Source organism: Halichoerus grypus, chromosome 1 (genome assembly GCF_964656455.1).
Source record: "Halichoerus grypus chromosome 1, mHalGry1.hap1.1, whole genome shotgun sequence".
In the NCBI taxonomy this organism is placed as follows: domain Eukaryota; kingdom Metazoa; phylum Chordata; class Mammalia; order Carnivora; family Phocidae; genus Halichoerus; species Halichoerus grypus.
In genome coordinates, this window is record NC_135712.1 from 202,249,861 (window position 1) to 202,310,808 (window position 60,948).

The window sequence follows — 60,948 nt, forward strand, 5'->3', positions numbered from 1 at the left end:
CTGACCCCTAGTCTATAAATTCCCCAGAGAGGAAGGTACAGGTTTTTCCACCAACGCCTAGTGTAGAATAATCTGATTGTCAGTGATCTTAAGATGATAAAAGGATCTGTATGAATCCAGGTTTGTGGGAGAGATAGGCATTATGGAGAAGGGTAAAAGGAAAAAGGAAAGAAGCTTTTAATAGCTTAATCCTGTTAAGAATAACAAGGAGCTAGCTCTCTCCTCTTACCTTGTAAGCTTTCTCTTCCCTGCCACCTCCTTACCTCTCAATAATTAGCTAAAGGATTATGGGTAAGCCAGGTGGGATTTTTCACGAATTTGAAACCACAATTCCTTCAATAAGACCATACTCAAATGTATTCCTCTCTGAAGCCCTTCTTGGGCTTGTCAGTTGGCCAAAAGTAACATACTCATCCAGGCTGCAGGACACACTGGGTCTCTCTCTTCTGCAGCCTTGGGCCACGAAGTAGCAACGTGTCCTTAGTCATCTATCTATTCTCTCCATACCTCAATATCCTCATTAAAAACTACAGATAATACGTTGTTATGAGGGTTAAATAAATTAGCCCAACTGCTTCAAAGAGTGCTATTTAGCACTAAGTATAGTTTAAATTATCACCAAAAATCTGCTCACATGTATATCTTCCATCACTACCCTGGAAGCATCTCCCCTTTGGCAGGCTCCAACGTCACTCATTCTGTAGCCCCGCCCCTGCGTTCTGCGTACTATTTGGCAGGTTATGCACAGTAAAATTTTGTTGCAAGACATTAACGTTTCCATACGTGCTATCACATACATGCTGTCAACTGAACCTTGTAAAGAAAGGAAGGCAGGGACCACCAGACAGTCCAACTTTAGAGATCAAGCAACAGCCTCTGTAGCCTCAGGAATTATATACTCAGACACTCGAGACTCGCCACCTAGTGAGCTTTATACTACTGCCGGTTCCTCGTACGACGGTCCCTAAAAAAGTTTCTGAGCTGCACGATTAACTGCGGGGGAGCAGCTGGTATCCAGACCGAGAACTCTGAGCCCCGGGACTTCGTTGCCGAACACGGGTCCTAGCTCTGGATCATCTACCCATCTATCCATCACGCAGTCATCACTCATACGTTCATTCACTCCACCATCTTCTTAGACGCCTGCTCTGTGCCGGGCCCGGTGCTGAGGCCGCTGGGAGTTCTGGGCCGCGCGCGCAGACGGCAGTCCGAGGGACAGCGGGGCCGGGGCAGGCTTCCTACACAAGCCTGCTGCCCAACGTCCCAGCCGAAGGCGCCCGGAGCCACCCCTTTCCCCTCCCTGAGGCCCCGCCCGCTCACCGTGAGGTCGGGGGACTCCCCGCGGGGTGGCGGCTACGGTCCCACAGGTGCGCGCGAGCACAGGGCACAGGCTTACCCCCCGACCCACACCCCCGGGCCGGAAAGGCAGCGGCGCGGCCGGTAGTGCGTCACCAGCGGCTCCTCGCCCCTCGTCTCGCGCATCCTTCTGCCGCTTCTCTAGGAAGCGGGAGGAGAGTCTCGATGGGGCCCTCGAAGAAGGCGATCCCGGGGGCCTGGTTTGCCTCCACACCCAGCCAAGTGCCTGAGGTCCCATTACCTTTGCCGGCAACAGAGGGACCACCTTATCCCTCAGGAAAACTGTAGATGGGGTCGTTAGGGTCGGAGAGAGTGCTGGGTAGGAGTCGGAATGGGCTGCCCCAGCAAGGCGCTAGTGTGTGTATTCCATCTGCTAAAAAATAGCCCCTGATTAAGACTCTTCAACGAGGGGCGCCTGGGTGGCTCAGTCGTTAAGCGTCTGCCTTCGGCTCAGGTCATGATCCCAGGGTCTTGGGATCGAGCCCCGCATCGGGCTCCTTGCTCTGCAGGAAGCCTGCTTCTCCCTCCCCCCCCCCCCCCCCCGCTTGTGTTCCCTCTCTCGCTGTCTCTCTCTGTCAAATAAATAAATAAAATCTTTAAAAAAAAAATCTTCAATGATCCACTATTTAGTGGGAATAATGGGCAGATTTCCGTTTTAGGCCCCCACACAGTGACCTCACCCGGAAATCTCTCTTATTCTGCTATTATTCACATTCTCTCTGTCATACGTGAATTCCTATTGGTCCCCTGAAATCTTGTCTTTTTTTTTTTTTTTTTTAAGATTGTATTTATTTATTTGACAGAGATACACAGCGAGAGAGGGAACACAAAACAGAGAAGCAGGCTCTCCGCTGAGCAGGGAGCCCCATGCCGGGCTTGATCCCAGGACCCTGGGATCATGACCTGAGCCGAAAGCAGACGCTTAACGACTGAGCCACCCAGGCGCCCCTCTTGTCTGTTCTTGACACTGGATCTTTTTTCCAGGATTTGCCCTTCTGGAATATTCTCCCTCCCCTCTACCTACTATCTGCCACCCGGGCCATTCAGGTCATACTGGTTCTTCAAGACCCAGTGCCAATCTTTACTTGACCTTCACCAGTGTTTACACTCCACTATCACCCTTAATTAGCTGGCCTCCTAAATAGACACACTTGTCTACTTTCAAACATTATTAGAGAGATATACACGTAATATTCCTCCCAAGGGCAACTATGAAGGACCCAATTCATCTCTGTACAACTCTACGCAGGCACATGGAGCTATTACTTACCATCATATCCCAGTGTTTAGCAGTGTCTGGCAGAGAATGTATTCAATAAATATGTATTGAATCCACTAATCAAATTAAAAAGTAAAGTTCAGATATTTGCATTCTTGAGAAATTGAAGAATGTAAATGTCATAAATTACATCCAGAAAACAAGTCTCTGAATATCCAGAAGGAAGGACCATCTAGCTGGCATATTCCCGTCTGCTCACCTGTTTATATACCTGCTGTCTCCTTCAGTAGAATATAAGCTTTATGAAGATGAGGACCTTCTCTCTCTTACTCACACTAACAACATCTAGAACAGTGGCTGACGTATAGTAGGCACTCAATAGATATTTCGTGAATGACTGACTAAACCACCAGAATCAGAATTCTTTCTTGAGCTGAGCAATTACACTCTCATTACTGATCTGATCCATCTAGAATTTCATCTCTAAACATAAATAGATCACTAAAAATCATGAAATTTTTGAGGAACACCAATTCAAGAGAAAGAGTTTCAAATTCATCATTACCAGATTCATAGGAGATATGATAGCTGGTTACAGTTTATGTTCCAACAACTTACATGAAGTAGTTACTCCAAGTAGATGTATATTTCTTGTATATGAGAGAGAAAACTGCTGGAAAATCCTCTTTCTTCCCCCAGATTACCTAAGGCATACACTCTAAATAGATAAATGTTACTTCCCTTTGGGAAATAGAAACTCCTGGTAAATCATATTTAACCACCCTTCAAAAGAGATTACGTGAGGAATATGCCATAAAGATGTCTTGTTTTTCTGTGCAAGATGCAACCACCAGTAGCATTCACAGTTGCTTACCCAATATCTATTTCTCCCTTTCCCCCTAACACTCTGTCCCAATTCACCATCAAGGAAAAAAGGCTAAGATACAACCAATATCACCCAGATTGTAAGTTAAAGAATCAGATCAGAAGGTTAGAACTTCAAACTCCAAACCCAGTGCCCTTTGCAGTTTACAGCAGACAATTCCCCCTTCCCTTTCCATGATTTAAGTTGTCCTTGTCTAGATCGTCTCCTTTTGTCCTTACACCATCTCTAAAGGAGCCAGAACTATATACCCAAATTTTAGATCCAACGATCACCATTTTAGCGAGGATAGCATGGCAAGCACTACATGTTGCCCATAAAGTATCCATTCTCATACTGTTGCTTACTAACCAACCCAAATTTTTATTCAGGGTAGCACTGTGCCCAGATTTCTCAAGTTTCTTCTCAGCTAGAGCTAGCCATAAGACACAGTTCTGGCCTAAGAGATAAATATACAGGGCTCATTAGTGGAGCTTTCAGAACACCACTGTTTTCCTAATTAAAAAGAATGGACTGGGTTGGAAAATTTGTTTTTCTTTTGCACTTTTCCCTTCTTGGAACACAGTTTTGAGGCTGATGATGCAGCAGCCATCTTGTAACCATAAGATGCAAGTATGAAGATGCTAATCACATGTAAGAATGGCATGACTAAAGGAAAAGAAGAGCATGGTTTTTTAGTTACTACACCAGCCACAGACTGCCTCTCCTGGACACCTTACTGAGTGATAAAAAATTAACCTCTTTCGGACCATCTGCCCTAGTTGAGTTTTCTTTATATGCAGCCAAATATTTTCCCAACTGATTCACTTCTGCAAGGAGAATATATGAAAAGGTATGGTCTACGCACCTAAAAGTTTTTTCTCTAGGAAAGCTAAAACTACTAGTAATTCAGCTTTTCAATCCAACCAGGTTATAGGAAACATATAGTCTACAGAGATGAATTTCCTTTCTCTGTGGGATACAATGACTGAAAACTCAGGGGTTTTTGTTTTTTGTTTTCACCAAAGCAAGTAATATGAAGAACACACACACACACACACACACACTATATATATATGTGAGATGCCCTTACTAGTAACTCAGGTCTCCTTCCCAAGAGGACAACACAGAATATACAGCCAGTGCTAGATTTTAGAAGATCTTCTGAGGCACTAAGTATTAAAAGATATGGTGAGATACCCCCCAATCTCAACACACAATTTAAAAGTAATAACCATGGCTGGAGGAGGAGGAATTGGAGATTGGAGGAATAGTCAAAAGGTACAAATTTCCAGTTATAAGTTAAATCAGTACTAGGGATATAATGCACAACATAATCACTGTAGCATCACATGTTGCTTCTCTCATACAAAGGTGGCAATCAACACCTAATCCGTAAAGACACTTTTCTAGACACTAAGATAATTCAATGAATGAAGGAGACACAATCCCTGGGACTCAGTTCCAGTCTGAGTCAGATAATTACTCTAGATATTATAAGTAGACGTATCCACAATACATTAGATGTGTCACCCTTGAGGCCTCCTTAGATATGGGTGAATCCTCTCATATTCTGACCATGATGATGGACGACAGGACCAATTAAAACAGGAGGAGAACTCCTGTCTCCACAGAGCAGGATGGGAGAATATAGGGGCTGTAGCTGGGGAGGGACTGGCAGAACCCTGGATCTCATGGATCTTTTGATTTCCATGGGAGGGCTGAGGTCTGGGGTCTTTCCCTGCATGAGGAAATGAATCAAAGAGAGCTATGAATGTGGTTCCAACCCCACACCCCAGGAAGCACAGTGCAGGCTGGGCTGAGTTTGTTCCTGAGAGATCCATCCCTTCCATAGGCCCATCTTGCTCTGGCTGCCCCTCTCCATCTCCTAACCTCCACAACTGGGGCCCAGAACAGAAGATAAGGTGAGCAGTCTGCTCACAAATCTACCTCAAACCTTAGCCTTGATGTCTGTGTGCATGGAGGATGGGGCAAGTTCTGCCATGACCATGGGGAGAAGAATGTCACTGGGAAGACCAGATGTCCACAGGTTCTCTGTCAGGCCTGATGAATAACCAAGCCTTCCACTGCAAGGACAGGCTCAGAGGAGTTGGAAGTGCACTGACTCTGTCCTCTGGAACCCATACTGATAAAAAGGTGCTGTAGGAGCCTAGTGAGGAGTGACAGGCCAGGCCTCTGACTCTGCCCCACACATGACTCTCCTCAGTGCCCTCCCTCCCATCTTGAGTACCTGGCTTGACCAGAATTTGTAGGATACCTAGCAGTCACTTCACCATCCATGTTTCAAGCTAAAGTTGGCCCCTATGCATGTCAATTTGCATAACTAAGACCTGAAGAACCGTACTTGCCTTATGGAACCTCTAGAGCCTACTGAGGCAGAATCACAGGGCAAAGGGGATTGTGATCCAGAAAGACTACCTGGAGTAGGATCATTCCTGTTTGGGGAAGGGCACATGGTAAGTCAGTTATATAGGTAAACCTTTCTCTTTATACTGCTCTAGCACCAGCTTCAGGGATCATTCCAGATGTAGAGCCAGAAAAGGGGTCTAATATGGAGCTAGACGTAGCTTGAGACCTGTTTCTACAATGACTCCCAAGTGAGAGCTAGTGTCACCTCCATCAGCTTCTCCAGAACCAGAGCAAGTGCTAACATCTACTTCAGGTCCTGAGATGGAGTCAGCTCAAATATCAGCTGTAGTGGGAATTCTATCTCTAGCTCCAAAAACAGAGACAGAGCCAGCTGCAGTCTCAGAGCCTTCCTGCCCCTGGCTTGTGACCGGGAAGAACCAGCTAAAGGGGAAGCCCGACCTCATGGACTTCCCTCCCAAGCTGGTGGCAGAGCAGTTGACTCTGATGGATGCAGTGAACAGCTGGGCTCTCAGGGAGGGGCTGGGGCAGGATTTCCTTCTGCCCTAAGCTGCCCCAGACCTGCCTTTCCTTGATTCAGACTCTTATGATCTGAGTCCAAATCTCAGCTCCACTGCTTACCAACTGTGTGACCTGGGCAACGTTTTTAAACCCGAAGCCTTTACTGTCCACTTGTGGACAGGAGAGATGGACACTAGTAGGACATACTATACAGAGTGGCTGTGCAGATTAAATGAGGCAGAACAGATAGAAAGGTGGGGGAGGGGAACTCACTGTGTGCAGCCGGGTCCATAGGGTCACCCACCCATTCTGCCCACCCAGCAGCCTCAGCACTTATGAGGCATCTGATGTGTACCTAACTATAAGGAAGACAAACAAACAAACCCATGATTGTAGCTGCCACAGTGGAATATGAATCTGAATGGGGGTAGGACCAGAGAGATGCTCAGGATGGGTGGAAGATACCTCTTTGGGAGGAGCTGACTTGAGCCACCTTCTAGAGTTTGACGTTAGTGAGGATGGTCAGGGTACAAATGTCTTTCTCCCTTCCCTGCCCGTTATGGGTCCTGGATCATCCTGTAGTGGTTGCCTACTATGAAAAGAGAGCTAAACCCAGGGACTCCCACAAGGCTCGGCCACACCCTCAGCTTCCTGAGCTCCAGCTCTGACCTGTGACCCCTGCCTGGGACACTAAGCTGGGGTATGGCAGAGCTGAATGACATTCCCCTTGTTCCCCAGGATCTGTTCAAGGTGGGGCCCACATCAGTGCTTGGGCCCCATCCGGTCCCACAAGAATAAGCCTGGCAATGAACACCTGGAACTCATAGTCCATGTCACCATAACCCAGTTCAACAGTGTGGCCGACTGCCTTGGCAACCCAAGCATGATGTCCCAGAACAGAGCCAAGGTGATGGAGCACTGGATAGAGGTGGCCAGTGTGTGCTATGGAAGACCTAGCTGAGTTGCTTTCCTGAGCCTTGGGAACTTCCTCTTCTCCTTTATCAACTCTCAAGATGTAAGTCTCTGGTCTAAGACCCTGCACTATTCCTAGGCTCTTCCTTCCAGGGGTATTCTGACCTTGATTTGCATGTCCCAGTGGTGGGATGCTCACTTCCTACCTGGCTCCTTCTTTGGGTTGAGCTAAAACCCTTCTACCTGGGAGTGTTACCCTTTGGGTCCTGAATAGGCCTTTCTGGGGTTCCCTGGGCATCCAGGAGAGATGATTTAAATTGAGGGGGACTGAAGCAAGAGCAAATAAGGCTTCAGCTCCCCACCGCACAGCTCATTCTCTTCCCATACTCAGGAGTGCCAAATCCTCAAGAACTTCTCCCTCATCCACCCTGGTCCTTCTACAGAGAGAGACCTGCTCACCTGGAAACTTTCTCTCACATCTTCAGACAGTGAATGGAGGCACTCTGCTGGGCAGAGCATGGCCTAAGGGGTTCTCCAGGGAGGTAACGCCTTTGACATGGCCTCAGTTCCAGCCCGGGGGCCAGAGACTCCAGTGGGGATGGGGTAGGCAGGTACCACTCAACCAGGCTGCCAAGACACCCCATCCCACTCCATCCGCAGCTTGGCCCAGGACACACATAAAGAGCTCAATGAACAGAACTCTTGTCAGTGGTAGGGCTGGGGGTAGGGTGAAGGCACCTGGGGCCTTTCCACTGTGGGTCCCTGAGCAAGACTGTGCCTCTTTGGGCCTCTGTATCCTCATCTGGGAAATAGAGGGATAATGTCTCCACAGAGTGGAGATGAGGCTGAAGAGAGGAAAGAAATGTGCTGAGTTTTCTGCTCTGCTCTACCTGGAGAGGTGAGGGCAATAACATGATGATAGTAGTATGACACTGAGTCCTCAGAGACCTTGTAAGATGGGTGGAGTTTTCACACTTTGCAGATGAAGAAACAGGCTCACAGAGGCCAGGCTTCAGGCCCAATGTCACACATGGAATGAGCGTGGGAGTTGCAATTGACCTAGAAGCAGAACATTCTGGAGGACAGAGAAGCATTGGTACCTGTGGAGCTCCTACCTCTCAGTTCAACCATTATTCTGACCCCCAAGTACTTATCTCCAGCCCTGATTTCTCCTGCCCTCACATCTGGGCTCTGTAGCATCTTCACATGAATGGTTATCATGGATAAAACCACACTTCTCTCCCTCTCCTCCTCTACCAGCTACTTCAAACTCCCCTGTGGATGTCCCCTCTCTCCTGGGTACCCAGGCTCAATGGTTCAGAATCATCCATGATCCATTTTTCTAGATTCAAGTGGTTATCTGGCCATGTTGACTCTAGCTCCAAATGGAGTGGGTTGAAGTGATGGGCAGAGGGAAAAGTAGAGATAGCAAGCACAGACCCAGTGAGTCTGTGATGGGCATGAGAACAAAGGCAGTAGCTGAGAAGAAGGGCAGATTACAGAGGGCTTCTGAGGGTAGAGGAGATTTGACAATGTTTCTAAACACAGATTGGGGAAAGATCTGGTAGAGGAGAGGCTGACCTTTAAGACAGAAAGGATTGTTGCTAGAAGCCTCAGTAGGATTCAGCAATACCCTATCTTACTGGTAGCATCAAATACTCTTTCAGTTAGAAATACTCCAAATTACAAATCCTTTAGAATTTTATCCTATAGAGGCGTGCCTGGCTGGCTCAGTCAGAAGAGGGTGTGACTCTTCATCTCAGGGTCATGAGTTTGAGCCCCATGTTGGGTGTAGAGAATATTTAAATAAATATAACATTTTTTTTAAGATTTTATTTATTTATTTGACAGAGAGAGAGACAGCGAGAGAGGGAACACAAGCAGGTGGAGTGGGAGAGGGAGAAGCAGGCTTCCCGCTGAGCAGACGCTTAACGACTGAGCCACCCAGGCACCCCAATAAATATAACTTTTTAAAAAAGATTTTTAATAAATAAATCTTTAAAAATACATATAATAACCTTTTGAGGGAGAAAATCCCTTCCAAAAAAACTCTCCTGTTCAGATCCAAGTTTTGATTTACCATATCTATTCAAGAAGCAGATTTCTTTTCTTTTATACAAACATATAACACGGGAAGAGGGAGCATTGCTACATGGAGCAATTAATTCCTTTTACCATTTCTCTATAAAATCATTTTACTATTACACTGGATTTGATCATTTCTTTCATATTCATTCATCACTCCCTCCATGGCCTCTAGATGTTGTTAGCCCTGGAATAATTACTATCCCCCCATCCCACCCCCCCGGTTCAGAGGAAGCAGATGAAAGTGAAGCTATTCTGGATCACCCAAGAAGACATATTTTGAAAACATCTGCTCTATCGAGACAACTCAGCAGTAATAATGTTCCTAAGAGTGGTCAGTAACTGAACATAGAAAGTGTGTTTCCATCATGTCTCATTGCCCCCAATTCCTCAAAAGGTATCAGAACTGAAGCAGCTTCATGTAGGTTGTCTCCACTTCTTTCAAGAGCCCGTTGACCACCTCGGTCCTCAGTTGGTTGAGCGTCTGACTCTTGATTTCAACTCAGGTCATGATCTCAGGGTCGTGAGATCAAGCCCCGTGCCAGGCTCCCCACTCAGTGGGAAGTCTGCTCCACTCCTTCTCCCTCTCCTTCTGTCCCTCCCCCCATGCTGTGCTCTCTCTCTCTCTCTCTAATAAATAAATCTTTTTTTTTTAAAGAGCCTTATAAAAAGTTGTTTGACGCTGTATCATTTAAACTCACTGTGATGTTTCTAACAATGCCTCACGCTCAGGCTCTCTTATTTAGAAAGTCTTGGTGCAATTTATTCATTTAAATCAATTAACTCTCACCCCCAAAACCTTGAGACTTGAGGGGGCCCTGTGCTGAGGTCAGCAGCACCAACTGTGCAATCTTTCAGAACAGTAGCTGGAACTAGACTTTCTAGCTGCTAAATTCTGAAACCTACAACCCCTCCTCTTCCTTGCTTTTTGCACATACACACACCTCCATGCCTGCCCAGCAGGCATCCCTCCAAAACAATACATGACCCATTGCATCAGTATCTGGGATGAAGGAGACCCTTTATTTTTATTTTTTTAAGATTTTATTCATTTATTTGAGAGAGAAGAGCATGAGATGGGGGAGGGCCAGAGGGAGAAGCAGACTCCCCACCGAGCAGGGAGCCCGACGTGAGACTCAATCCCAGGACTCCAGGATCATGACCTGAGCTGAAGGCAGACGCCCAACTGACTGAGCCACCCAGGCACCCGAGGGAGACCCTTTAAATGCTGCTATGATTTTCAGAGAAAACTGACCAGATTGCTCTATTAAATTGCTGAATTGTAGAGAGCATCCAGATTGCTATCTTCAGTACTGATTCACTACAGAATCAGAAGACAGTGCCCATCTTCATGGAGCACACCTCCAAACTGGCACTTCACCCACACCACAGACCGCCCCAACAGTCCATCAAGCAGGCAGCCTCTGGAGGTACCATGTTTGACTCAGCCAGAGGACCCCACAGTCATGGCCCATTCCTGCACTTCCTTCAGTGTGTCGGGAGGGGGAGGGGGAGTGTCTTCTGGTCTGGTGCTGTGCTCTGAGGCACCCATACCAATAGGCCAGATGCTCCATGAGCCTCAGAGAGTGATGCTGCCTGAGGACCTGCAAGCAGGAAAGCAAGCTCAGACCAAGAATGTCCATTCCTATGAAAACCATCAACTTGCTGCTAAGTGGCTAACTGGCTGGTGTCCTTGGGAATGATGCCTTGCAGGTGGCTCAGTGCTGGTGTCTTGCAGGCAAGCTGGGCATTCAGTGATGACAACAGCTAAATCAGCCTCAACAAGTTGCATTCCATGCTAATAAGCTACATCTCTCATACCGTGGCCACTCTAATTCATGTGTCAGTTGTGCCAGCACTGGAGTGGCCAATGACCAAGACCGGCCAACATCAGCTGTCTTAGTTGTTCAGTTCTTCCGTGCTGGATGCTCTCCGATGGGCATTAACATGACACAACAATGTGCACAACTTCCCAGTCATCCATCCACATGCCTCCACCTTACACCTCCTCATCCCCAATCTTCCAGGCCCCTCACCAGCCAGCCAGGTCATTCCTTACTGCCATACGTCAGTATGAATTCTAACCTTGATCCACTTCTCCTACCCCAGGTGGATGACCAGGCATATTCCCCATTTAGGGGTGTTTTCCTTCACCACTGTCTTTTTGAGCCATTGCTAGGTGAGGTTCCAGTGAAGTTGCTGTCTGCATTTCAGTGTATACACCCACACGCAACCAAGCTTGGACATAGGGAATCCACCGTATAGCCATAGGTGCGAGCTGAAGTAGAGTGTTGGTGCAGCAGTGGCGGGTGACACGGGGTTCTGGGCCCCTTTCTCATGCAGCTCACCTGTGCCCTCTCACATTTGTGCCTGATCCCAGCAGTAAACATGGCACTGGCCCTGCCTGCCCTTAAGCCTTGGTGCGTCTCATGAAACTCAGCTCATGACAAACATTTCAGCGTGTGGCCATTTGGTTTCCCATGGACCAGTATTCTGTCTCTACAAGGGCCCAGGAAGAATTCCAGGAGCTTTATAAAGGTACATACCCCTCCACTGTGGACAGCACAGCCTCAATCCAGAGCCCCAGGGGCATGCATTATGATCCTTGCTCTGGCAAGGGCCACAGCTCCATATGGCATCTTGTCCCACCCCCTCCACTGTCAGCCATTCTGGCATTTCAACTTCACTTAGCCCAGGCCATAACTTTCTCCATGCTTCTAGGAGCCGTCCCAGTACTGGGGTCACACTATCTCCTGGGGCATTTGCCAGGGTGTTAAATCTTGTATTTCAGGAGAGCTCCCCATCTTTGTGGTCTGGCCATGGGTCAAACACCCTGAGAATTCAGCCCCACATGTCTTCTCCCAGCTCGGTCATGCAGCTCTTCTGGGGGAGTTATAGCCTGATGGTAGGAGAGAAGACAGGTACAAGTCTTATGGGACGTGATGCTGTCTTGCAGAGAGAGATGTCTGCATTGTCTCCAAGCAAGGTGATAACAAGTGCTTTTTTTTTTTTTCTTTTTTAGCATCCATTGAATTTATTCAGCATAGCCACAGAAGTATTGTCTTCATGCTGTCACACACAGACAAAAACACAGATAAAGCACTATATCCATATTTTGCCCAAGTGTATTTGTTTTGAGGCTCATTTATATATTTTTCATATGGCACAGACCATCATTTAAATAATGGACATTTTCAATGTCAACTCCTTTGTTGACTTTCTCAATATCTTCTGCAGACATCTTCATGACTCTAACACACAGAGTATGCTGTTTTCCTTCTGCCATGATTGCAACAATCCTATCTACTGCTCCAGGAGAAGAGTTAAGCCTGGACACATGATATTTACTCCACTGAGTACAAATTTGATGGCTCCTTTATCAACCTGCTGGTGCAGCAGAATAAAAGGATATTTGTGAAGTAAACTTAAGGTTGGATAAAAAGGCCCTTCTCTTTGTCTAAAAAATAGTAACTCTCCATTCACTGTAAGGATTTCTATATGTTCATGGCACCATATTTTGACAGACTCTTTCTTAGGCATTATATGATTAAGCCATGGTTCCACACCTGGAAATTACTCTATCACTTGGTTCTTAATATCCTTAATAATTGAGGTTTTCAAATGGATGCAGTTAGACACATTTTCTTTTTCATCAAATTTCTTGAACACGTTCCAGGGTGAAGGGGGAGATGATAGGGAAGAGACTGGAATGGAAAAAATTGAATTAGCAAGAGTCCAGCAGCTCCCCTGACCCCGGAAAGTCCTCAGTGACAGTCGGAACTGTTGTCGTCATCTGGAAAAGGAGACAGCCAGCCGCACTTTAGGGCTCTAACGAAAACGGACTACTTCACTCCTCTGAATCTAGCGCCCATTTTGCCTGCTTATTTGGGGCTACCAATTTCCCTCCCACCAGCAGCTGAAAAGGCGGGAGTTGGGAAGAAAGAGCTAGAACAATCATTCTAGTTGTAGGAAGAGAATGGAGAGACAGCACTTGTTCTTAATAGGGACGGACGGGGTGGGCCATTTCTGCAGGCTCCAAGGAGTCTGGTTGAAAGTTGGGGGCATCCACCCAAAGCCCCCAAAACCAAGTTTTAGGGTCTCTCTCTCTCTCTCTCTCTCACACACACACAAACACACACACACCACACAGCCTAACAGATCTACGGTGGGTAGCTGACTAACCTTACCAAGAGCTTGGCCACTCTAATTAGTCCTGGGTCTGGGTCTCAGCTTTCTTGCTACACAAAGCATCTCTGTTTGCTTCAGTGGCAACCAGCACTTACTATCCCATGACCTGTGAGAGTGTTAATGCTTAGACTGCCAGCTGTATCTGGCATGGGTGTATAGGTGCATGGGTGTTCCATCTAGTCCGTGAGGGGGTTCTCATTGCCAGCCAGCCAGGGAGCAATCTAGTTCCAAAATCCCTTTCCAAAGTGCCTTCCTTCCCACTCCCATCTGTCTTGAGTTAGTTTCTCTGGGAGCAGATGTTGAGATTGATTTTGGCAAGCAGGATATAGATTAGCTGTCAACCTCTGTGGCAGGATAGGGAGGAAGCAGGATTGATCAGAGGTTGAAGCTGAACTGTGGTGCAGCCTATGGAAGGCTCTGTCTGAGTCCTATGTGGCCATCACAGTTGACAGTTGTTGCAACTGGTCCATTGTTGCACCGCACTGGGCCATTGGATTCAGCAGCCCCAGGGAAGGCCCATCCATGGGTGAAGCTGCCCTGTGGGTGGAAGCTGACCTCACAGGAGGCCTATAGCAAAGTCTGTAATATTAAAATATACAATTGGGGTGCCTGGGTGGCTCAGTCAGTTTAAGCGTCCCACTCTTGATTTTGACTCAGATCATGATCCCAGGGTCATGGGATTGAGGCCCACCCCCATTGTCTCTCTCTCTCTCCCTCTGCCTCTGCCCCTTCTCCCCCGCCCCCAGCAAGCACACTCATGTGCTCGCACTCTACCAAAAATATATATGTACATAACTGCTCTATAAAATGAGATTAATAACATAACTATAAAATAATCACTACATAAAATTGTATATTGTAAAATAATATATAACCATTCTTTAAAATATTTTCTCACCAAAAACAGCTAACTCAGGGACTGAGAAGATGGAAGATCATGGCAGACATAGAAGTATATAATCACTCTGAATCATGGAACACTACATCAAAAACTAATGATGTAATGTATGGTGATTAACATAACATAATAAAAAAAAAAAGAAATAGATAATCACTCCACAAAATCTTTTGGTGAAACTGATTTAGTTTTTGACATCCCTGGCAAGACTCGTAGGAAAACTAAAGAAATCAGAAGAACCCAGAACTTTGAAGATCTTTGAGGGTAATCCATACTTACGATGTAAGCTGAGAGAATTGCATGGAGGGCATCTGGCTAGGGCTGCTCACCCCACTCCTCTAGGTCCCCTGTTACTTGGTCAAGAATGAATGAGGGTTTCCCAGGTGTCCAAGCAGAAGCCCAGAGAGCCAGGGACCAGCCTTCTTTTTTTTTTTTTTTAAGATTTTTATTTATTTATTGAGAGAGAGAGAGAATGATAGAGAGAGAGCATGAAAGGGAGGAGGGTCAGAGGGAGAAGCAGACTCCCCACCGAGCAGGGAGCCCGACGCGGGACCCGATCCCGGGACTCCAGGATCATGACCTGAGCCGAAGGCAGTCACCCAACCAACTGAGCCACCCAGGCGCCCCAGGGACCAGCCTTCTTAGCCAACTTCCTCTCTTCTTCGACCACATTACAGAGGCCCTAGCCCACCCAAACATTTTTTCTTTACTTACACTAGTATGAACAAGTGTTACAACTTCTCCAAAGGGAAGAAAGTATGGGTGCTGCAGGAGAATTGGCACCTACCAAATAGTTGCACACATCTCAAAGCTATATAGAGATACAGAGATAACACAGAAATATATAGACATAGATAGACCCCAGTTTTAGACTACAATGAATATAAAATTTATGAAAATAGAAATTAATGTTAAAGCTCCTTATCCCTTAGCTTTTATTCTTACCAGTGTCTTCATTAAACAATTTATCAGTCAATCTAAGTATATTTGGCTCTAAAATCGTAAAATTGGCTCTTAATTTTTAAATACTACAGTTTTCTACCTTACCAAAACAGTAACTTGTAAACCTATGTTCAAATCACCCAAAGACTTCTTAACCAAAGAAGACATTTGTCTCCATCTTCAGAGACACTGTCAGAATATTCCCCAGAGGCCAGGGAGAAATTTCCTGGAACACAGTCAGCCCTTCCCCTGTTCCCAAGCACTGAGTTTATTTCTGAATGGCAGCATTGAGAGAGCTTGGTGGACTGGTCCAGCTCCTCTGGATGCAGAAATAATTTGTAGACCATCAAAATTCTCTGGTAGGTGCAGGCCCCACTTGAAAGCAGACCTAAATCCCAGTAGACCCAAGCAATCCCCCTGCCCCACAGCTTCCCCCTACCAGAATCATAGGCCCACAGGATGCCAGAAGGGGACTGGACCCTCCAGGCCACTTGTCCCCTCCCACCCTTCCCCATTCCCAGGCACAGACAAGTCAAGCTGTTTGCATTGATTCCAGTACCCCAGTCACCTGGAACTCAGCCCAGAAATTGTGATTTCGTTGATCTTGTATGCAGCCAAACATCAGTATTATTTTAAGCTCTCCAAGTGATTCTAATATGCAACAAAGTTTAAGAACCACTGCTGTACGGCAGAGCTTTGCCAGTTTTCATCTCAATCTGATTTTAGCAGGTAAAGGTGTGGAAGAAGACAGGCCAATGGAGTGTGAAGGGCACTTCACTCCTGGGTGCAAGGTCATGTATAGGCTGTGTGTTGATAGGCAAGTCATCTGACCTCTCTGGGCTCAGTTTCCGCATACATAAAGTTAAATGGGCGCATTCAATGTCAGAGATCTGCTCCACTGTCAAGTTCTGGGCTTTATCCTGAGGCCTAAAGCCCTCAAAGGATTGCTGTCACCTGCTCCAAGGCTCTCCCTCTGAAGCAGGGTTAACCTGGCTTGTCCTGGAGGCCATTTGAAAAATCTCTGCTCAAAAATACTTTCCCACGCACCTTTTCTGGGGCACAAACCTGGGGTTAATAAGGCAGAAGAGTCTCAGAAGCCCAAGTGGCCTTTAGGACAAGAAGGGCTTGGACTGGGAAAAGTTGTGTATGGGAAGAGAGGTCAGTAACAGAGATGTCACTAGATGGACTCAATGAGCGAGAGAAAAGATGAGACTGAGCTTCCTGAGGGCAGTGACAGACCAAGTTGATAGAGCCCTTGTCCCGGGATGTCTCTCTCGTCAACTCATCTGTAGTTCTACTTCTATCCATGAAATATCTTGTGACGTACAGGTCAGTAGGGACTTTCTCTCTCTCCTGAATTGAAAGCTTGTTTCCAGTAAATAGGAAGGTGTCTCCACTTGGATCGAGTGCATCTTCTAAGTGCATCTGGAAGGTGTCCAAGACTCTGAGCTACAGTCATCATCCCATGTCTCTGTGATGATTGCACTGGGTCAGGGACTGATGGGAAAATCAGTTCCTTTCCAACAATTGTACTAATATGTCCCAGTCTCCATGAAGGCTATGCTTGCAAAGAGGGAATATGAGAGATTATATTTCTCTAACAAGACCATGGCCTTGATATAGAAGTGATGGACTCCTTAACCACATATGTGACTGCAGTGAGCTAGGCCATGTTTTAGACACAGGTGGGAAGGATGAGTCAGAGCAGATACTCAAGGTCTAGTTGGGGAGGCAGGTGTGTCGGCAGGTGAGTTCAGTCAGTCCAGGGTTCCGCGTGCTGGCGTGAAGTCTGTGCAGGATTGAGGGAACAGGAGAAAGAGACACACATCTACAGGACTGGGCCTGAAGGGACAGTAAAGAGTCAGTTTTGCTTTTATTTTTTTTCCTATTTTAATTTTGTTTTCTTAGAATACAGTTGAATATTTTGTAAAACTAAAAAATATAAAGAAAATACTTCTCTTCATCCTTGTTCCAAACCACCCATTTTTGCCCCTTTCTAAGTAATCTTTGTTCTGAAACTGGCAGTAATCTATAGAAAGTTTTGTTCTCTTAATTTTGTTTTTTTTTTTTTTTTAAAGATTTTATTTATTTATTTGACAGAGAGAGACACAGCGAGAGAGGGAACACAAGCAGAGGGAGTGGGAGAGGGAGAAGCAGGCTTCCCGTGGAGCAGGGAGCCTGCTGGGGGCTTAATCCCAGGACCCTGGGATCATGACCTGAGCCGAAGGCAGACGCTTAACGGCTGAGCCACCCAGGCGCCCCTGTTCTCTTAATTTCGGAAGTGCACTGAGGAGGAATATAATAGGTAGAGTAAAATTTAGAAAATGTGGTCAGGGGCACCTGGGTGGCTCAGTGAGTTAAGCATCCGACTCTTGGGTTTCAGCTCACTCAGGTCATGATCTCAGGGTTGTGAGATCGAGCCCCACATCAGGCTCTGAGCTGGGTGTGGAGCCTCCTTAGGATTCTCTCTCCCCCTCTGCCCCTCCCAGCCCACAAAAAAATTTTTTGACCAGTTTTGAAGGAATGGAGAGACCTGAATTCATTGAAAAAGGTTTCTGTTACTCTGTGAGCAGAGAGGATGAAGTTATAGGAGAAACAATGACAGTGGAAGCTGTAAGGTCTCAGAGAAAATAGGAGGGAGACACCTCATCTTACAGGAAGGGCCAGGCTAGGACCGTCCTTCAATACAGTGGTCCCGGGAGCCTCTGGCTTGGGAAGTTAAACCTGTCTGTCCTCATATCTGGTCATGTATGCCTGATTTGTGTTGAGAGGATACAGGCCACACCTACTGACCCCAAGTTCCACATAAAGCCTGTTTGGTCATGCAGAATGCTGGACACTGCATCAAGATTCTCTGACCCTGCTTTTTCTTTTCATAAGGACAGGGGTTTGAGGGCACGTGGGTGGCTCAATCGGTTAAGCGTCTGCCTTCGGGTCAGGTCATGATCTCAGGGTCCCGGGATAGAGCCCCGCATTGGGCTCCCTGCTCAGCGGGGAGCCTGCTTCTCCCTCTCTCTCTACTCCTCCCCCCTGCTCGTTCTCTCTCTCTCAAATAAATAAGATCTTTTTTAAAAAGGAGAAGTATTTGGCAATAGAATTTTTTCATCAACAAAGATACTTATGCCATTTAAGATAATAATGTTACTACATTTTAAGCCCAAACAAGGAAAAAATTGGAAATGTATGTGAGGGAACCCTGCAATCTGAACCATTAGCACTGCCCCTAAAATAGCACATTGGCACAGACGAGCAAGATATAAAAGGCAAAGACATGGAGACATGTCTTCTCTGTATGAAGTATGAAGGCAGTGATTATACACAAATCAGCTTTTCCACCACTGTCCGTGGTTGAGAACAGCCATGGGTTCATATGAAATTATTAGGCTCATTATTTGTCTCACACACACACACACACACACGAAAGAAAACACATATCCACCACATGATCACTTTCAAACTATTAAACTGTTATTTTTATTTTTTAAAAAAAGATTTTATTTATTTGACAGAAAGAGACACAGCGAGAGAGGGAACACAAGCAGGGGGAGTGGGAGAGGGAGAGGCAGGCTTCCCGCTGAGCAGGGAGCCCGATGTGGGACTCGATCCCAGGACCCTGGGATCATGACCTGAGCCGAAGGCAGACGCTCAATGACTGAGCCACCCAGGCACCCCAAACCATTAAACTGTTATTAAAAACAAGAAGCCGAGGTGCCTGAGTGGCTCAGTCAGTTAAGCATCTGCCTTCGGCTCAGATCATGGTCCTCAGGGTCCTGGGATTGAGTCCCACGTTGGGCTCCCTGCTCAGCAAGGGAGTCTGCTTCTACCTCTCCCTCTGTGTTTTTTCTCTCAAATAAATAAATAAATAAATAAATAAATAAATAAATAAATCTCTAAACTTCACTTCCCTTATAAAAAACAAAAACAAAAACAAAAAATCAAGAAGCCAGCCAGAGCCATACAAGATCCAGGAGCTCACATCCCCACAGGCCAGTGTTACTGAAGACAGCGCCCAGCCAGAGTAGGATCTGCCAGAGCTCGCTTTCCCAGAGCTCACTGCTCAGCAGCACCAGGCACTGCAGATCTGTCCAGCTGCTCAGTGCTAAGTTGGCTGATGTTCCTGAATTTGATCATCTGAAAAGTGTAACATCACCGTTGACTCTCCTGCATCTTAAAACACACCAAGTAAGGCCACTTGAATATTGGGAAAAAGAAAAGAAGCTTTGTGAATCTACCTTTCTGAAACTACCCAATGCATATTTGAGAGTTACAGGAATCTGGGAGGTTGAAGTAAGAAAGAAAGAAGTTGTGCAAAGCTGTATTCAAATTAAAATCATTTAAGTTGCTTTCAGCTCCTTGTGCCAAAATTCTGTAAACACTTATCTTCTTTCACACAAAGTGTATATACCTGGGAGGCAGAGTTCCAGGTTAAGACTCAAAAGGTGCAGAGAAATTGTATGAGGTTTAGGAAGCTACTCAACCCTTCTGAGCCTCAGTTTCCACACCTGTAAAATGGGGATCATAGGCCTTCTTCATTGAGATGTTAGATATGTAAAAATGTCTGTCAGTGTCCATGTTACTAGCAGAGTATATTTCAAAATAGATGAAAAAGATAATATCAATGAGACCAAAGAGGAGGTGCCCAGCTTGGTAAGTGGCCCCATTCGCATGAGAATGAGAGGAGCTACAAGTAACTAAGATTCTTCACAGCTTCATTGGAGAGGACAAACATGAGAACTACAAGTAGGTAGCTATTGTATTTACTGCGCAGTGACTTTATGTAGTGAGGGTGAACTCCCTAAAAACACTGCAGGATACAGAAACAACCAAATGGCTCCTAGGAAATAACAACAAAGCAATCAGTGCAGCAAATAGGAATGGGAATGGGGTAAGTAAAGTGTCAGACCCACAAAATCTAAGCAAAACCTAAACCACAATGAACACCCAGCGCCTAGCACATTCTGGGAGTTGTAGTCCTGCAGCCCTGAAAGCAGCCGGCTGGGAGCGACTGAGAGACTACAGCTCCCAGCATGCCCAGGGAGAGGCCTCTCCTCCCGCCCCGCCCCTCCGCGTCCCAGGGGCGGTCCCGCCAAGCCCGGAGGAGCGCGGATCTCCCCCAAGCCCCGCCGCCAGGGACACAGCGCGGCCCAGCGGGCCCCGGACAGCCTGACTCGCGCTGTAATCGTGATAGAGCATCCTTACGAATTGCCGATGGCGCCAGTTGTTGTGGCCGAAGCCGGATTTCTCGCATGCCGGCCCATCTGACAGCCTGAGGAGAGTTGGCCATGGGTACAGCCCAGCCTCCACGACTCAGCACGCCCCGCCCTTCCCACCGCCTCACTCCCGCCTCTACTCGCCTCGCCCTCCGAGCCACGCCCCCTCGGACATGCGCGGTGCCGCCGGGCCGCGCACGTTGAGGCGGCCCTCGGTGGGGTTGGGGCTTAGGGACTCGCGCGGACTTGGCGGTTGGTGACACTTCTTGGAACCCGTGCGGAAGCTCTTAAGCCGGTATTTGAAACGTAAACTCACCGGCTACGATGGAAATACCGGTACCTGGAAACCTGGAACTTGCCTTTTCAAATCCACCTTTCTCGCCGTCACCTCTGTCCCTCGGGGCTGCCATAATCGTCCCCATGGACCCTCGGTGGTGTGGCTCCCCGCAGAGTGCCCCTTGGACCCCTGGGCTGGCTGAACAGCTTCTTAGAGGGACTGACTGCCCAGTGCGGTGTTTTGAAAAGGAGAAACATGACAGTGGACAGGCCCAATTCTGCGTGGTACAGATGGGAAAGTCAGGCGGGCAGGTCAGTAAGCTCCTAATCCCCTTGGGGGACCGCGCCCAAGCCACTTCTCTGACTCCCCTGACCTATCCTGGCCCCCTTGGCCTCATTCACACCGCCAGCAGGACCACAAGCTCCCGTTGGTCCTTCCCAAGAGATCAGGGAAGTTTGTGGAGGAAGGTGGTACGACAGTTTCTGCCCTACTGCCCGGCTCCTTTGGAACCCCTTTAAATATAACTTTTTAAATATCCCTTCAGAACCACAAAGTAATTCAACAATTTGTTGCTGTTGGGGGTTATAGTGATAATTTTTTTTAAGTCGTTTTTCCATTTAGTTTTTCTGATTAACTCCAGTTACTCCATCACTACACACGTCTCAAACTCACTTCGGCAAAGCTCCAATTCTGTGCAGGAAGGATGCAAAAAAAGCAAAATATCCATGGTATAACTTTCTAGAGCATCAGTCCTACTGCCAGATTTGGAAGAAATGAAGTTAAGTAATTTCCAAGGTAAGTAATTAAAAACTTGAAACTAAGACGAAGCTGGAAAGTCATATGCCATTAAGTGATTGTTAATAGTCTATGCCTGAAATGTCAGGACTTTCTCTGAGAACAAATTCTAAGGAGACCTTATTTCCCATTATTTTAAACAAAAAATTATAAGGCATAGCAAGTCCATCAAAAAACCCTACCAATGGGGCGCCTGGGTGGCTCAGTCGTTAAGCGTCTGCCTTCGGCTCAGGTCATGATCTCAGGGTCCTGGGATCAAGCCCCGCATCAGGCTCCCCGCTCAGCGGGAAGCCTGCTTCTCCCTCTGCCACTCCCCCTGCTTGTGTTCCCTCTCTCGCTGTGACTCTCTCTGTCAAATAAATAAAATCTTAAAAAAAAAAAAACCCTACCAATTTTTCGGTGTCTGGCTTGGCTCAGTCACAAGAGCTTGCAATTCTTGATTTCTGGGTCGTGAGTTCGAGCCCCATGTTGGGGTGAGAGTTTACTTGCTGTGAAAATGTTGGGGTTCGGACTGAACAGTCAGAATTCTTGAGGCATCTTCGGTGCAAAAAGGGTGGTTTTATTAAAGCACAGGGGATAGGACCCTAGGGCAGATCTGCACTGGGGTCGTGAGGAGTGGCTGGTTATAGACTTTCAAGTTGGAAGGGAGTTAGGGATAGTGTAAGTCTCTAAGGAATTTGGAAGCCAGGTTTTCAGGACCTTGAGGGGTTAGCTGTCGTTAGGAAAAGGGCATTTACTACTGTCTAGGAAAACCTTAGTCGTGAGACCCATCAGATGTTTATCAGTGGGCCGTATGCTTGGAGGATGATTGCTAACATATCTTGGCGAGGTGGAGGGAGGTGGCAGTAGAGATACAGGAAGTTTCCAGAGGAATTTTTATATGTTAAAGAAGACTTACAAGATCCTGGATGTCGGGCTAATGTTAAGCTAAGATTGCCTTTTGCTTCTAGCAAGTATTGAGTTGAGTTCTTAGAAGAAGGTCACTCTGCCTGTCTCAGGGACTTGTCAATGGGCTGTAAGTTGTAAGGAAATTTATTTTTTTTTCCTTATTTCTTTTGCCTTTGTTCTCCACATCATACGTAAAAAATTAAATCAAAAAAATAATACAGCTGTTAGCATACGGTTGCTTTTTGTGCAGTAGCAGTGCTGTGTTGGTAGACCAGCAGCATCAGATACTGTACATCTTGACGACACTCCAAAGATTTGCAGAGTGACTAGTGTGATTGATGGTCTGCTGATTGTATTTGAAAGCAACATGAAACTTTTCCTTGTTCAAAGTATATTTTTTGAAGACTCAATTTAAACTAGAGAGACAAATGACTGCTATGCACTTTGGGTATTAAAAATTAAAATCTTCTTCCAGGAAAACATTAATTGGGGATATATTCTGTGGGTATGCCTGTATCATGAAATAGATGGCAAAAATCCCACTGATTTTTTTATAAAAATTTTATTTCTTTATTTGAGAGAGAAAGAATGAGACAGAGAGAGCATGGGCGGGGGGAGGGTCAGAGGGAGAAGTAGACTCCCGGCCGAGCGGGGAGCCCGATGCGGGACTCGATCCCGGGACCCCAGGATCATGACCTGAGCCGAAGGCAGTCGCTTAACCGACTGAGCCACCCAGGCGCCCAAAATCCCATTGATTTTAAAGATTGAAGTTATAATTTAGTAAAGTGGGGGCTGAGAAGGCCTTTCAGATTCTGACCCCAGAGTTCTGCAGTCCTGTGTCAGTAGTGATCCCTTGCCAACCTCGGAACACAAATGTACCCTAATGTATATTAAACACAGACCTCCTTTGACCCCCGGGTCCTCTCCATTTCCCATTCTTCTCTGCTCCATTCAAGCTACCTCTCCTCATCTTCTCTCCTAAACCCATTCTGGTCCAGCTTCCCTCCTCACCACTTCACCGAAGTGGCTTTCACAGGGGTCACCAATGATTGCCATTTTACTGAATTCAGGATTAAGTTTTTGTTTTCTCAGCCTTTTAGCTGAAACACGATTGAGCACTTCTTCCATCTTAAAACACTTTTCTCTGGATTTGCCTCCCTCCAGATTCACTCCCGCCTTACTCTGTCTTCCTCTTATTGCTCCTCCTCCTCCACAAGTCCTCTGGGATCCTCAGCCCCCTTCTTCTTCCTATGGGCCCTCTCTTCTTAGAGCGAACCTACAGAGGCTCCCAGCTTTGAATACCATCTACCTGCTGAGCACCCCCAGGCCTGGGTCCTCTTTTCTGAGGGGAGCACTCAGGAGTCATCACTGGCTCTTTTTCCCTTCTCATCCCACATGCAGTCCTCCAGCAAGTCCTGTTGCCGTGCATCCTGATTGCAGCCACTCCTCACTGTCTCCATTTCTACACCAGTTTCAGTCACCCTCCTCTCTTACTGGTCTTCTGCAAAGACTGCCTCCTAACCCAGCTTCCTGCTTCCCCTCTTACTCTCCTACAGTCCATTCTCCAGTCAGCATCCAGGGTGCTCCATAGAAAACATGAAAGACATGATATATATTAACCCCACACCCCCCCCAACTCCCCCCTTCACTCCCTCCCACCCCCGTTAAACCCTCCCACTGGCTTCTTGTTGCAACAAAATAAAAGCTTAGAGGGGCGGGGAGAAAATAAAATAAAATAAGTGCTTAGATAACCAGATAACCTGGCCCCTGCCTACTTTTTTGGCCTCATCTCCTATCCTTGCTTGTTCATACTACTGTGTGTCAGATTTTCCGGTATCCAGAGCTGAAAGCAGTCTTAACTGAGAAATATTAAATCATAGAATCTAGAGCATGGGAGGCACAAAAGGAAAAGTCTTAAGAGAGAATGAAGGTTTAGGGACGCCTGGGTGGCTCAGTCGGTTGAGCGTCTGCCTTCGGCTCAGGTCGTGATCCCAGGGTCCTGGGATCGAGTCCCGCATCGGGCTCCCTGCTCCGCGGGGAGCCTGCTTCTCCCTCTGCCTCTGTCTCTCTCTCTCTCTCTCTGTCTCTCATGAATAAATAAATAAAATCTTTAAAAAAAAAAAAAAAAAAAAAAAAGAGAGAATGAAGGTTTAAATGATTAAAAAAACCCAAAAATATGCAAAACAATAAAAGTATTACTGAACTGTACGTACCCACCCAAAAGAATGTAGTAACAAATAACAAAGTGAATTTTTTTTTAACAAACTAAGACAATTTACAAAGAAATAGAAATACCTTTCATTATATTTTGAAAACAAAAAGATATATTTAGTAAATATAAAAGGACAAAAATTTTAACATCTTACAGTTCTGGGCCATAATGCAATAAAATTAGAAATAACAGAAATAGGGAATTTAAAGATGCTCAACTCTTTGAAAATGTTAAAATATTCTTTTAAATGAGTTAATGCCTGGATCAGAGTGCAAATCCAAAACATAACTGCAGTGCCTATAAATACACGCGCTTGCAAATATAGCATGCCTGGATATATGCAGTGGCGATCAGAGAGCTCTCTGACCCAGAAGCTCCTGTAGTGACCAGGTTATGTTCATCCTCCTAACTCTGCCCTGGAGTCATTTAACATCATCCCATTACAAGTGGGAGCCACAGTGAAGGCAGTACTAGGAACTATAACTATTACAGGTACCTGAAAAGTAGGACTCCCTCCTGCTGAGCCAGACCTTGACTTCAGGATCCTTTCCAGCCAAGGCTCCAGGCAACCACCACCAATGGATCTGTGTTGTGTACAAACTCAAAACTGCCCTCCAACAGCAGGCAGCCTGGAAACTGGCACCAGCAGCTTCCATGGAAAAGAAATGATGGCCCTCAGAAGAATATGTGACCCGCCTCGCATGAGGACTCAGGGTCCCATGAGTTCTGGCCAGGCCTCAACTTCAAATCTGCCTCATCCACAAAACATTCCTGATCCTTGGGGTGCCTGGGTGGCTCAGATGGTTAAGCATCTGCCTTCGGCTCAGGTCATGATCCCAGGGGTGTGGGATTGAGCCCTGCATCAGGCTCCCTGCTCAGTGGGAAGTCTGCTTCTCCCTCTCCCTCTGCTATTCCCTCCGCTTGTGCTCTCTGGCTCTCTCTGTCAAATAAATAAATAAAATCTTTAAAAACAAACAAAAATTCCTGATCCTCACCCTAGCTGTACCTAGTGTCTCTCCCCCTCTTCCAAAATATCCCTGCAATTCTTTCTTTGTAACTCCCTTGCAGGAAAAAGGGAAAACGCTATTTGTGAAGAACTGTTAAGTGCCAAGCACTATGATAATCAAGAAAGCCTATGCCAAAGGGTTGCACCTCAACCTAGAGGACATGCCAAAAAAGAACTTTCAATCAAGGACCCTTCCAAAACTTTTCAGTGACCTCACCAAGCCGTGTGACTCTGGAAAAAGCTCAAATCTCACCCTAAATGAGATGCCTATTCCCAGTGCCTGAGAGGACAGAGGCCCAGAGCACACTTGCAGATCCCCTGGGCAGAGGTGTGACCCAGCAGTTCAGGGGTGAGTGGGTGTCCTCAGGCAAGTTCTAATTCGTACCTGAATAAAAAGGATTGGGATAGGGAGAGGGGCTCTTGAGTCTAGTAAGTGAATTTTAAATATACAAGAGTTCATCTGGAAGCCATCACCCTAAACTTGCTCTCTAGCTCATAAAACATGAGGCTCATCGACATGAGGCAGAAGAGAGTGAAGGCCACCCTGCTAGGCACCACCCTAGATCCGTTTAGATCTGGATCAGGCTCTAACGCCAGGGGGGCCCACTTGTGTGCTAAAGGACCTACAAGGCACTCTCCCTGCAGCTAAACAGGCTCCAGACAACCTTAGTGTTTCCAGCACTCTGGACAGCTTCATCTTTCTTCCTAACATTTTTGAGGTAGAGTTTGTACTCAGGACTAATACAGAGAAGGATTTAGGGAACTGCAGACAGGTTAATTCACCCAGAGCTCTGAAGATTACTTCACAAGTGGTTGGTTGTCTCATCTCTTATATTCCTGAATTATCCGTTAATTCAGAGACACAGTGTAACAACCTTGAAAGGATGTCAAAACCAGGCCTGCGGAGGGCCCAGGCCTGAGTCACGGGAGGCCATAGAGCCGGGGTTCAAAGCACAAGCTCCTGATACAAGCTTTGCCACTCACCAGCACCGTGATTGTACAAAGTGCTTAACCCCACTCAACATTCATTTCCTAGTGTGTTCAATGGGCACTTGTACCTAAAAGGAATTGAAATGGTCTAGAAAGTCTGTGGCTTGTTATTTGTTGGTGTTAATATCACTACTATCAAACCTGCTCAAGGGAGTGTCAACCCTGTGTTCTCTAAGACAAACATGAATGACAACCAGTCAAATCAATAATCACCTCCCACAATCCAGCTTTAAAAGCAACTCAGAAAATGGATGTTAAATGCCTCCCCGTTAAATGTTTCTTTATTGTGTTTATTTCTACAGCAGTATCTCCCCTCCCTGACAAACATGGAGGAAGAGACAGAAGAGCAGGAGGGAAGAAGTGCCCCAGGACAACAGTCTCTGAAGATTCATCCAGGTTGGGACAAAGGACCAGCCTCTCTGCTTATCTCCCCATTGGCTCCCAACCATCCTTTAAGCTCACCAGCATTTTGGATTCAATGCCTTTGAATGCTGTGGAAGTGCAGGTACTCCCTTGATCTGAATCCCATGCAGAGCGCCTCGGCAGTCCGCACCTGCTATCCTCCCCTGCACGCAGGCCTCGGCTTCCCTGCGCACGCGCTGTAAGCTCCTTGCACCACTCGCGTCCCCGCAGCTTGTCGCCTCAGCCCTGGCTCGGCTCCCACACCTGTCGCTGGGCTCTGTGGAACTCAGGATCTTCTTGCTCCCTCTTTAAAAGCAGTCTTTGGTTTTATCCCTGCCTCGGCTATCCACCATGTGAGCTTTTGCTGGCTTCACTGTGTTTGAAGGGCCACACCAGTTCTTTCTGGGCAGCCTGAAACACGGGTATCTGTCTGAGGAGGAAGTTGAAGAAGCTCCCAACAGTCCCCTGTCAGCCCTGGCTGTTGCCAAAGGGAGAGGCTGGGGTCCCATCACCGGGCCACCCAGGATGGAGGGAGTTTCCGTCGTAGGATAAACCCCGAGGGCAGCTGGTTCCATGTGGGGCTCTACCACATGAATGGTAGATGCTGTGGGTAGAGGGGAGGCCCCAGGGCCACGTTGGGGACTGTGCTGGGGATTGGGGGGTCCTTGTCTCCAGGCTTGGTGGGCGACTGGCAGACACTTTGGCTGGGCTGCTGGCCTTCCACTGACTCCCAGTCCTCCCCAGGCCGCCGACTTTCTGAGTTACAGAATGCAACAAAGGTGGGAATGATGGGCTCACCAAAACCGCATTTCTTTGCGTTGGCAGAGACCCTAGGCTGAAGTGTGCAGGATGGGGAAGGACAGCAGCTGTTGGTAGGATCAGCTGAAGGCAGGGGCTTCACAGCAGTGGTCCACCCCTCCGCCTTGGGGCTCTTGCAGCCTAGGATCAGGTAGTTGGCCATCACGTCGTCATAACTCCAGCCCATCGGCAGGTCCTGGATCTGGTGCCACCCATAACCCATGGATAACGTCACCTCAGTTCTGCCAGGGGTCCTTGTAGCCCAGGAGGTGGCTGGATGTAAGGCTTTAGTTCCTCTTCATGGACATGTTCATCCAGGGGTCCTTCATGGTTTCCTCTAAAGCGCTTCTCTCACTGGGATTGAGGGCCAGCAATTTCTCTAGTAGGTTTTCACACTCCACAGACATATAAAGGGGAGTGCAGTATATTCCGCTCAGTACCCACTCCCACAGCTCTCCGAAGTCCTGTAAAGGCAGGCATCTGCTGGTCACTGGACAGTCATTGTATAGAGGATGGCTCCAGGCTCCACACGGCCACCACGAGGCTGTTGTACTTTTGGCATAAGGGGGACTACCACAGAAGGTGTTTAGCTTATGGCCGACAGTGAACTCATTGCTGAAGCCAAAGTCTACAACCTTGATGTTCAGGTCAGCTTCCAAAAGCAGGTTCTCTGGCTTTAGGTCCCTGGGGATGATACCCTCCTGGTGATGGTACTACACAGTGAACGCTCTCTGGCAGAATCTGCCTCCGGGGCTGCTCCTTTCTCATGCAGGCATGGTCCAGTGGGTGATCAAGTGCCTATAGTGTACTCCGTGACCAGATAGTGTTTCCGTGGTGTCAGTCACCTTGAGTGGTTTCATGACTCAAGGGTGGTGATTCAGGGCCACCAGGCTCTGGACTTCAAGGAATAGTCTGTGGAGGCTGGAGGAGCTCTGCTGGCTCTTGTTAATGACCTTCATGGATGCTTCTGTCCCACTTAGGTTGTGCCAGACCGACCTCACTTCAGCAAAGCCGCCCTGGCCAAAGGTCTTGAGGAGCCAGTGGTTGTCAGTGTGGGTCTCCTGGTCGCAGGCATGGCTGTGAGGTCCCGCAGCTCAGCAACTTACTGCTGGCAATACTAACTAGAAATGTCCCCTAACAGTACTAACAAACTACATAAAGATGAGAAAAAAAGAAACAAAAGAGAAAGAGAACAGAGAGGAAAAAAGCTAACTGTGGTCCAAAGTCCCTCAGCTCACCAAACACCAGCTCGCTGGCCTAAAAGAACTAAAAAATGTAGGCCTGGCCAAGGGCTTATACAGAGAGGTACTTAGGATTCTCTCTTGATGGCTCTTCTTGAAGTAGGTGCAAGAAATGGACCTGTTAAGGCTGGGGATGATTCACAATGGTCTTCTCACTTGGGTCTCAGGAACCCTTTACTCTAAATAAAGGGGGAGGGGAACACCCCCAAAGGCCTTTTTGTTTATGTGGCTTATAGTGATTGATATTTACCTTACTAAAAATTAAGGATGCTTTGGTGGCCTTTTCATGTTTAGTTTGGAAATCTGTAATAATTTTTGGTGTTTAAAGAAAGCCATGATGTCTATACTTCAAGTAATTCAGTTCCTTTTTCTTAAAACTCTGGCTGATCAGTGTCAACATGATACCACAGTTTAACTGGCTTCACAGTAGCTATTGACAAAGACTCTCCTTGACTAAACTTTAGTCATTCTTCTCTAGGCCTGGACCTTGTAGTCTGTCCTTGGCTATCCTGCACCACCCAGTTGTAGCGAGAATCTTGTCAAGTCAGTTTAGAGAGAACTCTCCACCCTCAACATCTGATAATATTCTTCATCTACCCCCTTTGGTATCTGTGAGAAAATAAAACATATATATTGGTGTCTGCCCCCAGTTCCTGGCACAGGCTCCTGAAACCCTTAAATTTCCCAAGTGTTCAGAGCACTAGGAGCGTCTCTTGTTCTAATATTTCGTCTTCAACCCCAGCTCCTGACACAGGACTCCTAAATCCCTTGGAATTTCCTGGGTGGTAAGAATGTCTTGTTCTAATGAGGCAACTCTGGAGGGGTCCTGGATGACTCCTGGACAGAGACTGTCATCAGAAAGGCCAAGCCATGATTAGAGCTGGACTATTCAGCTCCATACCACTGCCCCTCGCCAATCCTCAAGAGAGGGGAAAGGGGCTGGAAATGGAGTTAATGATCTGCATGAGGAAGCCTCCATAAAAATCCCAATATTACGGGGTTCAGAGAGTCTCCACATGGATGAACACATCCACATTGGGAGGGTAATGCACCCCAACTCCATAGGGACAGAAGCTCCTGTGCTCAGGACCCTCCCAGACCTCGCCCAGTGTATCTCTTCATCTAACTGGTCACGTATCCTTTATCACATCCTTTAATAAAGTGGTAAACGGAAGTGTTTCCCGAGCCCTGTGAGCCACTCTAGCAAATGAATTGAACCTAAGGAAGGGGTTGTTGGAACTTCCACTCTAGAGCTCATCAGTCAGAAGCACAGGTGATAACCTGGACTTGGATTGGCATCTGAAGTGGGGGAGGGGCGGCTGCTTTGTGGTTCTGAACCTTAACCTGTGGAACCTGATGCTATCTCTGGACAGATAGTGTCAGAATTGAGTTGAATTGTAGGACACCCTAGCTGATGTCATGGAGAATTGCTTCATGTAGGGAAAAAAACCACTCTTTTGGTGACCAGAAGTGAAGTGTTTTGTGTGAGTAGTAAGGGAGATTCACAGGAGAAAGACTCAGGGGTGGAAAGACTGTGGGTTTTCCTTTGTACAGCATCTGACCACCCTGGCCTGCCTTCAGCAAGAATCCTGTCAGGTCTGTTTAACTAGAATCTTTCTATTCCTGCGGTTTCCTCTTAGTAATTTTCCATCCCCTGACCCTGACCCTCCCCTTTGGCTTTTTTTAGTCCCCATTTTGTGCTGTCCTAGGGATGGGGCCCAGTTCTATACTGAGGCCTCTTTTTCCCCTGTTGCAATAGTTTCTGAATAAAACCTGCTTTTACTGCATTAACTACTACTGTCCAGCTCCGGTTCTTCTTTTTTCTTTTTATTTTTTTTTCTTCCAAATTGGTTTTTCTTTAACACTGTAGGGAAATATTCTGTTGCATATGACGCAATAAGGTATGTTATCAAATTCTGTAAAGTTGAGGGGAAGATAGCTTTCATCATATTTTTATTTCTTATTTCCAAATTTTGCTCAGTCTTTGGAGTAGATTTCTCCCTTCCATGAGCCAGAGAACTTGCTATGTCCATTGCAGTATCTTTAAATTAGAGGTTGCAGCTGTGGGTCACGAAAGCAAATCTTCTTTATTTTTTTAAGCCCACAGAGCCGTCGTGCTCCATGTCCATATCATTCAGCATGGGCCTGGGGATCCAAGTATGGGCTTGGCATCAAGACATGAGGGGAGGGAGAAGTCCATTTATTCCTTCTCTAACACTCTTCCTTTCTTCATGTAGATCTGAGTTTCTTACCTATATAATTTTCCTTCTCTCTGAAGAACTTCTTTTAACATTTCTTGACAGGCAGATCTACAAAATCCTCAAATTTTGTTTGTCCAAGAGAGTATTTTGCCTTCATTTTTTTTTGAAGGATATTTTGCTGGACACAGAATTCTAGATTGGTGGGTTTCTGCAGAGAAGTCTAGTGAAAATCTTATCTTTGTTTCTCTATAAATAAGGTGTATTTCCTCCACCTGGCTTCTTACAATTCAAGATCTTCTCTGTGTCTTTGATTTTTCTGCAGTTTGAATATGATATGCCTAAGTGTAGACTTTTTTTGGTATTTGCTTACGATTCTTTGAGCTTCCTGGTTGTAGTTTGGTGTCTGTCATTCATTTTGGAAAATTCTCAGCCATTATTACTTCGTAGATTCCTTCTTTCTTGTCCTTTTGTATTACAAGTGTGATTACACTTTTATAATTGTCCTACAGTTCTTAGATATTCTGTTTCATTCTTTTTTCTCTTTGCTTTTCGGTTTGGGGAGTTTCTAGTGACATATCTTCAAGCTCATGGATTCCTTTCTCAACTGTGTCCAGTCTACTGATGAGCCCATCAAAGACATTCTTTCTTTTTTTTTTTTAAGATTTTATTTATTTATTTGACAGAGAGAGACACAGCGAGAGAGGGAACACAAGCAGGGGGAGTGGGAGAGGGAGAAGCAGGCTTCCTGCCGAGCAGGGAGCCCGATGCAGGGCTTGATCCCAGGACCCTGGGATCATGACCTGAGCTGAAGGCAGACGCTTAATGACTGAGCCACCCAGGTGCCCCTCAAAGACGTTATTTCTTTTAGTGTTTTTTGTTTCTAGCACTTCCTTCTGATTCTTAGAGTTTCCATCTCTCTCTTACATTACCCATATGTTCTCCCATGTTGTCCACTTTTTCCTTTAGAGCCTTAGCATGGTGATCATAGTTATTTTAAGTTCCTGGTCTGATAATTCTAAAATTTCTGCCATATTGAGCCTGGTTCTGATGCTTTCTCTGTGTCTTCAAGCTATAGGTTTTTGCCTTTTAGTATGCCTTATAGTTTTTGTTGAAAGCTGAACGTGATGTACCAGGTAAAAGGACCTGAGGTAAATATGCCTTTAGTGTGAGGTTCTATGTTTATCTGTGTAGAAGTTATATTTACCATCTGCTGAAGCTTAGGTGTTAGAGGCTAAAATTTCCTCTGGTGTCCTTGTATTTTTCCCCCACTATTGTCTTTGGGTTTTCCTAGAGACTTCTTCTGAAATAAAGTCGGAGGCTTGCAGTTCTTTCCATTGTAATCCCCTGTTATTGTTCAGGAGCTATACATAATAATGTGGTGGGGAGGTGTGGAGGGAGGGGAAGTGTCCCCTAGTCCTATGATGAAGCCAGTTAACTTTTAGCGAGCCAGTGCTTCAGGCTGAGACCTTTACAACTGCTTCTCGGCCACTCGCCACCCTCTGCCTGGGTGAGACTAGAAGACTACAGGGAACTGGAGTTGGTTATTTCCCATTCCCCATGTCTGTGAGGGTCTGGTAAAACCCAGAATGGTTAGACTTTGGTAGAATAGTTTCCTTGAGGGCAGGGTTTTGTTAAGGGAACAGAATACTCTGGGCATATTTCAAAGTGGTTATTTTTCCCTTCCCTTGAGGGAAGCAGGCAGTTTTTCTCTGATCTTCAGGGAGAATCTGAAGGGGCTCCTGGAGGTAAGCTCATGAAAGTGTAGGACCCACCCCTTTAATTTTTAACTCTCAAGCTTGTGCACAGGGAGCCTCTGTCATGCTAAATTGCTATGTTCACTGTTAGATCTAGCATACGATGTCAAACACAGTGCACTCCCTCTTACAGCAAATGAGTTCTCATTGCACCACATCCACACAGCACAAACACTTGGTGTTGGCAGTCTTTTTAATCTTAGGTATTCTGGAGGATGTGGAGTAGTATCTCATTGTTACTTTAATTCAAATGTACATGATTATTAAGGAAGTTGAACTCGGGTGCCTGGGTGGCTCAGTTGGTTAAGCGACTGCCTTCGGCTCAGGTCATGATCCTGGGGTCCTGGGATCGAGTCCCACATTGGGCTTCCCTTGCTCTGCGGGGAGCCTGCTTCTCTCTCTACCTCTGCCCGCCACTCCCCCTGCTTGTGCTCTCTCTGTCAAATAAAGAAATAAAATCTTTAAAATAAGAAAAAAAAAAAGGAAGTTGAACTCACTTTGGTATCTTTTTTGGTAAATTACACGTTCAGGTCTTCTACCCATTTTTCTATTAGATTGTCTTTTTCTTATTGACTTACAGGAGTTACTTACATATTCTGAATGTGAGCCCTTTATCAGTTATATGTGTTATATATATATCTGTTCTCTTGACTTTACTCTTCACTCTCTTAATGGTGTCTTTTGATAGGCACATATTCTTAATTTGAATGTAGTTCAGTTTATCAAGCTCTTCCTTTATAGCTGTTGCTTTTTGTGATCTGTTTAAGAAATCTTTCCCTAACTAGGGGCACCTGGCTGGCTCCGTTGGAAGACCATGCAACTCTTTTTTTTTTTTTTTTTAAGATTTTATTTATTTATTCATAAGAGACAGAGAGAGGCAGAGGGAGAAGCAGGCTCCCCGCTGAGCAGGGAGCCTGATGCAGGACTCGATTCCAGGACCCTGGGATCATGACCTGGGCCGAAGGCAGACGCTTAACCATCTGAGCCACCCAGGCACCCAGACCATGCAACTCTTGATCTCAGGGTCGTGAGTTCAAGCCCCACATTGGGTGTAGAGATTACTTTAAAAAAGAAATTTAAAAAAAAAGAAATTAAAAAAATATATTTCCCTAACTCCGGATCATAAAAATAATTTATTAAAGATTATTTTTCAACATTTGTGTTTAAATGTACATTTCTCTTGGAATTGATTTTTGTGAATGGTATATGATAGTTTTAAGATTTGGGGCATCTGGGTGGCTCAGTTGGTTAAGTGGTTGCCTTCGGCTTGGGTCATGATCCCAGGGTCCCCCGCATCATGCTCCCTGCTCAGCGGAGAGCCTGCTTCTCCCTCTCCCTTTGCCTGCAGCTCTGCCTGCTTGTGCTCTCTCTTTCCCTATCAAATAAATAAATAAAATCTTTAAAAAAATTTTTTAAAAAAATATAGTTTTAAGATTTGCTTTTTGGGGCACCTGGGTGGCTCAGGTGCTTAAGTGTCCAACTCTTGATTTTGGCTCAGGTCATGATCTCAGGGTTGTGAGACTGAGCCCCATGTCGGGCTCCACACTGGGCATGCAGCCTGCTTAGGATTCTCTCTCTCTCTCCCTCTCCTTCTCTGCTCCTTCCCCACCCCCACCACCCCACTTCCACTGTCTCTCAAAATAAATAAATAAATAAACAAACAAATAAATAAATAAATAAATAAAATAAAAAGATTTGCCTTTCTATATGGCTATCCAATTAACCTAGCACCATTAATTTTTAAAATGCATTTTCATCAGTAATTTACAGTACTTTTGTCATAGCTCACATGTCCCATATGTGTTGGTCTGTTTTGGGGCTGTGATCTTTTCCATTGTTCTATTTTCTAGTCTTGTTTCAAGATCACTGCCTTAACTTTTATAGTTTTTTATTAAGTTTTTGAATTTATAGAATTGTCTCCCTTATTTAGTTCTTTAACAATGTCTTGGCTCTTCGTGGCCCTTTACATCTCAAATGCATTTTAGAATTAGATTTTCAATTTCCATTTTCAAAACTGTGCTGGAATTTTTATTAGTGTTAATTTCTTTTTATATTTTTTAAAGTTTTTATTTATTTAAGTAATCTCTACACCCAACGTGGGGTAGGAACTCATGACCCTGAGATCAAGAGTCACATGCTCTTCCAGCTGAGCCAGCCAGATGCCCCATATTTAGTGTCAATTTTTAATTTTCTTTATTTTCACAATGGTTCTTTAATCTTTCTCTGATCTTTATTATTATGGTGAGGTTTTGTAGGTGATGATAGCAGTATTGCTAACAGAAATCAGGAGCAGTATTTCATATAATCTTTTAAATGTTTAACATCTCCTGCAAGAAAAAAGACCTTTTAGTTAATGTTTATAACTGGTCATTAAAACACATCTGTTAGCATAACCAGTCAAGATTGGTGGGTCATTTTGGCATTTGATGGAAATCTCCAAGTCCTGAGAGGGACAGATGGAGTGCTTGACTATTTCTGCAGAAGCAAACCATGGCAGGTTTTTCAAAACTCCCAGGGATCTATAGATACCTTCTCAGTGAGCCTAAATTTATCAAAAATATTTTTAAATGCTTTATTTTGGGGGATAATCTTTTTAAAAAATGAGATAAGCTTATTCTGCAGTTCCCCTTGCTTATTTTTGCTTTTCTTGCCTGTGCTTTTCGTGTCAGGTCCAAAAAGTTTATTGCCAAGACCAATCAATGCCAAGGAGCTTCCTCCCTATGTCTTCTTCTAGGAATTTTATAGTTTCATGTCTTACACTGAAGTCTTAAATCAGTCTCAAGTTAATTTTTGTATGGTGTAAGATAAGGGTTCAGTTTCCTTCTTTTGCATGTGGATACCTAGTTTTTAATAGTCTACTAAAGAGACTATCCTTTCCTTATTGTGTATTCTTGGTGCCCTTGTCAAAGGTTAGTTGACCATATATACATGGGTTATGTCTTGGCTCTCCATTAGGTTCAAGATAAGTGTATTCTGCGCCTTCTACATGACACTTATTTTTATAACCAAGTCATGTTATTTCTGTGCCCAAAATCACAATAAGGAAATCCAGATATATAAATTTCTTGATGTTTCCATATCAGGAGTCTCAGATTCACCAGAAACCTGTAAGCCTCACTTCACCTGGTTGATTAAAACAACTACATGATGGCTTTAAGTTGCCCAGGGTCTTATGTATCAGTAAGGTATAGAGTCACCTACCAGACTTGAATAACAATTGGCATTATTATGTTTAAAAAGATAGATGACCACAATAAAAGTGAATATACCTTTAGGAAAATCTGTTCCTATCTTACAAATTTACTAGTATGACAACTACTTTAATTTCATTTCATAAAAAGTGTATTATTCTGAGACTAAATACAACCACCATTCTACCCGAGCAGGCATGAAGCAGCCCAGACACTCACTTTACCTGCGGGTCAGTCAGTGTCCAAGGTTGGACTATCCGTCAGGCATCTGAGCAGAAGGGTTGCTTCTAGGTAAATCTGAGTGCTGGTTCATTCCCAGATAGACAGGAAGTCAGAATCATCTTTCTCACAGTAAACTGCCCTGTGGCCCAGTATCCTGGGGTGCTCACCTTCACTGTTGGGGATTACAGTACTCTAAAGTGAGAGTTAGGATGGGGGTGAGCTGCTATCAGAAAGCCGTACCAGGGCTATCTGTGAATGACTTTCTTTTAGGCCCCACAGGGCCTGGTTAGGGCTCTTACTGTTCTTTTCTTTCTCTTCCTGTCTCCTTAGCTATACTGGAAGAATCTAATTAACACATTAAACTAAGATCTCTTATACTCTCATACTCTAGAATTACACTGAACGCAGTAAACACTCATTAATTCACACTCCTTGACCCACACTTCTAATTATTCTACTTGAACTAAACTGAAGTTTATTTTGCTCAGCAAAATTTTGTTATGGATATCTGAAATTGAAAAGAGAGGGGGCAGGGGCGCCAGGCTGGCTCAGTCAGTGGCGCATTTAACTCTTGATCTCAGGGTTGTAGATTCCAGCCCCATATTGTGTGTAGGGATTACATACGTATGTACATACATACATACATACATACAATCTTTTTAAAAAAAGAGCAGAGGAATTATTGAAAATACTGAAGTGAACAAGCTGTTAATTTAATTTGTTCATTTAAAATTATTTAAAAATTTATTACCCAAGGAGCTTCAGTTAGGATGAATAAATATTGTTAATCTTTATGTTTTTTTCAAGAAATATTAACTGATCGCAGAAGCATGGAATCTATCAAATATGATATAGTACTGTGTATTAACTTAAAAAATAAAAGTGCAACCTAAGAAATGCCTGGAGTGTTGTTTTGCCATCTACCAAATATATATGTGCACACACAGGCCAATATCTCTGATGAATATAGATGCAAAAATCTCAACAAAATATTAGCAAACCAAATTGAGCAGCACATTAAAAGGATCATTCACCATGATCAAATGGGATTTTTCCCTGGGATGCAAGGATGGTTCAACACACACAAATCAATAAATATGATACACCACATTAATAGGAGGAAAGACAAAAATTATGTGATTATCTCAACAGATGCAGAAAAAGCATTTGACAAAATTCAACATTTTTGCATGATAGAAAACCCTCAAGTTGGGTATAGAAGGAACACACCTCAACATAATAAAGGCTATATATGAGAAACATACAGCCAACATCGTACTCAATGGTGAAGGATTGAAAGCTTTCCTTCTAAAACCAGGAACAAGAATGCCCACTCTTACCACTCCTTTTTAACATAGTACTGGAAGTCCTACTCAGGCAAGAAGAAGAAACAAAAGACATCCAAATCAGAAAGGAATAAGTAAAATTGTGTTTGTTGATGATATGATCTTTTACATAAAAAATCCTAAAGGCTGTCAAAAAACTTAAAATTAAAACAAAGAAAAGTTTTAAAATACAAAGTCAGCATACTAAATCCAGTTGCATTTCTATACACCAACCATGAACTATCTGAAAAAGAAATAAAGACAGCATCTACAATAGCGTTAAAGACACTAAAATACCTGGGAATGAATGTAACCAAGGAAATGAAAGCTCTATGAATTGAAAACTAGATTTTGATGAAATTGAACTCACAGAAAAATGGAAAGATAGTCCATGTTCATGGATCAGAAAAGTTAATATTGTTAAAATGTCTATACTTCCCAAAGCCATCTAGAGATTCGATGCAATATCTATCAAAATTGCAATGCCATTTTTCACAGAAATAGAAAAAATGATCTTAAGATTAGTGTGGAACTACAAAAGCCCGTGGATAGCCAAAGCAATCCTAAAAAAGGACTAAACAGAAGGCATCACACTTCCTGATTTCAAATCATGTTACAAAATGATAGTAATCAAAACAGTATGATACTGGAATAAAAACAAACAAATAGACCAATGGAGGGGTGCCTGGGTAGTTCAGTCGGTTAAGCATCTGCCTTCGGCCCGTGTCATGATCTCAGGGTTCTGGGATGGAGCCCCACCTCAGGCTCCCTGCTCAGTGGGAAGTCTGCTTCTCCCTCTCCCTCTACCCCTACTCCTGCTCGTGCTCTCCCTTGCCCCCCCTTCAAATAAATAAGATCTTTTAAAAAAAAAATAGACCAATGGATCAGAAACAAGAGTCCAGAAATAAACCCCCACATATACAGTCAGCTTGTCAAGGCAGCCAAGAATAGTCAAGTTGGAAAGGATAGTCTCTTCAATAAATGGTGCTGGGACCAACTGGATATCCACATGGAAAAGAATAAAGTTGGACCCCTGTCTTACACCACTCACAAAAATTAACTCAAAATGGACTAAGGACTTAACAAGACCTGAAACCATAAAAATTCCAGAAGAACACATAGGAAATAATTTCCTCAACATTGGTCTTGGCCATGATTTTTTGGATATGACACCAAGAGCACAATCAACAAAAGCAAAAACGAACAAGGGGGACTATACCAAACCAAAATGCTCTGTACAACAAAAGAAATAACAAAATGAAAAGGCAATCCATGGAATGGGAGGAAATATTTGCAAACTGTGTGTGTGTGTGTGTGTGTGTGTGCGTGTGTGTATAGGGTTAATATCCAACATATGTAAAGAACTCATACAGCTTAGGGGGGGTGCCTGAGTGGCTCAGTTGGTTGGGCGACTGCCTTCGGCTCAGGTCATGGTCCTGGGGTCCTGGGATCGAGCCCCGCATCGGGCTCCCGCTCAGCCGGAAGCCTGCTTCTCCCTCTCCCTCTACCCCTACTCCTGCTCGTGCTCTCCCTTGCCCCCCCTTCAAATAAATAAGATCTTTTAAAAAAAAAATAGACCAATGGATCAGGAACAAGAGTCCAGAAATAAACCCCCACATATACAGTCAGCTTGTCAAGGCAGCCAAGAATAGTCAAGTTGGAAAGGATAGTCTCTTCAATAAATGGTGCTGGGACCAACTGGATATCCACATGGAAAAGAATAAAGTTGGACCCCTGTCTTACACCACTCACAAAAATTAACTCAAAATGGACTAAGGACTTAACAAGACCTGAAACCATAAAAATTCCAGAAGAACACATAGGAAATAATTTCCTCAACATTGGTCTTGGCCATGATTTTTTGGATATGACACCAAGAGCACAATCAACAAAAGCAAAAACGAACAAGGGGGACTATACCAAACCAAAATGCTCTGTACAACAAAAGAAATAACAAAATGAAAAGGCAATCCATGGAATGGGAGGAAATATTTGCAAACTGTGTGTGTGTGTGTGTGTGTGTGTGTGTGCGTGTGTGTATAGGGTTAATATCCAACATATGTAAAGAACTCATACAGCTTAGGGGTGCCTGAGTGGCTCAGTTGGTTGGGCGACTGCCTTCGGCTCAGGTCATGGTCCTGGGGTCCTGGGATCGAGCCCCGCATCGGGCTCCCGCTCAGCCGGAAGCCTGCTTCTCCCTCTCCCACTCCCCCTACTTGTGTTCCCCCTCACGCTGTCTCTCTCTCTCTCTCTCTGTCAATTAAATAAATAAATAAAATCTTAAAAAAAAAAACTCATACAGCTTAATAGCAAATATATCCAATTAAAAAATGGCAGAGAACTTGAATAGACATTTTACCAAAGAAGATATACAGATGGCCAACAGATGTTCAACATCACTAATCGTCAGGGAAATGCAACTCAAAACCACAGTGAGATATCACCTCACACCTGTTAGAGTAACTATTATAAAAAAGACATAAGATAACAAATGCTGGCAAGGGTGTGGGGAAAATGGAACCCTTGTGCACTGTAGGTGGGAATGTGAATTGATACACCCACTATGGAAAACTGTATGAAGCCTCCTCAAATAAAATTGAAAATAGAACCACCAGCAATCCCATTTCTGGGTATATATCCAAAGGAAATGAAAACACTATCTCAAAGAAATAGCTACACCCATGTTAATTGCAGCATTATTCACAAGAGCCTAGACATGGAAACAACCTAAGTGTCAATCAACAAATAAATGGATAAAGAAAATGTGATATATACAACTAACTAAAATGTGAGATTATTCATATACATACATATATATGTATATATGTATTAGATACGTATGTATTAGAATAGTAGTCATAAAGAAGAAGGAAATCCTGCCTTTTGTGGCAACATGGATGGACCTTTAGACCTTGAGGGCATTATGCTAAGTGAAATAAGCCAGGCAGATAAAGACAAATACTGTATGATCTCACTTATGTGTGGAATCTAAAAACATGAACTGGAGAGAGTAGAATGATGGTTGCCAGTGGCTGAGTGGTGGGAGAAACGGAGATGATGTTGGTCAGAGTAGAAACTTTCAGTTATAAGATGAATAAGTTCTGGGAATCTAATGTACAGCATAGTGACTATAATTAACAATATTGTATACTTGAAAGTTGCTATGAGAGTAGAGCTTTAATGTTCTCACCATAACTACAACAGTAAAAAATGGTGAGGTAAAGGGGTGTTAACTAACTATATTTTGTTAAGCATGTTGCAATATATACATGTATCAAATAATCACATTATACACCTTAAAGTCACACAATGATACATGTCAATTATTTCTCAGTAAAGCTGAAAATTAATTAGACGTCGCCGTGTAGTCATTAATAAACAACCTACACAGAGATGTTTATAGCAGCTTTATTCATAATTCAAAACTTGGAAGAACCAAGATGTACATGAATGGATAAACTGGGTACATCCAGATAATGGAGTATTATGCAGCATTAAAAATAAATCAGATATCAAGCCATAAAAGGATATGGAGGAACCATAAGTTCATATTACTAAGTGAAAGAAGCCAATCTGAAAAGGGTACATACTGTATGATTCCAATTATATGATATTCTGGAAAAGGCAAAACTATGGAGACACTAAAAAGATCAGTGGTTCCCAGGAGTTGAGGGGAGGAGGGATGAATAGGCAGATCACAGTGGACTTGTAGGGCAGTGAAACTACTCTGTACTATAATGATGGATACACTCATTCTGTATTTGTCCAAACCAATAAAATGTACAATACCAAGAGTGAACCCTAAGGTGGACTATAGGCAATGGGTTTATTGGTAACAATGGTGAGAGATGTTGATAATCAGGCTGCTATATATGTATGGTGGCAGGGGATGTATAGGAAATCGCTGTACCCTTCTCTCAATTTGCCTGACCCTAAAACTGCTCTAATAAAGGGTTGTTGTTGTTTTTTTAAGTTGGCCTGCCATAAAATCACAGTTTCAAAGTGTGACAAAAGAAAAAGTCCTCTAATTTGGAAATGCATTGAAGATTAGAATGGAGAAAACAATTATAGTAAAGCAGAAATTTACATGCTGTTTCTCCAAAACATTTTGATGATCTTTGAAGATGCCATGGGAGCCCAGACACGGATGAAGCAACTGCCCCTAAAAATTCACACAGAAAAAAAAAAGGACTCATTTTTTAAAAAAGATTTTATTATTTATTTGACAGAGACAGAGACAGTGAGAGAAGGAACACAAGCAGCGGGAGTGGGAGAGGGAGAAGCAGGCTTCCCGGCGAGCAGGGAGCCCGATGTGGGACTCGATCCCAGGACCCCGGGATCATGACCTGAGCCGAAGGCAGACGCCTAACGACTGAGCCACTCAGGCGCCCCAAGACTCATTTTTTTGAAATAAGATTGCTTCAGAATTCAAAACGTCATCAGAAATGGGCAGTCAAATTAAACAGGATATTCTCAGTTTCTTTCTGAATAAACTATTTGGAATCTAACTTCAATTTCACAATTTCAAATTACCTCTGTGTTTAAAAACAATTGTCCCTGAGGGGCGCCTGGGTGGCTCAGTCGTTAAGCGTCTGCCTTCGGCTCAGGTCATGATCCCAGGGTCCTGGGATCGAGCCCCGCATCGAGCCCCGCATCGAGCCCCGCATCGGGCTCCGCATCGGGCTCCCTGCTCCGCGGGAAGCCTGCTTCTCCCTCTCCCACTCCCCCTGCTTGTGTTCCTTCTCTCGCTGTGTCTCTCTCTGTCAAATAAATAAATAAAATCTAAAAAAAACAAAAACAAAAAACAATTGTCCCTGAGAAAGGGAGGTTTAATTTATCATGACATTCAATGTTTTCTAGAGTGTTCAAAAATAACGTTTTGGACATAATACTATATGATGAATTTATATATACAAAGACCTGATTGACCAATACCTGGCCTACAAAAACAAACAAACAAACAAAACCCTGCTGTTCTGGAGAGCTTAAAACTAATCCATAAAAGTAAAAAAACCTAATAAGTAAAATCCATGCTGAAAGGCTTTAGTTAAGACAATATTTAGCTTGATGTTATCACACTGGAATGACACCAAGAATCAGAGTAATCGTGGGCTTGATAAGAGCAGGGAAGCAAATCAGTGATCTCACCTTGGACTGCGTTAGTTTTATCACTATATAAAACAAAAGGTTATCCTAAAGATTGCAGTCCCTTCAGGTAAGTATTATTGGAAAAGAAAACTTAGAGTAAAAATATCCTACTGTGAATGGGACAGAAAGAAACGTCATCGTTACTTTTATTAAATATAGAATATTAACTAAGTCCTACTGCATTATGTTCTCCTTTTACCAAGTCTTACACTTATGTATCTTAAGAATATACAACAATTAACCTACAAGATATAAACATCCGATAAAGAGTTTAAAAAGTAGTTCAAATTGCTATATCAGGACAAAGAAACATAAAAGTGTTGTTATACACTTTTCTCAGGCAATGTTTTCCATTAGTAGCTACTAAACACTACCGATTGCTACTGTTAATGATTCCTAATGTGGTTTTGTTTAAACAATAGCATTTATGTAACAGAAAAGTAAATATTACAGAATACATGTAATTTCAAATAAACACCCATTTTTCATATTTTTATGTTAAAATAATAACTTTCTGTGTGTGTAATCATTATTACAGGACCGCTCCTCTTAGCAGCTGCTGTGTCCTGCGTTGGCTCTGTTAAGTCAGCCAGCGCCAGCCCTGCCCAGGACCCCGAGGGAGGGGCCTCTCCCGCAGGGAAACCAACCCGGGACCCCTGCCCCTAACAAGTTCCGCCCTCATGACAAACCCCGCCCCTTCGGCCTGTACAGGCCTCGCCCTCAGAACCCCAGCGCTTCTGCAATTGGCCCCGCCTCCGCAGTGTCCAGGCTCCGCCCCTGATGATCCAAACTGGCCACTGCCCGGGTAGTCCGGACGAGGGCTCCCCTTTTCCGGTTCAGGTGTCAAGGTGGCGCCCAGCCCGCCTCGCCTCGTCTTTTCCGGTCTCAGTCCGGCGTGGCAGGGCGGGCAGGCAGCTTTACCCTTTCAAGACTCTCTCATGGCTGCGCCCTGCCTCTCCTTCCGGCCTCAGCCTGTCATGGCGGCGCCCTGAGTAACAACTTCTGAACTCAACTTCTCCATTGTCAGGCTTTTTCTACCCTCCGGCTGCCATGGCGGCGCCCGGAGTTCACCGGAAGTAAAATGTCGGAAGTGAGGCGGTGCCTCTGCCCGGAAGCGAGCGCGGCGCTGGGAAAGATGGCGGCGGCTGCGGCGGCGGGGGTGGGCAACGCGGTGCCTTGCGGGGCCCGGCCTTGCGGGGCCCGGCCCGGCAGGCAACCCAAGCCCGGGCCGCAGCCGCGCACCCTCCTCGCCGCCGGCCCAGCGCTCATAGCGAGCGGTGACGAGCTGGTCGCAGCCGTGTGGCCATACCGGCGGCTGGCGCTGCTGCGGCGCCTCACGGTGCTGCCGTTCGCGGGACTGCTCTATCCGGCCTGGCTGGGCGCCGCGGCCGCCGGCTGCTGGGGCTGGGGCAGCAGCTGGGTGCAAATCCCTGAAGCCGCGCTGCTCGTGCTCGCCACCATCTGCCTCGCGCACGCGCTCACCGTCCTCTCGGGGCATTGGTCCGTGCACGCGCACTGCGCGCTCACCTGCACCCCGGTAAGTGCGCGGGCACGAGCCCGACCCTCGTCTCGGTCGGGCCTGGCGGCGAGTCACAGTCACGACGCTTGTGTCGGTCCCCACCCCATCCCGGGCCTCCCGTTTGCTGGGCCTGAGTCCCCAGCGGTGCCCTCTGGGTGGCTAAATCCTGGCCCCGCTACTGATTTGCTGTGCGACCCTGGCGCAGGTTACTTCCTTTCCTTGGAATCCCTCCCTGGTGTGGTCATTTAGATTCGATAGGGTAATACCTATAAAAAGCTCAGTGTAGGCTCCGGCATAATCGCTCTTTGATTTGGCTTGTTAATGCTAGCTACCATGCTGTCGAGGACTAGTTTCTCTTAGAAAGGTCTCTCTTTCTTCTGTCTCCTATCTTGGTTTTCAGAGTGTGAGGCTAGACCTGCGGGGTGAGTTTCTCTATCTGTGAAGCTTGGTTTGAGAACGCTGTTATCCAGTGCTTAGAGGCCCTTGCATACCAGGACCAAAATTAGGTTGAAATGCACTTTGATCGTAACATTTAAGAGGAGCAGGAGCAATTTGTGAGCAAATGACAACTGCGTGGAGCCTCTTTATGTCTGCCTCCAAGATGAGGGTGGTGACAGTGGGGACTTCTGTTGGAATACAACAGCCCCGTAGCACTTCTGACCCTTAACCCCCAAGATCTGAATAGGGAGAGCTGCCCTGGGTCAGCAGTTACTGTTGGTGACTGCACCACTGCCCTCTGGGCCTGCTTCAGATGACACTGGCATGTTTGGAGTCACGGGCACCGCCAGCCTCCCCTTTGATCCCAGGCATGTGTTGCTGAAAGAAGAGGGAAAGGGAACAGCATGAAGGGCTGCAGAAAGAGACAGAAGCCCCCTCTCTTTGACTCTAAACATGGACTGAATCCTTTTTCTCTTCTGAGAGAATGGTTTTCCCAACAAGCCTTATCCCAGGGAAGGGGCTCAAACTTAATGGGTAGCTTCAGGTCAGTACAATGAAAGACTCCAATGAGGGACCAGAAAATGCAGGGAAGTTGGAGGGAGCATGACACCCCCCCCCCAAACTTCCAACTGCCTTTTGGCCTCCAGCTAAAAAGCGTGAGTGTTAACTTCCTCTCCAGGGATGGAGGACAAGGAGGAGCTAACCAACTGCAGGGTGAGGATGGGCAGATCTGGGCTTGCATCAGAGATCGCAGACAGGGGTGCTTCTCTTTTGGTTTCACTTTTCCCTTGTGTAAAGTGAGAACCGTAACACCCACTCACCGTGCCACTGAGAGAAAAAACTGCAAAAAACTGTGAAGTGCTTGGCATGGCCGTGGCCCTGTGTAGCACTTCGCACTTTTTTTTTTTTTTTTCTTAAGATTTATTTATTTGACAGAGAGAGACACAGCAAGAGAGGGAACACAAGCAGGGGGAGTGGGAGAGGGAGAAGCAGGCTCCCGGCTGAGCAGGGAGCCCGATGTGGGGCTCGATCCCAGGACCCTGGGATCATGACCTGAGCCGAAGGCAGACGCTTAACGACTGAGCCACCCAGGCGCCCCACTTCGCACTTTTTTTACCATGGTGTTACCGGAGTTCATTAAGTCTTTGTCATCATTTTCTGCCTGCCCAGAGGCCCATGGACTCCCCAAGGGGCAGGGCTTTTCTTCTGACGGTCGCCCTTTGGCACCTCTGCCCGCAAACACATACACCACAGGCCGGCAGAGATGGGTGAGATGGGTGCAGCTCAGGCTTGAGGCCGCGCTAACTGAGCTTCATCCAGTGCCTCCACGTCTTAGGTGCTGAGGAAACAGCAGTGAACCAAACAGACAAAAGTCCTTGCCTTCATGGTGTTGGTGAGAGAGGTAGAGCTCGCGCTCAGCTGCCTCTGCTAAAGAGAGGAAAACCCGGGCCGAGGAGAGGAACACTGTGAGGGCCCTTCACGTGGACCCTCCTCCAGGGGAGGTCTCCTAAGAAGGTGACGTTTGAGCAAAGGCTTGAAGCTGACTGGGTGAGCACGTGTTCCAGGCAGAGAAAATGACTCGTGCCGAGGCCCTTGGCTGAGGCAAGGACGAGCCTTGAGCCTTGTTGTCCCTCGTCACTTCAGGACCCGAAATGAATAGTTAAGGGAGGGGACGCAGAGCAGCACCAGGCCAGTGGGCTATGACAGGGCTTGGCCCACATGCTTTGAGGGTTGCAGGTCGTGCAGGGGACGTTCTTCAGCAGGGCCCCAGGCTTGGGGTGCTGTCCGTGACTCCGATTTTACGATACGAGACCAGAGGTGTGGCGAGGTGGTGTCTTTGTCTCGGTGACAGACTGGGCGTAGATAGGCCAGAGCCCGGAGCGGCTGTGCTTGCAACCTTCCCGGGGGACAGGGAGGGGGGGCGGGCTGTGGAGCTGGGGGTTAAGAAGGGCTCAGCAGCAGTACTTTGCCTCTCACAGGAGTACGACCCCAGCAAAGCAACCTTCGTGAAGGTGGTGCCGACCCCCAACAATGGCTCCACTGAGCTCGTGGCCCTGCACCGGGACAAGGTAGGGACCAGCCGCTGGGCTGCTTGGCACAGGGCTTGGGTGGGACTCCCAGGCACTGACAGACACCCCCAAGTGCGGGCCTTCTGCCATAGACAACGCCTGCTCCCACAGGGTGAGGACGGACAGGAGGTGCTGTCCTTCGAATTCCAGAAGATCAAGTATTCCTACGACGCCCTGGAGAAGAAGCGCTTCCTCCCTGTGGCCTTTCCCGTGGGAAATGCCTTCTCATACTACCAGAGCAGCAGAGGGTTCCAGGAGGACTCAGAGATCCGCGCAGCTGAGAAGAAGTTTGGGAGCAACAAGTGAGTCCCGACATGCCCGTGTGCAGTGACAGGGCTGGTGCTCCGCCCGTGGTCACAGCGTGGGTGCTTGGCCGAGCCTGTGGCTCCTTTCCCGGCTTTCTGCCCTGCCGCACTCCTGAGTCCTGGTGCCTAGGAAATGGGGACTTGGGGCGGAGGGGTCCACAGTACATCCCAGATGAAGATGGCGGCCACCTTTTGAGAAACGTGCTCTAGTCTTGTCTCCCCTGGCCTTGCCTGCTGACAGGGACCCTGGACAGCCCTCCGGCAGGAGCATATGCAGCTCTTCATGGGAGCCTGGCCCGAGGCCCCAGAGAGATGACTGTTGATCATCGTTTTGTAATTACTGTAGGATTTCTCTTTGTTTTTAAATTTTTCTTTTAAGCGTAGGTTGTCACCGTGCTCCTCATACTCATCCCAGCACTTTGGGAAGAGTGGTCAAAGGAGCTGTCAGCGATCACAGTGGCTCTCCTTTGTACCAGGCGTGCTGGCAGATGCCTTGTACGTGCTTCCTCCCTTTAATCCGAGAAACCACCAGTGCCCACACACCACTGGGAGGGGGCAGAGCAGGGCTTCAGACCCCCTTGTTCATCTTCAGAGCCCCTGGCCCTGCCACCATGATGATCATCCTGGACCTGAAAACCCCCAGAACTTTTAGGGAATTCTTCCCTGACTCAACTACTTTTTAAAAATTACAGCTATATCATCACAAGTAGCAATCTAATAGGAAGATTTATAAGAAATTTTACCTATCGTCCCTGCCTGAGGTCAGCCTTGGTGGTGGCTTGGGATGTCCCCTTTCACACCTTCCCGGTTCATGCGAAGTCACTTGAATAATATAGAATGGGGCCTGGTTGTTGTTGCTTGTTTTTATCACAGTGGTTTCTTTTTCTCACACCCCATATCTAGGACACGTCTCCAAGGGCAGGGCGAGGGTGGCCCCAGTTGACCTGGCTGCCCCCCTGGCCAGACTGGGCCACCCCACACAGTGCCGCAGAACACACCCTTAGGCCCTACTCCTCAAATTCTGGGGCTTTTATTAAGGGAGTTTTTGGAAAATTTCAGCTCCAGACCTCCCCTCTCCAGCTCGGGATGGGCCTCAGGCCCCAGAAGACTCCTCAGTGCCCAGCTGCCGGGCCTTTTCTGTGCCGCTTCAGGGCTCCCATCCCGCAGTCAGGTGTTCCTTCTCTGCCTGCCTTCTTACTCAGCCTGATGACGGGCTGTGTCTCACTCTGGCCCTGCTTGGGTGGTGGCTGCCTGAACAGCCTGGCACTGGTTCAGAAGCTTTACCTGGGTGCTGCGGAGGAGGCTGGCAGCAGTTAGCTTGCTTGCCCTGGTGACTCGGGGACAAGGAGAGCCGTAGTCAAGTGGAGTGTCCCTTCTGGCTTCTCATTTCCCGGGGAGGCCTGCAGTGCCCTGAGTGGAGGTGTCAGGATGGGACCTCTGAGGCTCGTATCGTGAACAGGATGTGGGGTCTGGTCTCTCGTAGGGCTGAGATGGTGGTGCCTGACTTCTCGGAGTTGTTCAAAGAGAGAGCCACAGCGCCCTTCTTCGTGTTCCAGGTAAAGCAGCAGCTTGGGCCCTCCCCCACCCCCCTCCTGCTCCCTGGGGCTTTCACAGCTAGAGCAATCTCCATCTCCAGACCTGAAATTCCCTCTGTGTCCTCATGGGTCTGAGCCCATGGGCGGAACAGCCCTCGGTGTGCCTTCCCAGCCTCCACAGGTGTCTTCATGTGCTCCCGTGGATGGCCGGGCGGGGGTGTGGACACACAGGCTGTGTCCTGCAGGTGTTTTGCGTGGGGCTCTGGTGTCTGGATGAGTACTGGTACTACAGCGTCTTCACACTCTCCATGCTGGTGGCCTTCGAGGCCTCCCTGGTGCAGCAGCAGATGCGGAACATGTCAGAGATCCGGAAGATGGGCAACAAGCCCCACATGATCCAGGTGTGGCCAGCGGGAAGATGGGGGAGGGGGGGAGGCTCCTGCCAGTCTTGGGGTGGGCCTGGAGCGGGGGCAGGGTGAGGTCAGCTCTGGGGATGCACCTGCGTGGAGGCCACTGTGAGACCCAGAGCTAACTGCACCTCACCTCCGCCCAGGTCTACCGTAGCCGGAAGTGGAGGCCCATCGCCAGCGATGAGATTGTCCCCGGAGACATCGTCTCCATCGGTGAGGCACGCTTCTGGTCTGTCCTGGTGGGAGCCCTTTCTCTCAGCTCCTCTGCAACACTCCTGCCCCTTCCTGCAGGCCGCTCCCCGCAGGAGAACCTAGTGCCGTGTGACGTGTTGCTGCTGCGGGGCCGCTGCATTGTGGACGAGGCCATGCTCACAGGGGAGTCGGTGCCACAGATGAAGGTGCGGGGGGCGGGGCGGGGGGCAGACTCGGTCCACCCAGCTGTGTCACTGGCCCATTCGCTGGGGAGCGAGAGGGCTGGTGGCTGGGCCACCCTCCTGCCCAGGCTCGGACAGAGGAGGGACGGAGCCCTGACCTAGGAGGCTAGAGGAGGCAGAGTGGCTCTGGTGCCTAGTTGGAGCTGCCAGATTTCCTGGTGGTCTTCCCCCTGGATGAAGGGGAGCTGGGTGGCGATGAGAAGGAAGGAAGAAAGGGAGGCCAAGATCGTCAGGGGTTGTCCAGGCCAGGGACCAGAGACATCAGACTGACGTGGGCTGAGGGAAACCAGGAGAGCGCGAATCCTCTGTGAGGCCAGTTGCGAGATCCCAAGGAGTCGACACAGCAGGTGCAGGTGGAGAGAAGACAGGGCAGGCCGCCTGGTCGGACGTGCTGCGTTAGGCTGGGAGCCCTGTGGGGGTCGGAGTGGCTCATCCCAGCCCCAGGGGCCTGCTCTTGTGAGACTGGGGACAGAGAAGGAGGCTGAGGTGAGAGCGTCCTCACCACCCTCTCCTTCCTCCTCAGGAGCCCATTGAAGACCTTAACCCTGACCGGGTCCTGGACCTCCAGGCCGACTCCCGGCTCCACGTCATCTTTGGGGGCACCAAGGTGGTGCAGCACATCCCCCCGCAGAAGGCCACCACGGGCCTGAAGCGTAGGTGCCTTGGGGGGTCTGGGGTGTCCTGGCCCCCGCAATCCCTGCCCCACACCCCCAGCCACCACATCTGCTTGGCTGTGAGGGAGTGGGGATGAACAGACACAAACAATGCTGCTTCCGTTTGTCTCTGCAGCAGTCGACAGTGGATGTGTGGCCTATGTTCTCAGGACCGGATTCAACACATCCCAGGTATGGACCCTTGTCTGGCTCTGGGGAGGGTAGGCCCCAGGGCGGGTGGCAGACAGTTGAGACGGTGGCTCTTTCGGACCCCAGAACGTCCCCGCCACAGACTCATTCTGACAACAGGTACCCGCTTGGGGCCAGGGTGCAGACGTGAGCCCTACACACCAGGCCCACTATCCAACACTGAGGTTCTGGTGGGGAGTGCAGACAGGAAACGGGCTGTTGCCATACACACTGGGGTCATGAATAGAGTCACACCCATAAACTCTTCACTAAAGTGTCATGAGGGCTGCCTCGTAGAGGTGATTGACCAGATCTCCTTCCAGAAGACTCAGTCCCCCATCTCAGCCACTTCTTTCCCTGACCCCCAATTTTTGGCCACTGGTCTCTGTAGCCCTTAGCTGAGTGGCAGCCACCCACATAGCTGTGTGGTCCCCTCTGTCATGGCTGCAGGACTCAGCGGGTGGACGCAGGGCAGGCACTCCCCATCAGCAGAGGGAGAATCTGGCCCTGGTGCTCTGGGGTGCGGGAGGCCACCCCCTGCCAGGAAAGGCCTCTAACCCTCTGGCCCTCTAGGGCAAGCTGCTGCGCACCATCCTCTTTGGAGTCAAGAGGGTGACTGCAAACAACCTGGAGACTTTCATTTTCATCCTCTTCCTCCTGGTCTTTGCCATTGCAGCAGCCGCCTACGTGTGGATTGAAGGTATGCGCTGGGGCCCCTCCCCTGTCTGCTGGGCCCCACCCCCATGGCACCCAGGCTGGCAGGCCCTGTCTCTGCAGGCACCAAGGACCCCAGCCGGAACCGCTACAAGCTGTTTCTGGAATGCACTCTGATCCTCACCTCGGTCGTGCCCCCTGAGCTGCCCATTGAGTTGTCTCTGGCTGTTAACACCTCCCTCATCGCCCTGGCCAAGCTATGTGAGTGCCTGGGATGGGGCGGGGGGTGCTGCATGGGCTGGGGCCTGGCAGAACCCCTGACCCTGGCTCCCCTCCTCCCAGACATGTACTGCACGGAGCCCTTCCGGATTCCATTCGCCGGCAAAGTAGAGGTGTGCTGCTTTGACAAGACAGGGACCCTGACTAGCGACAGCTTGGTCGTCCGTGGGGTGGCTGGGCTCAGGTGAGTATGGGTGGCTTGGGCCTCTTGCCCAGCAGGTGGGAGCTCAGGGGACAGATAGCACCCACTTGGAGCCGTCTGACCTGGGTTGGGGGGGCTCCCTTACATTCCTCAGTGTAACAGCGGCGTGGTGGCTCAGCTCCACCCCACCCCAAGCAGCCATATGATATCTAGGGGCGTCCATGAGATAGGCACAGGTGTCAGGAGGACCAAGACCGTGCATCTCTCTCAGCCCCTGCAATGACTGGCACCAAGTGGGGGCCCGTCCCTCATCCTGGCTAGCAATTCCCTGGGGTCCCTCTACTCCATAACTAGTTGTTTCCTGTCCTTACAGAGACGGGAAGGAGGTCACTCCTGTGTCCGGCATCCCCGTAGAAACACACCGTGCTCTGGCCTCATGCCACTCCCTCATGCAACTGGATGATGGCACCCTTGTGGGTGACCCCCTCGAGAAGGCTATGCTGACAGCTGTGGACTGGACACTGACCAAAGGTGAGGGGCTGGAGCTTCGGGCGCGGCTGGGAGGAACTGCCCGCTCTTGCACCCCTGGGCAGGTGGGCTGCACCCCTCAGAGACATCCATGTGTCCAACTCGGGGCCAGGCAGGCCCACAACTCTGATGGTCCCTTAGGCGGTGGGCACAGGCTCACCTCTGACCTGAGACAGTCCACCCCTTGGGAGTTGAACCTGCCCCCACCCTTCCAGAAGCCACGGGCAAGGTCCTCTGGGTACAGGTCTCCCAGTTCTGACCCTTCCTGGAGCGAGGAGCCCCCCAAACCCCCAAACACCCCGCAGGGTCTGGGTCTGGGGGTGGGGGGGGAAGAGAGGGGCGGAAAGGGGAGGCGGGGGCTTGGCTGCCTCTGTGGAGCGAAGGCCCTCAGGATTCGTACTTATTTGTTTCCAGATGAGAAAGTATTCCCCCGAAGTATTAAAACTCAGGGGCTGAAAATTCACCAGCGCTTTCATTTTGCCAGTGCCCTAAAGCGAATGTCCGTGCTCGCCTCCTATGAGAAGCTAGGCTCCACTGATCTCTGCTACATCGCGGCTGTGAAGGGGGCCCCCGAAACCCTGCACTCCATGGTGAGCCAGCCCCGGCCCCAGGGGAAGGGGGGCGCGGGGCGGTCGGTGACATCCCCTGCGTTCCCTGCAGTTCGCCCAGTGCCCACCTGACTACCACCACATCCACACGGAGATTTCCCGGGAAGGAGCCCGAGTCCTGGCGCTGGGGTACAAGGAGCTGGGGCACCTCACCCACCAGCAGGTAAGGGCCCAGGCTCCCCACCTGCTGGCCCCTCATCCATACCGTCTTCTGTTCCCTGCAGCCTCGATATGAGCAGGCACGATTCCTTCTTCCTCCTTCCGGGCCTCTACCTTGGGAGGCCCTGAGTGGCACTCAGCCCTGGGTCCCTTCTCTACTGTGTACCCTGCCCCTTATGGGACCCCATCCCATCCTGGCTCCTGAGGCCATTTCCTGCAGAGCACAACCAGGCCCCGCCTCCATCCAGCCTCTTACCCCACACCGTTGGGTCCTTACACCTCCGCAGGGATCATCAGGAGGCGCCTGGGATTCTTGTCTCCAGTCTGGTTCTGCCCGTACCCTGCCCGACCACTCAGTCACCACATGGTCATGGGGCATCTCCGGCTCTGTGTCACACCCCATGTCCGGTCAGTTACCGGCTCTCCTCCCACCTCCACCATCAGTACTGCTCTCTCTGCTTCCACCTTACCTCTCATCCAGTCCACTTCTACCTGACAGCTGAGAAATCCTTCCAGAATGCACACCAGGTCGTGGCTCAGTGCCCTGCTCTCAGAACCAGCCTGCTCGGTGCCACTCCCTGAGCCTGTCTGCCCCATTCCCCTGCAGTTAGTGGCAGTTAGTATTCTGATTTCTGTGACTTTCTTTATTACACATCTCTTCCGGTAGAAGGCAAGCTCTGTGAGGAGAAGAGTTTGGGGTTTCTGGTATGAGGTTCAGAGTGAGATTGCGCTCAGTGAATAACAAAGGAGGGTCTGACTTTACTGTCTTGGGAGCCGAGTCACACAGGCTTATGCCCTGCTGTTTCTCACAGCAGGGAGTAAAGGCCCTGTGGTGGGGGAACCTCGCAGCACTGCTGAGGCCCTGTGCGTCCGGGGAGCCTAGTGTCCTCCCCACTTCTCACCTAACCCTCAAATGTTCCTTTTGTAAGGATGGGCCTGTCCCTGACGCGCCCCACCCCCCCCCCCCAGCTCAGAAATGGAGAGATGGGTCATGCCGGTACTCCTATGTCCCTACACAGGCCCGGGAGATCAAACGGGAGGCCCTGGAATGCAACCTCAAGTTCGTCGGCTTCATTGTGGTCTCCTGCCCTCTCAAGGCTGACTCTAAGGCCGTGATCCGCGAGATCCAGAATGCATCCCACCGGGTACAGCTTCTGGACTCCTCCCCACTGGGCCCCAAGGGTGGGTGGGCAGGTGGGTGGATCTTGGCTCCTTCTTCCAGAGAGGGCGATATGACCACAGAGGACAGTTTCCCCTCAGTGGTGCAGGTCTCAGTAGCAAGGATGTCTTTCTTGGATTTTGGCCGAGCTTCATCGTGGCTCTGGTGCTCACGTTGTCCCGAGTCTGAGGATGCTTTGGGACCTGGCCTGTGCCCACCCTTCTCAGGTTGCTTCCTTGGCCCCCAGCATCCTTGGGGGGTGAGGGCAATTCCCCCAATCCACCCCATCCTGGAAAGGAAGAGCTGGGCTGGGACAGGAGATGTGGAGGTGACTCTTGGACACATCCATCTGTCCTGTGGTTTCTGTTTTCTAGTTTGGGACTCAAGATGCAGTTTAGGATGTGGGAGGTGAGTGAGCAGTCTCAGAGGTGGTGACATTAATAGCCCCCACCTGGCCCTCAGCCGTCACAGCCCATCTTCCCATCACCGGGCTCTCAGTGAGAAAGCTGGAGCATCTGTGCCCCTCTGCCTGGGGCAGCTACCAAGCCAAGAGGGTCCACGCTAATGGCTGGTTCTTAATCTATATTGCGGATAAAGGCTGTGGGTGTTTTCAGACACACATACATGTATCGTTTGCATAAAACACCACCAGGTTGGGGTGGATTGTGGCTCCTGGAAGCCCATTCTGCATCGGGGCCAACACCTCCTTCTGTGGCCTTCTTTAGAGGGGCCTCAGCCGCCAGGTCTCCAGGCTGGAGTTCTGACCTGCTGGGCCCTGCCCCATGGAGCCTCTGTCCTCTCCTCAGGTGGTCATGATCACAGGTGACAACCCGCTCACTGCCTGCCACGTGGCTCAGGAGCTGCACTTCATTGAAAAGGCACAAACGCTGATCCTGCAGCCTCCCGTGGAGAAAGGTGAGGGACCATGGGGCCGTAGGCTGGGGGTACCCTGAATGCAAGAACAGCCCGTCTAGTGGCCCACTGGCATTTCAGGCCTGAGCGAACACACCCAGTGTCATCCAGGACCTGTGACACCAGCCTGTGGAACACGGCCTTGCCTTGTCAGCATGCTCGGGCCCTCTGACCAAGGAGCTCCACACCCGCGTGTCCCAGCAGCATGCGGGAAGTCACTGGCTCTGGGATCAGTGACGACTGACAACTGGGGTGGTTGGTTGTCGTCAGACTGGGCCGTGTTTCCTATCCTCCTGCCTGCCTTGGGTCTGGCAGGCTGCCTGTGTGAGGCGAGGGCTCCCCTCCTAAGCACGGGGATGCTGGTGCTCATGCTCAGCATGGCCAGACCCCAGGCAAAGGGTTTGGTATGTGTTACCACGTTGGTCTGTCTGCCGCATATGGGAGGCCTTATCATCCCTGCACCACATAGGAGGAAACTGAACAGGTCTGCTGTTGGGGCCCCCACTTTATAGACAAGGAAATAGAAGTAAACTCACCTACTTCAGTCACTCAAGTGACACTGTGACTAAGGATTTGAACCCAGATGTCCTGACTCCAGAGCTCATGGCCTCTGGCCACTCCTGAGTAACCAGTACCCCTGAGTAGAGCCAACTGAGGAGCAAATCCAGCCCCTCACCTCCAACTGGTAGAGTATGGGGTCTTTCAGATGCCAAGGGATGGTGCCTGGCTGGGGAGCCACATGCGCTGGAGTGTCACCAAGTTGCAGGTCAGAGGAGGGTGCTGGCTTTAGAACTATGCTGGATTCTAGAATTTCCCAGCTCTTCTAGTCTGCACTGTTCGTCCCAGATCTCTGTCTCAGCTCTAGGCACTAGGCTCTTGCAGAGAGAGAAGGTGTGTGCAGAGGAGGCAGGTGGCCCAGAGGTGGCTGTTGGGACTGTTGATTGGCAGGTGATGCTGCTCTGACAAAACGGCCACAGTAAAAGCCAGGTGGAGGTTGGTTTCCCTTCTAGCCAAGACAGCCCAGATGAGCCGTGCAGTGCCGGAAGGCCTCCCTTAGCCATGTTTATCACTAGATGCCTGGGCCAGCCATCTAGAAAGAGGAAGTGGTTGGCAAGCAGGGTCTGGCCCAAGGAAGTGACTCAGGGGGCCCTGATCCTGGAAGAGCAGGGTTTCAGGCAGGCCCCAGGGTCAGGGGTGCCTTGCTCCTGAGGTTAGGCTGTCAGGGTTTGAATCTGAGCGTCATGTGGTCTCAGGCCAGTGGCCTAGGCTCTGGGTTCTTGAATCCTTCGTATCGGAGGGCTCTGTGAACATCTGTGGGGTTCCTGGCGTCTAGGGTGCAGGTGTGGACAGGGATTGGTAGGGATAAAGAGGGGTGAGAACCAAGAAGGTGCTTCAGAGAGATGAGACTGGGACCGCTTATATGGGGTCCACGTGAGGGGGAGTTGCTGAACCCCTCTCCCTGACCCTGGGCTCCGGCTCTGCAGGTCGACCCTGCGAGTGGCGCTCCATTGATGGCAGTGTCGTGCTGCCCCTGGCCAAGGGCTCCCCAAAGGCGCTGACCCTGGAGCATGCCCTGTGCCTCACGGGCGATGGCCTGGCCCACTTGCAGGCTGAGGACCCCCAGCAGCTGCTTCGCCTCATCCCGCACGTGCAGGTGTTCGCCCGTGTGGCCCCCAAACAGAAGGTGTGTGCAGAGGAGGCAGGGGGCAGGCAGGGCCCTGGGGGCAGCACACAGCCCTCACTCAGCCCATCTCTGCGCACATAGGAGTTTGTCATCACCAGCCTGAAGGAGCTGGGCTACGTGACCCTCATGTGTGGCGACGGCACCAATGACGTGGGTGCCCTGAAGCATGCCGACGTGGGTGAGTCCTGCAAGCTGATGGGCTGTCCCTTCCATCGCTGTTCGGCCAGCACGGGTTTAGTGTCAGAGACACGTCACTGAGCGAGTTCTTTGAGGAGGCAGCGAGGGGATGGGGCAGGCGCCAGTGGGATCAGGGATCTGAGGAACCGCAGGCCTGGAGGGGACACGGGTGCGGGGGTGGGGGTGGGGGGCACCAGAGCTTCTGGGAACATAGGGAGCCAGGGAGGCTCCAGGTGGCAGACACAGCTTGGTTTGTTCAGGCCTCCCAGCACCGTGTGGGGACCGTGTGGGGGCTGAGGCCAGAGGCCAGGGAGAGATGGGACAAGTGGGGATGCACAAATGGAAGCTGAGGCATTTGCCAGCCGTTTATAGCCTTGGATTTCTGTCAACAGAATGCAGTCATCAGGTTGATGTTAAAAGACCAACCTGACAGGGGACCTGGATGGCTCAGTCTGTTAAGCATCTGACTCTTGATTGTGGCTCAGGTCATGATCTCAGGATTGTGAGATTAAGCCCCTATGTCAGGCTCTGGGCTTGGCATAGAGCCTGCTTGAGATTCTCCCTCTACCCCTCCCTTCCCCACACCCCCACCCCCACCGCTGTTCACATGCATGCTCTTGAGGGCACTCATACACACTCACTCTTCCCCTCTAAAAAAAAAAAAGAAACCTGACCCACTTACAGTGCCTTCCAAATCCTTAACTGCTTTATTAATTGACTATTATGTCCTAGAATTGTGATCCTTGGCAATACACCATGGAAATCAGCTTCTTTTTTTTTTTAAGATTTTTTAATCTGAGAGAGAAAGAGAGCACAAGCAGGGGGAAGGGCAGAAGGCGATGGAGAAGCAGGCTCCCCACTGAGCAGGGAGCCCGACGCGGGACTCGATCCCAGGACCCCGAGATCATGACCTGAGCTGAAGGCAGATGCTTAATGACTGAGCCACCCAGGCAACCCTGGAAATAATTCTGTGTATTTGGGTTTTGCTTTCCAAATGTAGAAAGTAAGATAGAATGCTCTCTGAGGCACTCTGGGGGGAGATCAGCTGAGATGGGGAGGTTTGGCTCCTGTGAGCAGACAGCCCACTCCATGCTCCACTCTGGGCTTCACTCAGCACAGGGCCAGCAGGCCTGGGGTGACAGGCTCCCTCTAGCTCCAGACACACACTCATGTACCTCCCCCCAGGTGTGGCACTCCTGGCCAATGCCCCTGAGCGAGTTGTTGAACGGCGCCGACGGCCCCGAGACAGCCCTGTCCTGAGCAGCAGCGGCGTCCGGGCCACCTCCAGGGCGGCCAAGCAGAGGTCGGGGCTCCCGCCCCCCGAGGAGCAGCTGGCCTCCCAGCGGGTGAGTCACAGGAGGTGGGGGACACCAGCACCCATTGGTGGCCAGGTCTTATCCCTGCCGCCTGCCCCACAGGACCGCCTGAGCCAGGTGCTGCGGGAACTCGAGGATGAGAGCACACCCATCGTGAAGCTGGGGGACGCCAGCATCGCTGCCCCTTTCACCTCCAAGCTCTCCTCCATCCAGTGCAGTGAGTCCCACCCCCAGTCCCTCCCCCCATGCCCATCCTGATGGGCCCCCACACCCACACCTTCCTCCCCTCTCATGGCCTCCCCCACAGTCTGCCACGTGATCAAGCAGGGCCGCTGCACACTGGTGACCACGCTGCAGATGTTCAAGATCCTGGCACTCAATGCCCTCATCCTGGCCTATAGCCAGAGTGTTCTCTACCTGGAGGGCGTCAAGTTCAGTGACTTCCAGGCCACGCTGCAGGGGCTGCTGCTGGCCGGCTGCTTCCTCTTCATCTCCCGCTCCAAGGTGGGCTGAGCCACAGGCAAAGCAGGGGCTCCCTCCTCAGCCCAGGAGTACCGTCTGCCTCTGGGCCAGCTAGGGTGGACTGTTAAAGGCACCACCCCTTGTCATCCATTCGTCTTCACAGCAGCCCTCGGGGTGGGAACTGTCATCCCCATGTTACAGATGGGGATCAGGGGACAGAGCAGGTGCACGCTGAGGCTCCCCGGAGTGGCACGACTCGGGCCCCAGCACTGTCCACCAGCTGGGGTCTCAGGTGGGCTACACAGAGCTCACAGGCAAAGAGAGGACAGATGGGGAAATGATTATCAAGACCACTCAGTGTTCAGTGTCATGAAAAATACAAAGTGGGTCACAGGCTACAGGGGACAGCCTCGGGATCGTTCAGGGGAGCCTGTGTGATGCATAAGGAATAAGGGAACTTTCCAGGAGGTAGCCAGAAGGGCCACAGATAGACATGGACTGATGCAAGGAGCACCTGGTAGCTGGAGGAAGTGGGAGGTGCGTTGTGCCAACCATGAGCACCCGCTGGGTCCCAGGGAGGGCTTTGGTTTGTTCTAGAACAAGGGGAAGGGGGTGGATTTTAAACATGCTGTGGCTGCTATGTGGAGTGTAGGCCTTGAGTGAGGGTGTGGTGGCATCATCTCGGCTAAGGGGCTGGGGAAAGAGCAGGGCTCTGGGGTCTGGTGCTGACTCATAACCTCCAGGATTTGGTGACTGCTCTCAACACGAGTCCTGCTAGGAGGGCGGGGGAGGGGGCGCCAGGGGGGTGGGGGGTAGGCCCAGGGTGAGCCTGGACCCTTACTCCCTATCCTGCCACTACAGCCCCTCAAGACTCTCTCCCGAGAGCGACCCCTGCCCAACATCTTCAACCTGTACACTGTCCTCACGGTCGTGCTCCAGTTCTGTGTGCACTTCCTGAGTCTTGTCTACCTATACAGCGAGGCCCAGGCCCGGAGCCCCGAGAAGTGAGTGCTGGCCCATCCTGGGGCTTGGGGAGGGGCAGAGCGCTCCTAGGGGAGGCAATGTCCCTGCGGTGAGGGTGCGGGAGGATGCACATGCAGACGTTGCCCTGGGGTAACCAAGGCCTGACTGGTGGGGTCGGCCAGGCAGAACCCTGGCTTTGTGCAGGGATGGTGGGGGTCAGAGAGTAGCCCTGTCCCCTATGTGTCGCTGCAGGCAGGAGCAGTTTGTGGACCTGTACAAGGAGTTTGAGCCGAGCCTGGTCAACAGCACCGTGTACATCATGGCTATGGCCATGCAGATGGCCACCTTTGCCATCAACTACAAAGTGAGGCTCAGCCCTTGCCTGACCTGAGTTCACCCTGCCCACTTTCTTGGCCCCTGCAACACATGACTGTTCATCCATCTGTCCCCACAGGGCCCACCGTTCATGGAGAGCCTGCCAGAGAACAGGCCCCTAGTGTGGAGCCTGGCCGTGTCGCTCCTGGCCATCGTGGGCCTGCTCCTTGGCTCCTCGCCTGACTTCAACAGTCAGTTTGGCCTCGTGGACATCCCCGTGGAGGTGAGTGGCCCCGTGGGTGTGGCCCCAGGACTCAGCCTGGGCCCATCTGCAGGCACCCAGCTCACCAGTGCTCCTTGCCCCGCAGTTCAAGCTTGTCATCGCCCAGGTCCTGCTCCTGGACTTCTGCCTGGCGCTCCTGGCCGACCGTGTCCTGCAGTTCTTCCTGGGGACCCCGAAGCTGAAAGTGCCTTCCTGAGATGGCAGTGCCGGCACCTGCTACCCATGTCGGTACCACTGGGCAGGAGCCCCAAGAGGGAACACTGCTCCCGTGGCGAGGCAGGCCCGGCCTTGCCGCCAGGACTGAGCTGAGCTGAGCTGGGACCACCCCACAGCCACCTGAGGGCCTGGCTGGCAGAACCAGCCCTGGGCCGGCCCCTTTGGTAAATAAAGCCGCATCCACCGTTTTAAGAAGCCCTGCCTCCACCTCTGTCTGCACCACTGAACGGGTCGCGGTGGGGCTGTGCGGTCACCAAGCAGGGTCCTGGCACCCTCCCCAGGAGCCGTGAGGTTATTAACGACAGCCCCTGGGACCCAGATATTCAGCTCTTAGATAGGCTGAGCTCCAGCCCCAGAGACTTGTGCATATTTCGTAATTTGACAAGCACCTCCCTATTTCTGTGGTCTCTCAGATTGATGTTCTGGTCTCTTAGGCACTGGTGGAAGGTTTTAGGATCAATGGCATTTTCTTCTGTTCAGTAATATGTGAAATAACAGCACTCCTTCCTCTCGCGGTGTGTGAGATGT

The 60,948-nt window shown here is 48.7% G+C and overlaps 2 protein-coding genes, 1 long non-coding RNA gene and 1 pseudogene across 10 annotated transcripts in view; 2 read left to right on the forward strand and 2 right to left on the reverse strand.

The window, feature by feature from the left end:
* The window catches only part of LOC118538070 (uncharacterized), a 24,598-nt gene extending 22,939 nt beyond the window's left edge, over positions 1-1,659 (reverse strand). For 3 of the 5 annotated variants that reach the window (XM_078079121.1, XM_078079114.1, XM_078079111.1), the window contains exon 1: positions 1,321-1,439. The gene's annotated coding sequence lies outside the window, so the exon portion shown is untranslated. Of the gene's footprint in view, positions 1-1,320; positions 1,440-1,597 lie in introns of those variants that run through there. The other 2 variants (XM_078079127.1, XM_078079116.1) reach the window with 2 other exon arrangements.
* An 8,695-nt stretch (positions 1,660-10,354) lies between these two features.
* LOC144382875 (malignant T-cell-amplified sequence 1-like) lies at positions 10,355-20,635 on the reverse strand (annotated as a pseudogene). Its single transcript, XR_013450412.1, has 2 exons — positions 20,551-20,635; positions 10,355-13,027 (listed from the first exon to the last, which is right to left on the reverse strand). The product of XR_013450412.1 is annotated as a malignant T-cell-amplified sequence 1-like (transcript).
* LOC118538076 (uncharacterized) lies at positions 20,101-27,476 on the forward strand. 2 transcript variants are annotated; one of them, XR_004918444.2, is made up of 3 exons: positions 20,101-21,149; positions 21,479-21,633; positions 27,032-27,476. It is a non-coding gene; the product is annotated as an uncharacterized LOC118538076 (long non-coding RNA). The 2 variants fall into 2 exon arrangements; XR_004918446.2 differs by lacking the exon at positions 21,479-21,633 and having other exon boundaries at positions 20,709-21,149.
* Positions 27,477-44,122: 16,646 nt separating this feature from the next.
* Positions 44,123-60,615, forward strand: ATP13A1 (ATPase 13A1). 2 transcript variants are annotated; one of them, XM_036095895.2, is made up of 26 exons: positions 44,123-44,548; positions 46,948-47,037; positions 47,149-47,339; positions 48,826-48,898; positions 49,123-49,278; positions 49,431-49,500; positions 49,579-49,685; positions 50,245-50,374; positions 50,511-50,566; positions 51,137-51,263; positions 51,341-51,478; positions 51,560-51,680; positions 52,012-52,169; positions 52,581-52,756; positions 52,827-52,937; positions 53,953-54,078; positions 54,899-55,007; positions 56,489-56,688; positions 56,770-56,866; positions 58,051-58,211; positions 58,284-58,398; positions 58,489-58,685; positions 59,505-59,647; positions 59,859-59,970; positions 60,061-60,204; positions 60,290-60,615. In XM_036095895.2, exons 1-26 carry the CDS (start codon positions 44,147-44,149, stop codon positions 60,398-60,400), a joined length of 3,621 nt encoding a protein of 1,206 aa, XP_035951788.2. In that variant the 5' UTR covers positions 44,123-44,146; the 3' UTR covers positions 60,401-60,615. The 2 variants fall into 2 exon arrangements, with proteins under 2 accessions (XP_035951788.2, XP_035951789.2); XM_036095896.2 differs by having other exon boundaries at positions 44,407-44,548; positions 49,050-49,278; positions 58,051-58,398.
* The last annotated feature ends 333 nt before the right edge of the window (positions 60,616-60,948 follow it).

Bases quoted from the DNA above. Each gene is read 5' to 3' on its own strand.
- ATP13A1 (XM_036095895.2), top strand. From the start codon at position 44,147: ATGGCGGCGGCTGCGGCGGCGGGGGTGGGCAACGCGGTGCCTTGCGGG. The intron at 47,038-47,148 runs GTAGGGACCAGC...CTGCTCCCACAG, and splicing joins TGGCCCTGCACCGGGACAAG to GGTGAGGACGGACAGGAGGT. The intron at 48,899-49,122 runs GTAAAGCAGCAG...TGTGTCCTGCAG, and splicing joins CGCCCTTCTTCGTGTTCCAG to GTGTTTTGCGTGGGGCTCTG.